The sequence below is a fragment of the Nelusetta ayraudi genome, unplaced genomic scaffold, assembly GCF_046127955.1.
Source record: "Nelusetta ayraudi isolate G7.1 ecotype Tasmania unplaced genomic scaffold, CSIRO-AGI_Nayr_v1 ptg000136l, whole genome shotgun sequence".
Taxonomy (NCBI): domain Eukaryota; kingdom Metazoa; phylum Chordata; class Actinopteri; order Tetraodontiformes; family Monacanthidae; genus Nelusetta; species Nelusetta ayraudi.
In genome coordinates, this window is record NW_027466186.1 from 2,923,861 (window position 1) to 2,992,769 (window position 68,909).

General features: G+C 40.8%; 7 protein-coding genes and 1 long non-coding RNA gene across 9 annotated transcripts in view; 7 read left to right on the forward strand and 1 right to left on the reverse strand.

Annotated features, from left to right (window-relative positions):
• Positions 1-546: 546 nt before the first annotated feature.
• On the reverse strand, positions 547-5,015 carry LOC142879527 (uncharacterized). Its single transcript, XR_012925315.1, has 3 exons — positions 2,754-5,015; positions 1,603-1,739; positions 547-1,462 (listed from the first exon to the last, which is right to left on the reverse strand). It is a non-coding gene; the product is annotated as an uncharacterized LOC142879527 (long non-coding RNA).
• Positions 5,016-10,314: 5,299 nt separating this feature from the next.
• Positions 10,315-21,063, forward strand: gapdhs (glyceraldehyde-3-phosphate dehydrogenase, spermatogenic). The gene is made up of 11 exons (XM_076012580.1): positions 10,315-10,412; positions 17,463-17,518; positions 17,744-17,840; positions 17,978-18,084; positions 18,287-18,377; positions 18,471-18,589; positions 18,738-18,819; positions 19,128-19,279; positions 19,408-19,570; positions 20,391-20,488; positions 20,591-21,063. Exons 2-11 carry the CDS (start codon positions 17,490-17,492, stop codon positions 20,658-20,660), a joined length of 1,008 nt encoding a protein of 335 aa, XP_075868695.1. The 5' UTR covers positions 10,315-10,412; positions 17,463-17,489; the 3' UTR covers positions 20,661-21,063.
• Positions 21,064-24,599: 3,536 nt separating this feature from the next.
• On the forward strand, positions 24,600-25,825 carry LOC142879490 (macrophage mannose receptor 1-like). Its single transcript, XM_076012830.1, has 2 exons — positions 24,600-25,231; positions 25,590-25,825. The coding sequence occupies exons 1-2, from the start codon at positions 24,674-24,676 to the stop codon at positions 25,779-25,781; spliced, it is 750 nt and encodes a 249-aa protein (XP_075868945.1). The 5' UTR covers positions 24,600-24,673; the 3' UTR covers positions 25,782-25,825.
• A 404-nt stretch (positions 25,826-26,229) lies between these two features.
• On the forward strand, positions 26,230-29,668 carry tmem147 (transmembrane protein 147). The gene is made up of 8 exons (XM_076012774.1): positions 26,230-26,373; positions 26,738-26,840; positions 27,223-27,292; positions 27,380-27,445; positions 27,531-27,667; positions 27,822-27,906; positions 28,088-28,209; positions 28,905-29,668. The coding sequence occupies exons 2-8, from the start codon at positions 26,764-26,766 to the stop codon at positions 29,023-29,025; spliced, it is 678 nt and encodes a 225-aa protein (XP_075868889.1). The 5' UTR covers positions 26,230-26,373; positions 26,738-26,763; the 3' UTR covers positions 29,026-29,668.
• Positions 29,669-31,048: 1,380 nt separating this feature from the next.
• sult2st3 (sulfotransferase family 2, cytosolic sulfotransferase 3) lies at positions 31,049-35,405 on the forward strand. Of its 2 annotated transcripts, none has more exons than XM_076012753.1 (6): positions 31,049-31,340; positions 32,801-33,009; positions 33,243-33,369; positions 33,801-33,895; positions 34,804-34,984; positions 35,137-35,405. In XM_076012753.1, the coding sequence occupies exons 1-6, from the start codon at positions 31,205-31,207 to the stop codon at positions 35,250-35,252; spliced, it is 864 nt and encodes a 287-aa protein (XP_075868868.1). In that variant the 5' UTR covers positions 31,049-31,204; the 3' UTR covers positions 35,253-35,405. The 2 variants fall into 2 exon arrangements, with proteins under 2 accessions (XP_075868868.1, XP_075868867.1); XM_076012752.1 differs by lacking the exon at positions 31,049-31,340 and adding an exon at positions 32,313-32,582.
• Positions 35,406-46,934: 11,529 nt separating this feature from the next.
• On the forward strand, positions 46,935-53,114 carry LOC142879550 (neural cell adhesion molecule 1-like). The gene is made up of 16 exons (XM_076012910.1): positions 46,935-47,242; positions 47,782-47,850; positions 47,940-48,137; positions 48,231-48,368; positions 48,457-48,597; positions 48,706-48,823; positions 49,189-49,343; positions 49,455-49,588; positions 49,720-49,855; positions 49,967-50,134; positions 50,359-50,478; positions 50,889-51,016; positions 51,099-51,267; positions 51,614-51,806; positions 51,892-52,014; positions 52,186-53,114. Exons 1-16 carry the CDS (start codon positions 47,161-47,163, stop codon positions 52,208-52,210), a joined length of 2,097 nt encoding a protein of 698 aa, XP_075869025.1. The 5' UTR covers positions 46,935-47,160; the 3' UTR covers positions 52,211-53,114.
• Positions 53,115-55,967: 2,853 nt separating this feature from the next.
• Positions 55,968-60,383, forward strand: LOC142879551 (neural cell adhesion molecule 1-like). The gene is made up of 13 exons (XM_076012912.1): positions 55,968-56,105; positions 56,195-56,392; positions 56,486-56,623; positions 56,712-56,852; positions 56,961-57,078; positions 57,444-57,598; positions 57,710-57,858; positions 57,984-58,110; positions 58,222-58,389; positions 58,614-58,733; positions 59,144-59,271; positions 59,354-59,522; positions 60,163-60,383. Exons 1-13 carry the CDS (start codon positions 55,970-55,972, stop codon positions 60,366-60,368), a joined length of 1,953 nt encoding a protein of 650 aa, XP_075869027.1. The 5' UTR covers positions 55,968-55,969; the 3' UTR covers positions 60,369-60,383.
• An 809-nt stretch (positions 60,384-61,192) lies between these two features.
• mroh1 (maestro heat-like repeat family member 1) overlaps positions 61,193-68,909 on the forward strand; it is a 19,679-nt gene continuing 11,962 nt past the window's right edge. Inside the window, exons 1-18 of the mRNA XM_076012909.1 lie at positions 61,193-61,367; positions 62,373-62,458; positions 62,592-62,737; positions 63,189-63,320; positions 63,416-63,578; positions 63,825-63,923; positions 64,126-64,277; positions 64,462-64,602; positions 64,690-64,782; positions 65,803-65,881; positions 66,246-66,359; positions 66,993-67,066; positions 67,164-67,286; positions 67,525-67,632; positions 67,771-67,915; positions 68,378-68,418; positions 68,545-68,686; positions 68,870-68,909. The exon at positions 68,870-68,909 is cut by the window's right edge and continues 13 nt beyond it. Coding sequence (XP_075869024.1) covers positions 62,437-62,458; positions 62,592-62,737; positions 63,189-63,320; positions 63,416-63,578; positions 63,825-63,923; positions 64,126-64,277; positions 64,462-64,602; positions 64,690-64,782; positions 65,803-65,881; positions 66,246-66,359; positions 66,993-67,066; positions 67,164-67,286; positions 67,525-67,632; positions 67,771-67,915; positions 68,378-68,418; positions 68,545-68,686; positions 68,870-68,909 — 1,814 coding nt within the window. The 5' untranslated portion in view covers positions 61,193-61,367; positions 62,373-62,436. The remainder of the gene's footprint in view (positions 61,368-62,372; positions 62,459-62,591; positions 62,738-63,188; positions 63,321-63,415; positions 63,579-63,824; positions 63,924-64,125; positions 64,278-64,461; positions 64,603-64,689; positions 64,783-65,802; positions 65,882-66,245; positions 66,360-66,992; positions 67,067-67,163; positions 67,287-67,524; positions 67,633-67,770; positions 67,916-68,377; positions 68,419-68,544; positions 68,687-68,869) is intronic.

A 68,909-nucleotide genomic window follows, 5' to 3' on the forward strand; every position in this document is an offset into this window, starting at 1 on the left:
CTCCTGAACTTTTAGCGTGCATCGTCTCATTTCTAAATTAAATAGACAATTCGGGCACAAATCAGGGTCCAGTGTAAACACTGTACATCAACCCATGACAAAGAAACCAGTGTTGACAGAAAATTAAAGATGAGCTGTGAGGTAAGTGGGCAGAAAGAGAGATGTGGTAACAATTAAGCGGCTGAATCCAGTAACACAGAGGGGAAAAGCCGGAGGGAAAGTCAAATAATATACAATATAAATAGAATGAAATACAGAGAACGTGTTTCTTGGGTGGCCAGTCACTGCACAATGTGTTTAATGCCGTTCACACTCCCTGATTTACTGAGTGGCAGACGCGGTGGTGACGACAGCGGAGGGTGGAACGGAGAGTAAAGTGAAGGTCACACGCAGCAGAGGAGGAGGAGGCTGTTGATGCAGAGATGCAGAGGTACAAAAAGAGAGGAGGGGAGGACACCAGTGAAGTCGAGGTGTTAACACTTCGGGTGTTACGACTGATCCAAACACTGACAGATGAGAAAATGACAAAAGAGAAGAGGAGAGGTTTAAAAGTGAGAGACAGAGAGAGAGAGAGAGAGAGAGAGAGAGAGAGAGAGAGAGAGAGAGAGAGAGACAAAGAACTGAGCAGAGAAAAATAATTCCAAATTGGATTCTGGAGAAGAACTTATTCTTGCAGCTGTTTAAACATTGCAGTAATTTATTGTCATTACGACTGTGATATAAGTGGCTCTTTGAGGGAAATTTGGAAAAAGAGATTGGAGGATGAAAGGATAAAACTTTAACATTTTAAAAATAATCAGAGGGATATTCAGTTGATTGACAAAGAGCGAGTTAAATGTCTTTATACTTTTCTAACCACATAATCAAAATCAAATTTCGTCTTTCTTACTGTGAAACAGATCTCAAAATGGAAAGAAAAAAAACACAATCCTTCTATTTTTGGAAAATAAAAAAGTGAAAACAGAACAATATTTTGTGAACCTGTCAAACACAGTAAAAGCTTCTTCTTTTTTTTATTGTTTTGCCCTCAGCAAAAACCTGATTGCGTCCAGCAATGTGGTTTTGGTATTTTCTGTCACTTATCATCACGTAACAAACAGTTCCTGTACATATTCCTCTTTGTTATCTGTCATCCTCCATATCTTTCTTAATACATCAGCGTGAAAGGCAGGATGGTCCACTCTGTTCCTGCTGTCTCCTCTCCATGTGGAGGCCTCTCTGTGGAAAATATCCTGGAATTTATTTTTATCCAAACATTTGAGGAAACTCTTTACCCACACAGCTGCTGTTATAATTAACTCTTTCACCACCTTGATGGAGTAATCGATAGATATGATTTATTTTTATATATTTTTTTTTTTTTAGGTTTATAACATAACTGAGATTTTCATGTACTCACTTATTAAAATTGTTTAATGAGTGACATCGGAGTTTTATAGCATAAGTGTCAAAACTAAACTAACTAGAAATGTTATATCTATTGCTTTGAATAAATGTTATAAAACTGAACAAAACTTTGCAAAGTTGGTTCAGTTTTTAGCTGCATTTCTTCCTCGGCAGGAATAAACTGTGAAAACAGAGATGTTAATTAATCTGGCACACATTTACTCATCTCTATTTTTTCCTTCTACTCCTCCTCCTTTTTTCTTCTACTTCTCCTCTTGCCTCTTCTCTTTCTGTTCCTTCAAGGTTCACTCGTCTCTCCGGAGACCCACCTGATGTTTTTGACAGAGGGTGCACTACAGAGAAGAGACACGATGTTCTTTCAATAAAAAAAAAAAAAGGACATTCCACTGACTTGCTTCATTCTTTAAATCTTAACCACAACATGCCTACTGAATATCACTGACTGACTTAAGAAACCCTGCACTTTAAATAAATCCTTGCTGGATGATGAAGGATAATGCACATCCAACATGATATGTATTTCACAGCACACAGGCTCGTACCTGACAAATGAAATGCTTTGACGCTTTGTGAAACCTGTTGAAGTTCAGTCACAAGCAAAAGAAAATATTTACTAAAAGTAAATTTAACTTGATTTAAAATGGAAGAGTTCTATACTGCTCTCATTCTGAGATCTATAATAATTGCTTTGTCCAACTTTGTAGAAAATATAAAGCTACAAATAAAGAATACATTAAGCATTTGACTTTTAGCACTCTTGACTGAAGCTTTACTTCCATTAAAAAGTATAAAGCAAAGATTCTGGCGCCGCAGCAAGCCTGACATAAACAACTTGATGTAGACAAACTTCAGTAGTTCCTGCTAGCTGAAGCTAAACGCCCTCAGCCTCGAGGTCTGGTAAACTCACTTCTCGACTCCGCTTGCAATCTTGAGCGCCAACCAAGTGTGACTTAAGCGACAAGACTTGAGGAAATTTATACTTTTTGACGTTGCTCTCCGGGACCTCAAATCAGGTTTAGAAGTCTAAAACAAAAACGGCTTTGATGTCTGAGAAGTCTGCTTTAAATTTGAGTTGATTCCAGGCCATATTAGAAGAACTGCTGCCCGCCCGCCCCTGTCAAGTAGTTCAATGCCGACAGGCTCCTGCCCACCGTATGCTTGATGAATGACCCGGTCCTGTGTTTTTAAATCAAACTGCCAAATTGTCAAACACATCACTGCAGCAGGTTCAGAATGTAAAAGCGGTTCTTTAACACAATACAATGTTTGCCTCCAGCAAAAAGTAAAAAATAAAAAAATGTAGCCAAAAGTGGGGAGAGGTGGACGACTGGCAGGGCGCCTCTCACCGCTGAGGCGGGTTGTGGAGCTACAGCAGCAACAGCAGCAGCAGCAGCAGGCCGTCTATCTTTCACACAGACAAGAGACCTTGGCGCTCATTGTTTCAGAGCCAGCAGTGTTTGCAGGAAGCTGCCAAGCGCAGGTCGTGGGTTTCGGATCATATTCGCAGACATCCTACGGCGGCCTCCAAGGGAAACAAAGCGTGCGGTGATGAGGTGACACTTCCAGGCCTCCCCCCCCCCCAGCCTGTGCCAGGCCAAAGCAAGCAAGATGGATCGGGAGGAAGGAGAGGGACGACAAAGGGGGAGCAAACCGTCAAGGGATAGGACAGGTAGGATGGAGAAGGTACAGCAGCAACTGACTGAGGTGGGTGGATGGACAGATGCACTGGCCTCCCATATATGGCACGTGAATACAAATAATTGTCGAATTTAGGAATTTCGCTTTTATTTTGCAAAAACCAGTAATGGAAACGCAGCTATTGTTGTAACCATTGAAGCTAAGATTTTGAATCTAATTCTAGATTGGAGCTTTTTACTTTTAGCTCCAATCTAGAATTAGATAACTTTAGAATAGAACCTGTCGACACAAAGATGTCACATTGATGAGAGTTTTACAAATATTCCCATTGTGGGGAAAAAAAAAAATCAAAGGTCCAGGAACACACCTACACAAAACAGAGAATCACTCAATTGTTTTTAACACGGAAACAAAGTGCAGGGGATCCACTCTGCCCCGTCTTTCCGTGTCATTTCACACTAAAAGGCCACATTCAATTAACTTTTCCCAGCTCATTAAGAACATTTGGTCCAGTTAAAGTAACAATGAAGTACCCTGACCTGTGACGTCATAATACCACTCTAATTTTATCAAAGTCAACAGGACATTCATATTTTTTGATCCTACAATCAACTTTTCACGTGTTTCACTCCCCCAATTCTTTGCAGCCTGGGCCCTGGAAAGTGTTAAAAAGTGAGAACTGAGCAGCCTGTAAAAAGGGAGCTTTTGTTGTCTGTGTTATGATTGGGTTTTAACGGGGCATGGAAAATCCATGTCATAATTAAAAACAATTCCCTCAGCTACTGAAGACAACTGTCACACAAAGTTAATCTACTGTGGCAAGTTAAATGCAACCCGGCTCTCCGGGTTGTATTTCATTTCATTTGCTTTTATTCTGGTATATGCGGATAAGGTATGCAGGTTTGGAGGCGGATTAATTTTACTCTGAAGGCAAATTTCAGTTCCCAGTACTCTATATAATAAGTGATGTCAAAGCCTTAAATCTGACTGAGGATGCTTTTGCAGCATTGCATCGCCTCTCTTCTTCTATTTTCCATTATGCATTTCATAAGAGGGACGTATGCCATAAAAAATAATTGTTATAATGAATGTTTTAACTTTGGCTAAAAGCTGCACCCTGCAGGCTCTCCATCCAGACTTTGTGGTTTACTGATGCAAAGCAGCTCTTGGCAAGGGTCTAACTCTGCGATTAGTGCCCCTTTAAACACTTATAATTCACAGCCTATGAAAATATTATCAGTGAGGGCCAACTCTCTGCCTGAGGGGGTCAGCAGGGTTTTTTTTTTCATGGTACCACTGGCTCAGAGTGTTGAATTGTTCAGACTCGCAGCATTAAGGTTGCGTTAAATCACTTTCAGGGAGACAGGAATGTCAAGAAAAAAAGAATCTATAGGAGATACAGCATGATCATGAGCGTATGCAGTAATGTAAACATGAAAATTAGGCATAATACAGCAGGTTATTAGGATCTTCACATGGTGGTGGACATATGGAAATTATTTAAAACGTTTGGGTTATAATGACAAATGGTTTGTTTTTCCAAAGTTGTGTATGAGGCGCAGTCTGAATTCATACATGTGCACATTTTCACACACCTCTGCTCAGACCTAAATTTCCTGTTAAGTAGTGGTAGGAGGTGTATATGAAAGATTTGTCATTTGGCTGGTGGCTCGTTTCAGCTGACAGTTTATGTAAGGAAGTCTCAATATCAATAAATACTTTGTCCCGCTCTGCAGGTGCTTTCCGTTTTGAGATGTAATCGATGGTGTGGGGAAGAGAGGAATGATTTGAAAAAATAACCAGGAGACGTTGGTCTCGTGAATTCTAAACAAAGTTAACACATAAACTATGAGGTGAGTGTTTCACGAAGAAAAAATATAACATAAAAAAAATTCCCTTCTATTTAAATGATTTTTATGTCATTACCAGATGATTGTTTAACAGATTTTCTCATTTTCTATGTATGTTTTGTATTTTCTATGTATGTTTTGTTTCTTTATATCATTGAATGGAGTCAGACATTGTCTCTTTTATAAGGATGTATGAATCGTTGAAATAGATATGAGGGGCACTGCTTTCAGATGTGAAGAACCCCAGACAGAGGCAGCAGAGAAAGATCTGTTTTTTACATTTCAGATTCTGTTTTTGACATCTAAAATAAATTGTGCTGTTACGGGTTCAGACAGCCTTTGAAAAAAAAAAAAAGCAATATTATTATTGATTTATAGATGTTTTCAACACTCTAGATACTACAAATAAAAGACTTGTAATGGACTGCACTATTATAGCACCTTCACAGTAGCCCAAAGCGCTTTACACGGGCCTCTCATTCACCCGCACACATTCATACACCAATGGGTGGCTGCTGCCATGCAAGGCGCTGCCTAGTCCCATTGGGAGCAATTTAGGGCACAATAACGGACTAGGATGGAGCAGGATTTGAACCACCAACCAATGACCATTGGACAACCCGCTCTACCTCCTGAGCCACAGTCGCCCCGTATATCATTGTATATCGTGAGTTGGAAAAGAGGAGGGACTTTGTTATGAATTCTCACTGCCACAGTTAAGATTTACAAGAGGACAAATACTGACAAACAATCCAACATAAATCATACAGAGATAATTATGTAAGAGGTTAGTTGTAAAAGGTCACTGCTGTGTGATGCTCTGCCACAAGATGGAACCAACACTCTACAACAACCCACACTGGGTTAATATCTTCTTTCAGGGTCCAGTTGAAAGACAACAGCTCAGCCTGCATAAAGCTGTAGAATTATAAACAAGTGTTTTTGCTCCATTGTTTATCTTACCCTGTAAATGTATAAATGGTAACTTGTGACCTTTTGTGAATTAACATCCACTAAAAAAAACCCTGCGTTATAGAAAACAAAGATAAAAATAACTGAAAAGACCATATCACACACTGAATAAATATAACCAAACACTGCAGTGACCCGCCTTGCTTTTAATTACGTCAAAATAGCCAAAGCTGACATTAAAGCAAATATTCATTTCTTTAAAGAGTTCAATCCATTTGAAACTTAGTTAAAATGTGGTTCTTGGTACTTACATTTTAATTTGAGGATCATAAATGTTTAAAAGAAAAGCTTTGACACCAATTTCTGCACTTCATTACCTTTTAACTACTAGAACCCCCCAGGGCAGATCGAGAGTCACAGGTGAAATCAGAGAGGCAGAGTCCTCATGGTATTTGCTGCACACATGGGAAGAGAGTTGTGTTGTTGTTGATGCTGTTGTTGTTGTTTGGAGGTAGTTTTTTTTTTAAAGATACATTAGAAAGACATATTAAGTCCTGCTTGTATAACTTAACTGGCTTAACGCTTCGTTCCATTTTTTTTTTTTTTACTAGAGTGTAATTTATTTTTCTGAATGTTTGAACTTTTTTTCTGGGTAATTCATACCACTTTCCCTCATTTCCCTCAAGTCTGGAACAGGATTGTGCTCATGCAAGGGACAAGGACTCCCTCTGTTGTACAAAAGACTAATTACACATACCTGATGTTTTTGGTTTTGGTTTTGTTTTTGTTTTGTAATTAAGACAAAATACACTTGAAACCTAGAAAATAAAAATATGCAGAATATACTGTTTAAAGTGTTTTGAATAAATGTTTTTATTTTTTATTTTTGTTTTTAACTTTACTACATTTGTCCATGGTTTGCAGTGGTGTTCCTTCCTAAAAAATGCTTCTTCACTTTAGTTGAGTGGAAAAATGTCCAGCTTCGTTTGATGGAGGCTAGGCACACACTAAGCCTGTTGTAACTTTATAGCACTCTGTGCAACCATGGGACGTATCAGTACCAACACCAAAATGACATCCAATCCAACATTCAGCCCCCCCAGAGCAGCATCGCCACTGGGCCTCACCAAAGTGCAGAGACCTGTCCAAGGTCAAAGCCAGACGTAATGATAGGTTTACAATTCACAGCTCAAAATGGTTTCGCAACAACTCAGCACTTTTGCCAATTCAAACAATTTCCCCATCTTTCCTCACGTGTGGAATAAAGTGTTTCCACAGAAGTAAGTGCCACAAACACGAGAAACCCACAGTGAAAATAAACAGTTTTTTTTTTCATTTATTTATTTATTTATTAATTCAATGGACCCCAGCTAAAACCTTCTGGAAGCTGTGCGTGTAATTTACAGTGCGAAGTATGTTGACACTCAGCAGCATTGGTGGCATCAATTAAAGGACAGGGAAGCTGGAACTCAATTTAAAGGGAGCGCAACATCTCGGCAATGATTTATCTTGCAAATTGATTGCTTTTATTTTGACACCAGGATGACGATGTCCGCTATTTGGAAGCAGTGTAGAGCACCAAACACTTAAATAGAGTAAAGAAGAGGCTGCGCGGGGGGAAGAGAGAGGCTGTGGCTGTGTCTCAATTCAGGGTCTGCATCCTTCGAAGCATGCATTTGAAAAGAAGTTGCGTCATAGCACTGCGCAAAGGGAGGACGCTCCAAATGCGCCCTCGAAAAATGCGGCCTACTTTTAGCCGCATTACTTTTGGTTAGGTTGATGCTATAAAAACGTCACTGACGGGATTGGCCAGCAGGAGGGAACGGCGGTGACAGAACCAGGAAATACGCCGAAGGCTAGACCATCCCGTGTGGTTACCTGGGAGGCGGGTTTTGGTTTGTCCTTCTCGGCCGGGTCCTTCGGAGAACGCTTCCTTCAGAGGGAGGACGCTTCGTTCGAAGGATGCGGACCCTGAATTGAGACACAGCACCAGGCTGTCTCAATTCAGTGTCTCAATGCCACTAATTTCAGCTGACTTCCTAGGATCCCATGATGCTTTGCAGCAGCACGCAAAGCATCCTGGGATTACAGAAGGACGCGAAGGATAGGAGCGGTGTATCCTTGGAATCGGCTAAAAGTAGGCCGCATTTTCAAGGGCGCATTTGGAGCGTCCTTTGGACTTTTGGGAATTGGAACAAGCTTTCGCGCAGTGCTATGACGCAACTTCCTTCCAAATGCATGCTTCGAAGGATGCAGACCCTGAATTGAGACACAGCCATAGCCAGAAGACAGACAAGCAATTTAAAGACTCTACTGGTCAAGGGCTTTCCTTTGTGCCATAGTAACTTTTCTTTGATGTTGTCAACAATAGCGAGTGGATTTTAGCATTCTTTTGTATGACGAAGTGCACTCGCGTTTGTTATTGTGTTTGTAGCGTTATCCTACTGTAGCCTATTGTCACCTGCACACCTGAGTTACGTGAATGTTGATTTGCGTTGCTGGGGAAGCTTCTGTTTTGTTATTTTAAAAGCTGTGATCAATTATAACCAAATTTTGTAAATTAAATGGCGATATGAATTTTAATAATTATATTTATTGATGAATTTTATATGAACTTTAACAGTAGCTAATTATCATTATTAATTAGTATTAATTATTGTTGTTCGTAAGAAGTACTCATTGAAATATTTATTTTGTATTCTAGTTTTCACAGTGTTCAATGGTGCTCCATTGCGCTGTTTAATAAAGTCACCTTTTGACCTCAGTACGGAGCGTGGACCTACTGATTGGCCAGCGGTAGTTACACCCGGTAAAACGAGGCGGTTACCCTCTATGTCCAGTAGATGGTGCCATGACTTAACATCTATAAACGTGTGGACGTTTGGAACGAAATCACCAATAACGCTAAAACATAAATTTACTTTATTGGTTGGTTTAACTTTGCCGGAAATTGTTTAAAAACCAAACGTTTATCATTTTTTTCACACGCACACCACTTTTCAAATTGTAAAGCAAATGCCAAGAAAAAAAAACGATCTATGTGTGCAGTGAGGAAATGGCGCTGATATTCAACACATTCGGCGCATGTGAGACAAAATGCATCGTGGAGTTTCTAGAGGGTTGGTAATCTGTAAGATCGGGTCTGTGAAACGTCTGTTTGCCGAGCACAGCGGAAATACCAGCGAAGACACCAGCGATGACGACGAAATGTGGGGTGTCATGCGCGGTGAGTACAAGTCAACAGGCGTGGTCTCCATTGCAGGGATTTCCCTCGCAGTGCTACGCATCAACCCTCACGTAGCCCGATTCCCAGACCGACACATGCGCTGAAGAGAGGACGAGAGAGCAAAAAAGAAAATATGTGTGTGTGTGTGTGTGTGTGTGTTTTAATATATATATTAATATATACATACATACATACATACATACATACATATATATTTGAAAGACTGCTAGACTAGCCTTTCAAATTGAACTCTATTGTTGCATTTTTTTCATTGTATGAAAAAAAAAACAAGCATCTATTCTAGCTGAAAAATAATTGTCTTGCATTTTGTACGTATCTTTTAATCCTAAACACACACATTCGTATATGTGTGTGTATTCAGATCTTCAGCCTGAACAGATAATTTTTTTCATATCCCTGTATATACACACACATGCATGTATACATATATATGTATATATATATATGTGTGTATATATATATATATATATATATATATATATATATATATATATATATATATATATATATATATATATATATATATATATATATATATATATATACGTATATACGTACGTATGTATACAAATATCTGTAAATATGAAAAAATGTACAGTTAACCCTGAAAATCTGAATACACACACGCATGATGCAAGACAATTTTCGGACAAAACCAATGCCTTTTTTTTTTTTCTCCATACAATGGAATATGCAACAATAGAGTTCCACAAGGCTGGTTTAGCATCAGAAAGGGTCCCCCTGAAATGTTGTCGTGACATGTGAGTTTCATGACTTCTTACATAACATTGCAGCATCCATCCATACGTCACACACCATGAATCCATGGGCCATGTTGTCCTTTACGTTCCAGTGCACATGGGGAGGCCGCAAAGGCACGGGGAGTGATCAGCCTAACAATTAGGCCAACTTCAGACCTGACAGTGTGCTCGATTGGAATCCACGTGGTTTCAGCAATGCAATGTTTGTCACAAATTAAAGTCATGTGTACTGTATAGTACTTGTATTACTGCATTGCATTTTATACACGTGACCAGTGATGGGGGTGAAAAATGCTTCATCACTCCTCACCACTCTAGTCTTTTTGGAATACACACACACACACACACACACACACACACACACACACACACACACACACACACACACACACACACCATTTCATCCTTTCAGCGAATAGCTTCGGCAGTCTTTGGGAGACCGTGACCAGTCCCCCGTCCAGAATGGATCCCAGCATCAGCTGATGACGTCACCTCGTCGCCAGGACAACGCACTGCCCCTTCAGCATGTGCCCCATATAAAGGCGGTAGGCGGCAGGGCGGGTTGCGCACACAGACCGAAGCAGCATCTGCCGTGAGGTAAGCCCCCACTAAAGACGCACCTTGAAACGAGCACAAGTCCTTCAAACGGCTACAAAAGAGGGAACGCGTGGACATCGAATTAGAAGATGCGAAACACGCGGGTGTTGGGCCTACAATATTTAGCACATCTCGTATTCGCGTATCAATCCGCGACAAGTCGCTTCGTTTGGGGTTGAAACTGTCACGTTGAGGTGCCTAAATCCGGGATTAAAACACAAATTATCTGTTTGGTGGAAGAACTCGTCACGTTAGAACACTGGCTATATGAAAAGAGTACGACGCCCGGCATGCGGAAGTTCCTGCCTGATGTGTAAAATAAAAAAAGAAAAAATAAAAGTACATTTTGAAATCGGACTCGTTAAATTTGAACAGGCCGGCTGGGCATGTATCAAACGTGTTGTTAAAAGTGCCTTGGACCGACGGCTAGAAGGAAGGGAGGTACGAGACGAAAGCTTCGTGTGCTCCTGCGCGTCCTAAGCACACATTTTGGCTGGATGAACGTTGCAACGACACAGGAAGAGACCATGGAAGTGGATGCGGCCACGGCCCTGCATTCTGGGGGAAGCCTGTCTGCTTCGTTGTGTAATGTCCTTTTGCCTGAGTCGTTTATTGCATCACTCTTCTAAGACCTAAATCCAATTAAGATGGAAAATACGCGGTTGGATAAACGATTAACGCGAAGGCGCACGATAAACAAAAACACCGTAAACGCGTCGCAATCAAGGCTCGATTCATTCACTCATTCATTTCCAGGCTGGCTTCTTCTTCTTCTTTTTTTTTTTTTTTTTTTTTTTACTGACGCAGTGGGTAACGTGACATTGGCGGATCCCGTTGCTGCATCTTTGCGGAAGTGGATCAGCCTCCATGTTACGTAACGGCGTTTCTTAAGCGTGAATTGCAGCGTTTTTACGACAATATCGTTAAAAACCGAAATCTTTCCCAATCGATGCGCGTTGCTGCAAAACTTGAACGCCAAGGACCGTTGATACTGAGCTACGTCACCGCAGTGAAGCTGGTAGCTCGGGCGATTGTAGTGTATGTGTTAGTACGCATGCGGAAGAGCATCTACGTGCCTCCCGTGTTCCTCACCATGAAGCCCGTCGCTGTTGCGTAATGACATGTCGCGGATGAAGTGTACTGTCGACATGGTACGAAGTGGGAATTGGCGATGCGGGAACGACATAAAAGGAGGGCCGCGGTTCGCGTTCGATGCAGTGCTTTTGAAGGACGCAGGGTCTGAGTCGTGTTGCATAATTTTGCCGCATTTGACTCCAGAGCCGACAGACCTGTTGGTGCAGATTGGATTGAAGGGGGGGAGACGTTTAAACACGTATCCACTTTACAGTGACGACTGCTCTAAGTACAGTCCAAAACGTATCTGTATACATCAAAGTAGGGGGTGATCAAAAAAAAGTGTTTTTTTCCCCCTCGCCATAGACACCTCGCACCTGCTTTTATTTTTTACAAAAATTAAAACGGAGCAGTCTTATAAGTGTGTTCTGATGAATACAGCAACTGAATTATATTGTGTTATCGACTGTGGTTGTGACCGTTCCCCTTGTACTGTAAGTACTTGCGGGCGTGTCAGATGTAGCCATTAGGGCCTTGTCTATCACTTCAAGGTCACACTGCAGCTGATGAAGGCCTGGCGTCTCTGTAGTGATGCTGCGCTGCTGGTGATCTAAATTTACAGCGGCTATATTTGGCCGCAGATGCAGTAGGCCACACTCACACAGACAGCTCACAGAAAGAATCTTAATTGAAAGATGCAGCAATGGCATGAAAGTATCCTGCTGCACCTGTTGCAGTCCGTGTCCCCAGTTTCCTCATTATAATCCTGTACCATATTTTGTTTTATAAAGTGTTAATAGCTTAACGTACAGTCTCCATTGGTTGCTCTCTGCACCTTTATTATAAAGCGGCCATCTTGCCTTGGAGGTCTGCATGAGAGGAGTCTGGTGACTCAGCACGTTTTGCCAAGTCATTATCGTGTTTGACATACAGGTCTCCGCTTGCAGAAAGAGTGTTTTACATAGAGGTGGGACATTAACTGAAATAAAACTGCAGACTGGGAGATGGCGATCGCCTGTCTGGCGTATTAAAGAAAGTAGGAACATCTGCCATGCAACTGCTGAATAATTCATGGCAGCCAGTTTAAATGTGTGATCATGTGTGTCGGCTTGCAGTTTGGTCCCGTGCCTAAATTGCAGTCTTTATACACAACTAAATATCAGAACATACACCTTTTTGCAGTATTCAAATTAAAGAATGTGTAATAAAAATCATTATGAGCACAGTGGACCTGACAGTAAGAGGTCATGCCCGCTGTGCAGGACACAGTCTCTGCCATCGTGTGGCATGTGTGGTACAGTTGATGTGATGGTGTTTGACATTTTAGTGGCAACTTGACAACCTCGAAGTGCCCCAAGCCGTAAACATAATAGGGGAAATGTTTTGGAAAACGTAAAAGAAAGGAACTTGCAAAGAAATACTGACTCCTCTTTAGTATTTTGTGGCCTATACTTTCCTATTAATCAGTCCCTAATTCATTTGATATGTATACCAGCAGAAAATATTTCCTTTTTGCATAGCCCTTCTGGCCTCAGGCCAATCAGCATACTGTGGTGGAAAAATACAGGGGAGACAGAGGGTTGGGCATTGGAGAAGGGCCTTAAATAAGCAGGATAGAAGGTTGGCAGAGGATAATTTTTGTGTGTGCAAGTAAGGCAGTAATGGCACCATGGATAAATGAATGTGTTCTCTCTGTTGCAAAAGAAAATTTCCACCTTGCATTGAGAAATGTACAAAATATAGTTTAAAACATGTACCAGCAGTTTGCAGCATATACCAAAAACATATGTGTGCTGTTCCCAGGTTGTGCTTTTATTGTCACATTTTGTGTATGATTAGTAATACGGCTTCTCAGTTTTTCAGGCTGTGCCAAGTATGGGTTAGCCAGAGTCCACTTGGAGTGATGTCTGTGTTTGTCCGGTGAAGTTCTGGATCAACATCGGAGGAGACAATGGCAGCAGTGAAACGCTGTGTCACGTCCCGTCTGTCGCCTCTCTGTTTATCCAGGCGGCCTGTTGTCTTTGGGGCTTTTCTAGTGGGACGCTTATGAATCATCCCTCCCCGCTTGGTGCACGCTAGTACCCATAAGCATGGTGACCCTGTTAGCGGACTCCAGTAAATTTTGAAAATGGGTCGCTGCTCAGGGGGAGGGCAGGGTTATGCTAAACGAGGGGGACTGCACAGACAAAGGACAGCCAGGGACAGAAGCGTGGGGAGAACGAGTGAGCTGGGGGCTGAATTCAAAACGTTTGTCTGGGTTGAGGTAGGAGGAGGGGGGGGCCTACAAAGCTACACACTCTAATCATGAGCAGGTGGATGAAAAATAATTCACCACGCTGAGGGATGTTGAGAATAAGTTGTCTTGTGTGTGGAGTGTCTTGAGTTGGAGGCCTAAAGAAGGAAGGAAGAAGAAGGAATGAAACGCATGAGAGCTGCTCCACTTGTCTGCCTGAGACGTATTATGAGATGGTTGCATCTTGGCTACAAAGTAGGGATGCAAATTATTATCGATTAATTCATTAATCGGTAGTTGACTGACCTTATCGATTCAGTTCATTGACAAGCGGCGGTTTTTCCTGAGAACCCAAATTTCACAATGAAAAATGTGCAAGGAACATATTATTCAATCCTTAAATAATGTTTAGGGTCCAATGTGACCCATTTCTACATTAAAGAACAGTAAAAACACCCTAAACATTTATCCTCTGACTTTAAGTTGACTTCTAATGGGTCACATTTGAACTTTAAAGAAAAAAACCTGTGTACCCGTGCAAAAAATGTTCAATTAATTGTGACTAATTTAATTTAATCAATGAAATTCTTAATTGACAATTAATCAATTAATTGTTAACATCCCTACTACAAAGGGTTGAGTAAATGGTTCAACGTACTCACACGGTGCTGCTGATAAACATGATTCAACACTTATGAGACGGGGAGGGAAAAAAAAGAAAACATGTCAATATCTGCCTACCCACACTTTTTTTCTCCCCTAGAACACAAGACCAATAATTCAATCGTTAAACTAGACCAGAAAACCTTTCCACAGTTCGCGTCCCGGGAGGCGGCTTTGCCTCCTACAATTTGATTAGTGCAAAGAGATTGGAAGCTGCTTGCCAACAGCGTGTAAACTCTCTGCCCTGCACAATGCCGCCTCTGTTTGCCCGAGTGTGGCTGCGATCGCTTGTAGCCACATCAGAGCTGATTAATCTGTCATAATAAGAGTGAAGGTGAAGTACAAATATGAGGAGGTCGGCTGGTTGTAGATTGAGATGAGTCAGTTAGTTTCCCCCTCTGAATTGTGTCCATTGGGTGGCTCACACTTAAAGCAGTAGTTTAACTCGTGTTGGGGGTTTTCAAGGAGGAAGGAAATTTGCATTTGAGAACAAAGTTTAAAGAAGTACGAGTGATTACAACAAATTCACATTGTTGCTCTCCGTCCCTACCCTCCCTCTGTCTTTCCTTCTTCCCCTCCTCTCCTTTGGTGACCTTGTATTGAACACGAGCAAAATGACTCAAAATGGCTGCCCGGCTCGACTCACACGAAGTACAGACAAATAGGACAAAGCTTAAGTGGGACAAAAACCTGTGTGCCTCCATCCATCCATTGCATTATTCTTGGGAAATGTGGTTTTGGAAACTTAACAAAAAAAAGATCAATACGAAATAACAGAACAGCAACAAGTGAATAAATCTGGGCCATTAAGATCCATGTTTATTAGTAAAGTCTGCAGAAATTATTTCCCTAATCTTAACACAACCTTGGTCTATTTAAAGTGCACTCGCAATGCATTTCACCAGATCAACTGTTTGCCTTAATGCTGACACAAACCTGTTTGCAAATAGACACATACACGCAGGTGCATACACGCAGGCGCATACACACAGGCGCATACACGCAGGCGCATACACGCAGGCGCATACATACAGGCGCATACACGCAGGCACATACACACAGGCGCATACACACCAAACAGATTAGCAGATTACAGTCGTCTAAAACGACAACCAACCAGTCTCAAGGACAATGCCTCCCTTCCTCTTCCTATACTCGCCACACACAACTACACATAGTAGCGGTGTTGTAATTACTAGAGAGTGGTGTTGTATTTGCTAATTCTACTTCATGTTATCATCAATGTGCTGGGTGTTCTTAGTCCCATGTTACACCCACACTTGGTAGAACAGAGCAGCCGTGCCTCATTTATTATCCAGCAAACTCTTTAGATCTTCATTTTTAGCCCTTTGTTTACAACTTGATGCTAGAACTGAGGCTTTGTTGTCCCCTTCACATGTTGCAATGCCCCAAATATGGGAGAGTATTTGAGGTATTTGTTTCCTTTTATGACATCACAATGGGTTGGCAGTACGTTAGAAGGCATTTTCAAAACCATCTGTCCAGATTCTAATGAGTACACATTTTTCTATGGATTGTTCAAAGACCAAACTGCTGTTCAAAGCAAAGTTAATTCATTGAGAATTAAGGCGGAATGATTTCTCTGTATATCCACACTTTTTCAACATCGACAAAAGATGTTCACACACCAGTGACTGTTCCAATTCACACTGACTGATTAATATTTGTAAGAATCGGGGGGTTAATAATTAATCGATTAGCGATTAAATTAGTCACAATTAATTGAAAATTGGTCACATTCGACCCTCAACATTATTTAAAGGTTAAATAATGTTAATAATGTGCGCTTTTTTCATTGTGACATTTAGGTTCTCAAGAAAAATTGTTAATCAATAAGGTCAATCAACTAATGATTAATGAATTAATCGATAATTTGCATCCCTAATAAGAATGTTGTTCTTAATCACTGCTTTACTCATTGATTTAGTTTAATATGAATTTCGTACCAGAATAGGTCAAAACTTGAGCTCTGGAAATGGCGCGCAGATGGGAGGTTGCATAGTTGAGTAAAAGCCAAGTTTCCTTGGCAGACAAGTCTCTGCTGTGCATGTCTTTCTCACCGCCCTCTCGATCCCATTGTTTTCTAAACACGTCTCGCCACGACAACCGGATCCTGGTCCGGCCCCACAATTGCTTAAAAGTCGCCTGACAGCCCATATTTATTCCCCCTGCACCTGACAACAAACACAATTGTACCCTTTTTTTAAGGTCCCTACGCTACACAAAAACACTGCACCCTCGTAGTGCTTTTCACCCTCCAGTGTCAGCAAACAGCAGCACCTTTTTATTGTGCTGGACGGCTTCTGCTGCTGGGTTTTTTTCCGTGTTCAATGAGCAGAGTTACAAAAAATACATTACGGAACAGATACAAAAAAAACAAATCAATATATTTTATGGGGAGATATCTTAACACAGGAGCTTTCCTGATGCCATCAACGTGTGCATTCCTCTGTGAGCACAAACACAAACTTTGGGCTTGTAGGAAAGCAGGTATGGGGCATGAATGAAAGGGTGTTACCTAGCCAACCATCAAGACATGCATGTACTTGTTTCTTTTATTTGCTCTGAGAGTGTTCTGGTCCTTGTACAGGCTTTAAAAAAAAAAAATCCTGATGCATTTTCCCCCCAAACCAAAAAATGAGGGCAGTTAACAACCCACATGGAAAAAGCAGGTGGCATTTAAACAAGAGACCATAACAATCTTACCAATTAACATTCTGATTTTCACAATTGCAAAGAATTAATTTAAACATTGTGCATTTAAAAAGCACTTGATTATTGCAGGTATTCAAAGCACTGGATTTAACTGCTGTTACACTGAATTCTTGGTCTTCTGCAAAGTTGCCACCTCGTATAGTTACCTAGAATTGCCACTAGATGTCAGCAGAGATTCAAATATGCAGTTTTAGAACCTTTCACATGCAATGAAGCAACATATTGCAACTGATTTTAATGCTATATTGATTGTATGTTATTTAACAATGTCCAAAAAATAAATGTCTGTGACTGTTGGAGATATACACAGCATCTAAAAAAAGCTTTCTTTTCTTGGCAATCAGGTAACTACCCCCCAAGCAACAGAAACCATGTCAGATCTCAGTGTTGGAATTAACGGGTGAGTTATTGACCTTTTATTAATTTGTTATGCCTAATGTCAGTGGACCAAGAGAAGGCCGAGAGACGACACCAAAGAAGTGTTGGTCAGGAACTGTGTGCGTTGATGAGTTGTCTGGTTTACTGATAGATCTGTAGGAAGTCTCAATAGTGGTGCCTTCTCAAAGAGGTTTTCCACTTTTCCCAGTGCAACCTTTATTCATCTCTCTCTCTCTTCCTCCCACAGCTTCGGTCGTATTGGCCGTCTGGTCCTGAGGGCTTGCCTTGAGAAAGGCATCAAGGTGGTCGCCATCAATGACCCCTTCATTGAGCTTTCGTACATGGTGAGAAAACGGATTGAGATTATTTCAGATTTGTTTTTAATCCTGGATTGTTTGGTGCGTTGTTTTTGTTTTGTTTTGTTTTTTCTTAATGAAATAAACTTTGGCTATCTTTTTAATACTGCTGTATTGCTTTCCAGGTCTACATGTTCAAATATGATTCCACCCACGGCCGTTACAAAGGTGACGTCTCCATGAAGGATGACAAACTCATCGTCGACGGCAATGCCATCAACGTCTACCAGTGGTGAGTGACGATGCCTCCTGCCTCAATACTGCATATTGCTCATCCATTTAGCGCTTCGCCTCAGAGAGCAAGAGTTCAAAATTGTTGCGCCAACATTTGTCCATTTTTGAATCTACCTCTAGAACTGCCACATAGACACCCTAAGTGGATACCGTAGGATGTTTTTTATTTAATTATTCTCCTGCTGTGTCTTTCCCACTAGCATGAAGCCAGCAGAAATCCCCTGGGGCAGTGCTGGAGCCAAGTATGTTGTGGAGTCCACTGGAGTTTTCCTCAGTTTGGAGAAAGCCAATGTAAGTATCCCTCCACAAGCAGTGACTAGCAATGGGCTGTTTTCTTTTTCTCACATGAACTTTTATTTCTCTCTGCCTCTTGTCAAATCACAGTTGCACCTGCAGGGCGGCGCTCAGCGCGTCGTTGTGTCCGCTCCTTCACCCGATGCCCCAATGTTTGTCATGGGAGTCAACGAGGACAAATACGACCCCTCCTCCATGACCATCGTCAGGTAACATGAAATCGCCTTCATACATTCACACTGAATTTATTTTTGTTTTTTGTTGTTGTTTTTTGTCCCTCAATTGCAAGGAAAATTTTCAAATAAGATGAAGAGAGCTGTGGATGCTGACTAATTTTCTCTGTCTTTGTGCTGTCAGCAATGCCTCCTGCACCACCAACTGCCTGGCTCCTCTGGCCAAAGTCATCCACGACAACTTCGGCATTGAGGAGGCTCTTATGGTGAGTCACAGTAACTCTGAACGCACGCATCCAGTAACATCCCAAATGCAGCACCCTTTGAAATGACTTGGCTGCTGTGGATGTTCAGTGTGATGGATAGATACTTTATTTATCCCAAAGGAAATTCAGTTCTCAGCTGCACAGTCAGTCATCAGCAATCAGTTCATAAAAAGTGCATAAAGAGTCAAATAATAATTAAAATGAAGAAGTAAAATAATGGTGAAGATTTGAGGAAAAGTGCAAAGTGCATGAATGCGCATACACGTGTGGGACATCACTCACATGCGGTGTGACGGCCTCTTCCGCAGACTACAGTCCACGCGTACACGGCCACCCAGAAGACAGTGGACGGCCCCAGTGCCAAGGCCTGGCGCGACGGCCGCTGTGCCCACCAGAACATCATCCCCGCCTCCACAGGTGCTGCCAAGGCTGTGGGCAAAGTCATCCCCGAGCTCAACGGGTAAGGACGAACTCACAGATGATGAGCGGAATCTTCACGCAGGTTGCGGTTAAGAGGTTGAGATGAAACACTGAAGAAAACAAGATGACGTTGAAACATCGCTCTGTCCCTCTCTTTGATTTGTGCAGTAAGCTGACCGGCATGGCGTTCAGGGTGCCAGTCGCTGACGTGTCAGTGGTCGACCTGACGTGCCGTCTGTCCAAGCCTGCGTCTTACGCTGAAATCAAGAAGGCCGTCAAGAAGGCCGCGGAAGGACCAATGAAGGGATTCCTGGGATACACCGAGGATCAGGTAACGTCAGCACTCGTTTTGTATACATGGTCATGTAAAATGTTAAAAGCTATTACAAATAGCTGAATGAAAATTGTACCTTATGTTGGGTCTACGCTGATGTCAAAAAGCATTTGAAGGGATTTTTGGGGTTTTTTTCCCCCTCTTTTTATTCGGTCATAATTGTATGCATACACATACAAATAAATAGATGACAAAGGACATAGCGACAACAAAATTATATTGACTGAAAAGGTGTAAGCTGAAGCTTATGTTACCTACCCTTTTAACATAACATGTAAGCAGCTCATTTTTAATAGTCCATACATGAACTATTATCTCATTTAACCGAGTACATTAAATTAGTCACAATTAATTGAACATTTTTCACATGGGTAATTAATATCATTATAACAGTGTAGTGGCAGGAAAGAGCAATTCACCTGTAGATACTGTGGTGGTCATAATATACCTAGAACAAGTTGAAATGTGACCCATTAGAAGTCAACTTAAAGTCAGAGGATAAATGTTGAGGGTGTTTTTACTGTTCTCTAATGTAAAAATAGGTCACATTGGACCCTCAACATTATTTAAGGGTTAAATAATGTGTTGGCCTCATTTTTGATTAAATACAAGTGCTACACTTACACATTTTTCATTGTGAAATTTTGGTTCTCAGGAAAAATCCCTGCTAATAAATTAATCGATCGATCGGTCATCGGTCAATCAACTAACAATTAATGAAAGAATCGATAATTTGCATCCCTACTGTGAGGGGATTTTTTTGTTTTGTTTTGTTTTGACTAAAAGTCATGTGTTAAACCTGACTTGTGTCCTACAGGTGGTGTCCTCTGACTTCATCGGTGACACCCACTCCTCCATTTTCGATGCGGGCGCCGGCATCTCCCTCAATGACAACTTTGTCAAGCTGATTTCTTGGTTGGTTTTCAGTCCCTTTTTTTTTTTTACCAGTGCAGTGCCCTCAACAGAGCCCTCAATTTGACACTCATTCACTTTCTGCTTCCCTTTCTCTCTCTCTAGGTATGACAATGAGTATGGCTACAGCCACCGCGTTGCCGACCTGCTGAACTACATGCACTCCAAGGAGTAGACACTTCCTGTCCAACAAGGAAGTCAGGAATGGGACCAGCCCAATCACCCCTCCCTCTTCCTTCTCTTTTACACACATTCCCAACTCATAGCCCTGTCATAGCATCACAGCCCTTAACCTAGCTCTACTACAGTATATGTAGGCAGCGGCAACAGTGTGTTCGAGTGTTCTCAGTTTATCTGTTTTTCTTTAACTACAAGAAGATCGGTTGGTGACAGTATTTGTGTCTGTGTGCCCCCTCTCCAACTCCCACTGTCACTATAGATGTGTCATTATGGCTCAGTACTATGGTAACTGCTGTATCCATCTCCCTGTTGGTGTGTTCTCAAGGCTTAATAGCAGTGGAAGTAAGAAACCGAGAGGCAGGACTACTAAAGAGAAAATAAAGGTTCAAAAAAATTAAGTCTGTCTGATGTGGTGTTTCATGTTTACAGGCCTTGCAAGGGAATTGTCTCCCTGTGGTTAAGAGTTACAAGACTTTAGTAGCCTATAGTCAAAGATCTATAACATCATTTATTAGCTCACTTTTGTGAGCAGTATTGAATGTGGTGCCAACGTATCTGTTGTATCTGTATGATTTTTAGACACAATGTGTTATTTAGGACAGAATGTTTGAGTTGTTCATGACAGATTTTTGGAATTGGAGCATTTATTTAGAGCATTTATTTATGCAGCTTGTATGGCCTTAAAACAAATGTCGGTAAATGAAATTCCAAGCCAAATGTATGCATTGTGTGACGCCATGTGTAGGGCCTGAGCAGAAACATGTCATGGAGAGAAGCCTCTACTCCCAAGAAGACAACTGACCTAACAAATATTTTACAACTACAATTAACAGAAAAAAAGGAAAGAAAAAAAGTGATAAACTAAATGTGCCATTCAGACTGATGTAAGAAGCAAGAGATTAACTGAGAATTTCTCTTGGAGGTGAGTAAAGTGTCTACCAATCTAGCACTGTGAACCCTGCACTTAGGATTCATTGAGGTGCACACAGGGCAAATCACCGTTCACCACAGGGCTACCAGATAAATATGCCTCTAGCTTCCACCTGTCTGAGGCGGCCTGCTACCCGCTGGAGCTCCAAACCACATCCACCAATCACAGCTGAGCTTGAAAGTCATGCCACCAATGGAACACGAGCCTTGGCACAGACCTATTTGCATTGGGACGATGGAAAACAACGGTCAAAAAGACAACGGAACAAAAGAAACCGCTGCTACGGATGTGAAACCGTTGAAGAGAACGACATCAGACAAATAATTTTACTTTGTCAGTCATGCATAATTTAAGTATCATATGTAACTTTTATGATAGCATGATGCGGAAGCTAGTTTATGAAACAACCTTTGCCTTACTATACTTATTCGCAAAAGGTGACGAGTGAAGAGGAGATGAAAAAAAACAGCATTTTTTTTTTTTAGGGAAAATTACAAAACCTCATTTGATTTCCGTCAGTGGTCTAGATAGGGTTGCCAACCCTCCCGTAAAATACGCGATTGTATATTTGGCAACTAAAAGACCTGTCCCGAAATGAACTGATACGGGACGCACTTCACTTTGTCCCGTATATTTCACCGCCCCCGCCGTCGACAGATTTAAGAGATCTCCAACCCACGAGATGTCCCAGATTTGAAACTCTAGGAGGTGGCAACCCTAGGCGCGTTAGAGCCACCAGGTGCCCATTTGCAGTACTACAAGAAGACTCGAACCGCAAACTGCTTCCTAATATAGAATATTTTTTTTTACTGCCTTTTCCTTCCTCGGCCAAGCGCCTGCCTCCGTGAAGAACGCCGAGGCAAGAAGTGCCACCTGCTGTTCTGCTGAGTGTATTGCAGTAGGTTAAACAGAGTTCAGTCAAACTAGACGTTAACTTAAATAAAAAAAAATAAAAATAAAAATAGGGATTATAGTTTTCATATTTTCATTCATTTCAATAGATTTTCAGGCCACCTTCTCCACAACACAAGTCTTTTTACTTTCAGGTTCTACCTTTCAGTTTTCCATCCCAATTTCACCCCTATTTTCTGAAGGCCTGAGGCTGTCTGTGATACGTAGTGGAAAACATCTCATACGACACTTCCATTTGAGAAATGATTACTGTCTTTCAATTGATTCAACCGTTGTTGCTCTTTTTCTCCAGCGTCATGGGTCAGTGTCTTGTTTCTTTTCTTGCCAATCAGGTAACTTCCCCCCTTAGCAACAGAAACCATGTCAGATCTATGTGTTGGAATGAGTGGGTGGGTTATTGAAATTTTTTTGGTTATTGCATAAGAATACTCTCCCCAAAATAAAGATATGGGAAAACAGAAAACCATCTGAATTTCCTCTCTGAGCATCTGCTATGCCTCTTCCATTATTAATTAATCTAAATTCACAAACTCAAAGCCAGCATCAACCGGTCGCAAAGCAAAGGTGCTTTGAATGCTCCGAATGACCACTCCAAGCCAATCAAAGCTGTGGTAACTGTTCCGACTTTTTCTCCTTAAAACCCCAAAAGTCTGAGCAACCTTGATACTGAAGTTCTGGATCCAACCTCTAACACAGACAGCAGAGGAGCAACCGAGACCCAAGATCTCCAACAACTGGCACCTGCACCCGATTTGCAGGATGTCAACTCAATTAAGTCTCCTAACTAAAATTGAATGGGATCAAATGGGACTATTTGCCTACAACCTGATTTGCCCATTCAAGCATGGAAACTGGACAGTTTTGAATACACAAAATTTGAATTTAGCCCTTGGATGCAGAAGAACAGGTGGACTGCATTTGGGTCCACTTTTGTATATGTATATCTTTCATTGCTTTGACCTTGTCGTGTGTAAAAAGTCATCCCTGTGCAACTCAAAATGTCACTTCTTAGCTTGCAATTCAAACAAAAAGAAAAGAAAAGAAACATGATGAAAAAAAACACTGCAGATGAAAATGAATTTAAAATGACACTCAGATACAGTACTGTGAGGCCGTGGCTAGTACTGTCGCTTCACATAAAGAAAGTCCATTCCTTTTTGAAGCTTTATGCGTGTCATTTACATGCACACGTCAAAACTCAACCAGGAGTCCAGGTTAAACAAAAATAGGTGGATTGCAATCTGAAGCAGCAGATGATTTATTTGTGGCAGAACACAACACACACACACACACACACACACACACACACACACACACACACACACACACACACACACACACACACACACACACACACACACAAAGGAAGAAGGGCTGACAAAGACAAGACAAGAACTGGCAAATTAAGACCTTAAAAAAAACCTTAGATATTACAAAGAGAGCTCACAAAAGGGCATTGTCAATAAAGTTTTTAAACAAATAAACTTGGACTGAAATAAACTAATTTCAATAGTAAAACTACGTTCCTTATCAACTGGATTGGGCAGGACATGTGCATGTGGGAGTGGCCAGGAATATATAAGAACAAATGGGGGGCTTGGTAACACAATGTGACCTGACTTAGAGCAGAGACTGTTCTATCTCCAGGTAGCTGCAGAAAGAGTCATGGAGAAGAAGAGCGACTCTTTCCTTTTCTTCTCTTCTCTATTGCTGACTGGTCTTTGCATTGATGCAGCGATCATTACACAGATTATTTCCTATCCATCTGTGTCGCTGAACTGGACCGAGGCCAGACACCACTGCAGGAGTAAACATGTTGACTTGATCACTTTACGGTCAAAGAATCATGTCAAGGTGCTTCAGGAATTGGTGAAAGATGAGGGACGATATTTTTGGATCGGTCTTTTCAGAGATCTAAAAAATGACAGAAGCTGGACTTGGATAAATGTGTGAGTAACGTGATAGGAAATTGTCATGTTGATATCAAGATATTACAATTTAATTGTTGATTAAAAAAAAAAAAAAAAAAACTGAGCAAAGGTATACAACACCAGATGTCACCAGTTTTTGTTTTTGTTTTTTACAGAAGCAGAGAGGACAGCGCAGGAATCAGACTCTCAAAAAATAACAAATGGATTGTTGTCTACTCAGCCCATCACTGTACAATGTTGCATGATGATCGAATGTGGCACATTGATGGTTGTTATAAAAATCATCCTTTTTACTGCTCTTCAGGGAATATAATTCAGTACAGTGAAAAACACCTCAGTTGGGACAATGCCTCCGATTACTGTCAGAGTAACAATATGAACCTGATCACTGTCTCAGAAAACAACACAAGTAGCATCAAAAGCAGTGGCTGGATTGGACTGAAACTAATATTGGGTAAGGGGTGGAGCTGGAGTGGAGGCATGAAGTCAGATTACAGAAACTGGGCTGACAAAGAGCCGGCCCTCAACAACTGCGTCTTATATAAAGAAGTCAGTCAGCTCTTTCATGCCAAAGACTGTGCCAGGAAGTATGCTGCTGTTTGCCAGGACGACAACCTGGTGATAGTTAAAGAGAAAAAGACATGGGAGGACGCTCTCAATCACTGCAGGAAAATAGACAGCTCATGTGAGGGGTCCCCAAAGGCCTGCACTTACAAATACAATCTCCTAAGCCTGCAGGACAGTGACTACCAATATGTCAGAGACAGAATCTACAGCGCTACGACAGATGAGGTGAGGAATATTTAGAGCGATGGGAATTCATTTTGATACGTGTGACCAGAGCCACGTCTTAATGTCTTTAAATTTGCTATACTTAGTTGTCATTTATAATGATGCTTATATTTATGTATTCTGTATTTTATACATGTACTTATGTGGTAAGATTTTTTTTTTAAGTAATATGCAATAATATGCCTGCAATTTTATTTTTTCTGTCATTACATTATATACTGAATTCCTGAGTAGATGGCATGCTGTTATAATAAAATTTCATATTTTAATTTTTCAAACTATAATTGTGAACTAACTTTGTAAACGTGTCAATTTTAAATGACTGAATGGTCATGAAAGCCTATGTGGTGTCTCTCAGGTGTGGACAGGCCTACGTTTCCTGGCAGGATCGTGGTGGTGGATGGATGGGCGAAAAGTGACCAACAATGGGCAACTACCCAGCTGTCCGTCCCAGCAGAGGCACTGTGGAACTCTGTCCAAATACGACACAAACAACTGGATCATCCGAGACTGTGCAGAGAAAAGAAACTTTGTCTGCTATGCATTGTAAAGATCAACATTTGTTGAAAATGTTTCGCCTCATTTGAATTTTTGATATTACCATTGGTTGTTTTACGATGTGGTGGGAATGGTGACAAAATACAAAATCACTAAATCTTGTTTCGTGTTATTTATTTATTTTATTTTATTTTCCAACTGCTTCTCCTCCATCCAGGGACGAGATAGGGGGCTGCTGGAGGCTTTCCAGCAGTCATTGAGCAAACGTGGTGTACACTCTGGAATAGTTGCCAGTTTATTCAAGGGTCACATAGAAAGACCAACAGGTCTCTGTTTTGAATAGAATTACAGTTATTATTCTATGGTTTCTACCCTGTATCAAATAACTGGTCACAGTGTCCACTTTTTTCTTTTTCTTTTTTAATAAATAGTTTTCAACATAGATGTCCCATGTCATGCTATACGATGTACATGGTTTTCGTGACGTCCAAGTCGTTTACCTTCCTGCGGAACCAATCTTTTAGTTCCGAGTGAGTTTGTCGGAAGCATTAGGAAGTCGACCCTAGTGCACTTCCTTTTGTCATTCAACGAGAGGCACAGCACGACGTTCTGCCTGTTTATTACAAAACACAAAAAATAAAACAGTAAGTAACGATCATGTACATCTCACTTACAGTTTCTGAAATACGGTTTGAATGATTTTGTGTCGGTTGACAGATGTCGGGTTTTGAATAAGAGGTTAGAATAATCGTCTTGTCTTGCTAGCCAGATGCTAAAGTCTATGTCAACCAGTGGCAAGCTAATTGGCGTGGATATAAACGAAAGACACCTAGTTATACTTTACATGAGACGTACAGTGTCTGATTATTAACAATATTAAGTGTTTAAATTCTAGTTATTTGCATAGGGCTCGAGCATTGTTTAGTTTTATCTCGATGTCTAATTAATTTGCGTTTTCTGTGCGTTAAGTCACTGCGTATCTTATTTTTTGCCTCTTGTTTTCTCCAGGGAGCTGAGTTGTGTGTGCAGCCATCATGACGTTGTTTCATTTCGGAAACTGCTTTGCCCTGGCATACTTCCCATATTTCATAACATACAAGTGCAGCGGGCTGTAAGTTCCTCTTTAAAGTATGCTTCTGTAACATTGGTGATGCATGTCTACACAAACGGTTTGAATTCGGCCTATTTACTACAGCCTGATTGGGTTATAACGTGCAGGGATGTTACTTGGATTGTGCCCCTTTTTTTTTTTTAATCCTGTCTGCCCTGAAAGAACATATGCTCAAATGCTGAGGCCACTGTTAAATAATCTTCTTACCAAGTCTCTGCTTTGTGAGGGGGTCCACATAATCTCCCCAGCACAAACCAGAATGCTGTTGAGTTTGTCGGCACTGCCGCGTTTCCTCAACGACGACTTTGGTGTCAGACAAACCTAACTTTACATTTTAGCAGTTTTACGATTTAACTTTAATTATTTTGTGTTTGATCTACAGTTCAGAATACAATGCATTCTGGAGATGTGTCCAAGCTGGAGCCACCTATCTGTTTGTTCAGCTATGTAAAGTGAGTGCACTTTAAGTCCATGCTTCCATTTGAACGTAGCAGAATGGAGTCTGCAAGCAAGGTTTTCTCACTATTTGTTTCTTTCAGATGCTGTTTCTTGCCACGTTTTTCCCAACATGGGAAGGAGGAGCTGGAGTTTATGACTTTGTGGGGGTAAGGGTCAAATCTTTGCTCGAGCGACGCAGAATTCAAACTTTGAAAACCACGTTGAGGCTGTAGCAAGTTGTTTTTTTTCTAGGAATTCATGAAGGCAACAGTGGACCTGGCTGACCTGTTGGGCCTCCACCTTGTCATGTCTCGCAATGCTGGTAAAGGAGAGTACAAGATCATGGTGGCTGCCATGGGCTGGGCGACGGCAGAGCTTGTGATGTCAAGGTGAAAATAACATTGAGCACTTTTGCATGCACAGCAGTGTTCTGGCATTACCCTGGCTGATGGTGATGTAGCCTGAGTTCTTGCTGAGGGATCCATTTTTGTACATTTATAACACAGATCCTGCCTGTTTGTGCCTTGTCACATGGCTTTTTAGGTGTCTCCCACTGTGGGTAGGGGCCAGAGGAATTGAGTTTGATTGGAAATACATCCAGATGAGCTTTGACTCCAATATTAGTTTGGTAAGTAGCCTTGTTTTTGTTTTGTTTTAATTTAGAATTTAAGAAGATGGATGAAGATGGTTTTTGAAACTTTGGGTTATAAGAACATTCTCCCCGTGTCACTGTGTAGACATGTTTTAACTCTTACATTTGTAGACATGTGGTGTCTCTCTTTTACAAACTATGTTGTGTATCTTTACAGGTCCATTATATTGCAATGGCAGCAGTGGTGTGGATGTTCACGCGGTATGACCTTCCGAAGAGCTTCCGGCTTCCCGTCACTGTGCTGCTGGCTCTCTGTGTCTACAAGGCATTTCTAATGGAGTGAGTCTGACTCTCTAAATGCTATTTTGTCTCCTCAAGTGTCTGGACACCTTGTAGAAATGTTTAAGAGTTGTCTGAAGAAACACGTATCTTTGTTTTCAAAAGCAAATAAGTGACCTCTATTGTTGACCTGAGACTACTCAGGATTTATGTTCTCATGTGGAGTCAAGTCGCATTCATGATTTATTTCATAATCCAGCTTTTGCAACCAGGGATGCAGCTCACAATTTTGGGCCTTATAACAAAAAAAAAAAAAAATATATATATATATCATTTTGTGCTTCCCTTCATAACTTGACTGCCCCCCAATAAATATTCCACCTGAACCCACTGAATAATAGCTTAAGTAAAGCTTTATATCCTCATTGGGAGAAGATGAGGCCACGCTGTACAACATACTACCGAAATACCGAATACCAAAATGTACCAAACAAAGTTTGTTATATCCTAGTGCAGTCACTGTTGCCTCACATGGCTGTGTGCCAAGTTATGCAGGTCGATGCTGTATTGTCAGAGAAAAAAATTGTTCCGCATGAAGGAGACGAGGCGTTGTTCTGACTGACTGGTTCTTTTTTCTGTGTCGTTAGATTAATTCGGCATTCCCAGCTTGAGGTTTCCTGTTTCATGATATTCAGGATTACCAATTATCGCGCTATTATTATTTTAATTCTTGTTTCTCTCTGTTGTGTGTTCAGGTTGTTTGTCCACGTCTTCCTGCTGGGCAGTTGGACAGTGCTGCTGGTGAAAGCTGTTCTGACGGGGGCCATCTCACTCTGCTCGCTGTTTCTCTTCGTCACCCTTGTCCACAGTAACTAGAAAGTCCAACCCCCGGGATCAGCCCTCAAACAGCGCCTTGCTCCTGATCAGGTCGAGGTTATCATAAACCAGAAGACGACTCCTGGCACCATCTGGGTTTCACTAAAGACGGCTGCAAGTTTTGCTTGTCGGACTGGTGTGGAGTAGAAAACTCGCTACGAGCTTACCAGTCCTTCCAGTTAAGTGTCAGTGGCCTGTGGTGAGCTTGAACGAACTCATCTCATTTTTCATCTCAAGAAAAATGTGATATCAGGAGACTTCTGCCTATGGTTGGCTCATGGAAGCTGTTTCGTGGAATTTATGTCCAAACAATCACATTTGATACATTTTTGTCACTGTGAAAAATATTACCTACGTAGTGATTATTATCAATATGTTTGTATTAAAGCAGTAATAGTTCTTTAATGTCTTATTGATTTGCCCCCCCCCCATCCATCAATTTATTTATACACAATTAATATATCAAGTAGTTTGAACCAAACTCTAATATGATTTTCTGGTTTTGTTTTTCTATTACTTTATTTTCATCATTATTATTATTAAGTCTGTTTAGCTTTGCCATCATCCTGTACTGAGGTCCACTCAGCGTCTTAAATCTTAAAGTGTTTTTTTTGGCAATAAAGTTTTTTTTTTTTTTTTTTTGGCTTACTTGGGGTTACTCTGACATTTTATTCATTCATTTATTTATTTAAATAAACACCCATGTTTAAGCGATATAAAGATTATAAAGGAATAGTGTCTACCTGGAAATTTCTACAACAACGTACATCAACAAGGATTTTTGGTTGATTTTTATACTGAAAAAAATAATTCAAGGACTCGCGCTGAAACAGCCTCAGTGTTTGTCTTTATTGTTCTCTCCGATCTCACAGTACTAGCATTACACTTGACAAAGAAACTATCAAAGTGGGCAGGTCCACTGAGAATGCAAGGAATAGTCAAATGGGAGGGGAGTGCAGACAGGTGCAAGGACTACAAATAATGGTCAAGGTAATCTCTGGAGATGCTCCTCACACTGACAAAGAAAGAAGGAGAAACAGATGCCACAGTGAAAAGTAAATGGATTGTTTCCTATCTATCTAGCCAAAACCAAAGAAATTAGTCCAAAGAAAGCAGTATTAAAGTTCTTAATACCAGAAGTGACTAGATTTTATAATTGAAAATCACTTCATGTCAAGAAAAGCTTTCAAAACCCTACATAGCCCTGCAGGAGTGGACTATCCTCCCTCATCTCTGTGGCATTCCTCCAGCGATATCTGTGCCATCTTCTGGGGCCTTTAAGGACAGTTCCATCACGGCTAGAGAGAGACTGCTCGTGGTAGCAGTTTGGCGTGCAAGATGGATGTGCGAGATTTCAGAATGAATCAACAATAAATTGTGCGATGGAATCACTGCAGAACAAGATTAGACAGGATATAGGAGGATTATAGGAGGTTGGGGCTTTTTCAGAAAAGGGAAACCAACCACTGAAAGCACAACATCAGTTTTTCCTAACTTTCCAAAAAAAAAAAAAAAAGTCTAATTCATCATATTTGAGTCATGTGAGGGAAATTTAAATAAAAATGCATTCCAGACAAAATGCACCAGACACAAGGGCTCCTTAATGAATGTCATCACGTCAGCGGTTTCTTACACAAGTGTCTGCTGTCAGGTCTGAGAGCGATCTTTTCCAAATGGAGGCAACAAAGATAATTTAAAAAATCACAAATTTCAACATATCATGCCTTTGCTATTACAGAATCCCACCAAGCCCCCCCTTCCCCATGTCTGCTTCTTCGCTGCTCCCCTCTCTCAGCTGAGGCCTCTGGAATTTGACAAAGCCCTCCATTATTGAGGGCACACAATGGGCTTGTCTGGTACCTAATACATGCACACACCGCTTTCTGTATGTGCACCGTGGCCGCTGAAAGGAATAACTTGTCTCGACAGAGGGGAAGGTTGCAGCGACATTAACTTGGTCATGTGACTGCCCAGGAGAATAAGAGGGGTGTGACGGTGAGCACAGCTGAGATGCGCGCAAACAGCCCCACTTTAGACAGCGGCTCATATTTCCTCGCATTTGACGGCCAGGAGGGGAAGGCAGGGCAGTGAGTGAAGGAGTGAAGGAACAGCAAAGCAAGCGTTAAATATAAAATCCCCCCCAAAAAAACTCCCCAGGAAGCACCTGAAGCCAGCCGCCATGTGCTCCTGTGAGTACATTCACTACCGAGGTATTTTTCTGCCCCCTGAGGCGCACAGCATTGAGAGCCTGGAATTCGCGCAGAACTTCTCCGTGAAGGACTCCGATGTGTTTGCTGTCACTTACCCCAAGTCAGGTAGACTGTCACTCTTCTCTTCTCTTCTCTTCTCTTCTCTTCTCTTCTCTTCTCTTCTCTTCTCTTCTCTTCTCTTCTCTCAGCTGTCTCACTTCTGCTCAGTTCTGCTACTGGGTCAAGGTTTGTTCCAAAAATGAAAAATCTTTTTACATTTTCCACCATGCATTGTTCAAATTTACTAGGGTCTATTCAGAGCACCACTTTGACTTATCTACCTGTAATGATACACACGTTAATGATACACCAGCGTGCAGCATGTTTGGCAGAGTTGCCATGCAGTAAAATAATAAGAAATTGAAATTAACTTGAATGAACAGACATTTTATATATGTATTTTTGTATTTGCATGTGAGTCAGTTATGCCTACAGTGTATGCATGTGTTTTAGAAAAGCTGATCAGATGCTGATCAAATAGTGATGCATTTAATAATTTATCTAAACACAAAACTGCATTTACTTTTTATTTTATGTTCATATTTTTAAGTAACGGTGAAGGGAAAAACTAATTTTAAAACGGGGGTGAGGGTAGGAGGGATGAAAAGCGTGTGTCGTTTTTTTCAACTCCAAAGTGACAAAACATGACCTTTTGATAATTACACTCACCGCGGGACACACCCTTTGTTGCTGTTTTTGTTCTTTCAACAAGAAATGACAAAAATGCTTCAAAGCTGTGTTTGTGGCATGAATACCAAATTTACCATGGAATTATACTCAATCAAAACAATAGATTATGTTTACGTCTTTTGAAAAGGGATGACGATAGAACTAAGGATGTAAAAAAAAAAAAAAAAAAAAAAAAAGAAATAAATAAATAAACATGACGAAGCATGATAGGAATCATAACGTTTTAAAGATGTTTTGAATGAAGCAAACTGTTGCCGAGAGGCAACGAGCAGCGGTGCCTCCACCCACCGTAGACGACGTGACCCAACAGGTTCCCCTAGATCAGTGCAGATAATGGAGGTGGCGTCCGTCACTTCCGGGACCTGCGCTTGCTTGCGAAAATCACAGTGTGACTTTTCGGGTCCTAAGGTTAATTACGTCTCCATCTTTTCGCGAAGACACTGGTGGAATTACACATGGCTTCGTTGGTTTCTCTCACTGAGTGTCCCGGCGATCTGTCTCTGCTGTATCACGGACTCCTGTTGCCCAAAGAAACTCACTCTGCCGAGAGCCTCAAGTTTGCGCAGGAATTTCGTTTAAAAGACAGCGATGTTGTGGTTGTCACGTACCCGAAGTCAGGTCGGTGTTTCTGAAGACTGTTTTTTTTTTTTTTTTTTTTAGTAAGTTCGTTTCATTCATTATCTTTACTTGCAACTCTTGTGGTTTGGACTGTTGATTCCGATCGCATTGCGTCAGTTCAGCAAAGTTGACAACCTCACTGAGGGGATTTATTATTATTATCTTTTCCCCCTTAAAACTATATTAGCCTTTTAACTTGCCATTTTTCCTTTCTGCAGGTACAATCTGGATGCAGGAGATCCTCCCTCTGGTGCTGAATGGCGGGGACCTGACACCGCTCCACACCATTCCCAACTGGGACAGGGTCCCCTGGTTGGAGGAGAAAAGATTAGCGCTGGTTGTGGATCAGCTGCCCAATCCGCGTGCAATGGTCACACACTTTCCTTACCAACTCATGCCTCCCTCCTTCCTAGCCTCCAAAGCCAAGGTAAATGTTTAAGCAATTTCTGAGAAATGCAAGTTTACAGCAGTTCTCACATTCCAACGGACAGCATGTTTTGTTTTGTTTTCTCACTTGGATGACAGCAGATACAACCCTGAATCATTTTCTGCTTCTTTTCTATTCTCATTTGGAATGATCTAGGGTTGATGCACCTTTTGCTTTGTTCTCTTTGTAAGGCAATCAGACAAGATGTTGCATGTCCTTTATTTATGCCACAGGTGATCTATGTCATGAGGAACCCCAAGGATGTCATTGTGTCTTCATACTACTTCCACCAAATGGCTCGATTCCTTGACGATCCAGGGACATTTGATGAGTTTGTGGACAAATTCTTGGAGGGGAAAGGTAAAAGGCAAAAGGCAAAAGCCAACTTTCAATTAATTTAACTGATTCTAAATGTCAGTAGTGCTTGGGTGGGTGACCGTACACCCTCCATTTCCGAGATATGTTGTCCTTTTGGGTCTTAAAATTATGTTTGGGGGGAATTTTATAAAATTCCTTGCAATGTCTGGGTTTTGCTCAGCTTGTGCTACATACAATGTCATTAACTAATATTATTATTTTTGGAACTTATTCCATTTTCATTATACATTTTTGCCCTTATGCAATAATCAATTCCATTTATCAATTAAGTCTAATAATTAATACTATTTATCAAATTATGCTGCTTTATTTTAAAACTGTGTCCCAAACGTATATGTATTTTCATTTTGTTCATCATCTTAAAATAGGGTTTAAAAGGTGATGGTCTTTACTTTAATCTTTATTGTCTGCAGTGCTGTTTGGAAAATGGACAGATCATGTGAAGAGCTGGAAGCACAGTGAGCTGGGAGACAGAATTATGTACATCACATATGAAGAGATGGTTCAGGTAGTAAAACAAGACTTCATTTTGCCCATTCATAATGTGATGGTGTCATGAAAAAGGTTAACAACAGTCTCTGAAAGAGCTTCTTAACCACAATTAGTTTGTAGTGGATGATGTTCCTTCTGTTTGCACAACTGAAGAATCGGTATTATTGGGTTAGAAAATGTTTTTAGGGGCTTTTCCCCCCAGTGGCCACTCATAGTACTGCAGCCAAAACCCCACACGGCCCAAAAAGCATTTTCCCCATAGACCGCTATATAAAAAGAACATGTACAAAGTACAATTGCCAATTGCAGGTGCTTCCATTGACTGGTGTGAAGCACACAAGCCGTAATTTTTGTAAAATCTCGTCCCGTGCGCGACTCCACTTTGAGGAGGATGGCGTGTACGTCACATCCGGTGATATGTAAATGCAAAAAAAGTGTTTCCATGACATTTTTGCGATATACCTCTCTATCGATATGTCTGAAAAGCCACCTCATGAGACCATAAAAAACTTTTTGTGATATTTGAGAGGTTTTTCCAAGTTTAGATGTTCCAATTACCAGCTTTTTATTGTGATATTTAGGTTTTGCGCAATTCTAGGGATAATGGAAACGCAGCTGGTGTGTCTCGCCTCTTTCTGATTGGCTGATGCGTCTTGATGTTCGTTTGCCTAGGCAGCAAAGCTTTAGGACATTGTCATGCAAGGCAGCCGGAATTATAATGCCTTTTTGTTTTTTGTTTTTCAAATATTTTACACACTGAACTTTCACTTTTTGGTAGAATTATCACTTTTATCGAGACCATTGACTTGAAGAAACATCTCCTTGCAAAGTCAAATAAGAACATCCATCGTAAAGACAGAGTTTTTATACAATTATCTGTTTCCCATAAACTGAGGGACCCGTGTGCATCATCCCTTCTTTCAGGACCTCCCTGCAACTCTGAGGCGCATGTCAGATTTTCTCGAGCGTGATCTCAGTGAAGACGTCATCCAAAAGATAGCACAGCATTGCTCCTTCAAGGCCATGAAAGACAACCAAATGTCCAACTTCAAACTGGTCCCTCGGGAACTGATGGACAGTGAGATATCTCCATTCCTCAGGAAAGGTGAGCTGTTTGCTTTCAGTTACTCTGATGAATCCTGTTGATGCTGGTATTTCATTAAATCCGGCATGTGAGCTTTGGAGTTTGGTTCTATTTTTTGGAGTATTTTTTATTAATTTTAAATAAGAGTTGCTGTGTTCCTGTTCTCGTCCCAGGTGTTGTTGGAGACTGGAAAAACCATTTCACTCCGGAACAACTACAGAGATTCAAATCAGTCCTTCAGAAAGAGCTGCAGAATGAGAGCTTCACTCTGCCTTGGAGTTTGGAATGAGTAATATTTACCCAAAGCAGCTAAATGACAGTTTATGCAATTGTTTGCAGAAACATTCCATGTTTCCGTGTTTACACCACAGTGAGTGCAGATGACTGTGATGTCATTCCTGTAGTAGCTCCCCCACTGAATATTTACTTTAATGGCTGAGAACAGTGCACAAAAGACAGCTGGCAAAAACAAAAGCAAGTACAAATGCAAAGAAATGCCTTACTTTTACATCATATATAAAAATGAAATGAAATATTTCAATCTTATAATTTTAGAAGTTTCATTATCGACTGAGTAAAATGATACACTGATATTATAGTCTCACTGATATGTTGGTATGTAAAAGTACCGGTACACACTTTTTTGTAAACCTGACACTTCTAAGTAAAAAAAAACAACAAAAAACATAATAAACTATACCTATACTTAAACTGAAATGTTACTGAAAGCAATCTAAGCATAAAAACAAGCATGTGACTTATAAACAAATAAAACAAATAAAACAACAACGATCCTTGTATCTAATATCCTGTATCCTTGTACCTTATCTAATATAAACAAAATAACCAACTCCATGACTTCAACTGCCTTCAGTCTGCTTTCAAGTATATTCATTTGAAACATAGTGGCGCGTAAGTGAATTACACCGTAGGCCCATGACAGTCGTTGACAGAAGTTGTAGTAGGTTGGTTTGCTTGCTTTAACGTTGCGTTCTTTTTTTGAACTTCTCGGTAGCTTGTTGTTGTCATGTGCAGGCAAAGAAGCAAGTTAGATACCAAACTTCTTGCCTTATATCAAGCAAGGATCCATGACTTGGTGTCATGAAGTAGGAATGTTTTCTGGGTATGCTTAGAGTTTTTCTCCCACCTACATGCTCCGTATCTTGCAGACATCATGTCCGCTACTTTAATGTAATTTCAAAATGTTTTTTTTTTTTAACCTCACGGTGAGTTCACCGTCCTTCACTGAACTCGCCAGTCACCAGATCTCAATCAGACAGACCTATGGGAAAAAAAGATCATGCACCACGGGAGTGGCACTGACAGATCTGATGCTATCATGATGCTAAGTGTGATGCTATCAAACATGCATAGGAATGAACTGAGCAAAGAAAATTAATCAAGTGCTTTATTGAAATTTATGGCTTAAAAATCTTAAAAAAAAAAGAAAGAAAGAAAGAGAAAAAAATAGGTTTACTGAAATATCCCAATCAAAATGTTTGGTGGGAGATTTAAGGGCTGTTTGCCCATTATTATTATTATCCCATTATAATTAGTTTATTTCTGAATTAACAAATTATTGAATTAAATTGAATTAACTACTATTTTATCAATTTGCTATTTCTTTTTTCTTTTTATGTCCAAGAAGAAATCACTCTAATAGTCAACAAATTTGTAAAAATGTGTAAATCTAATTATTATTTTTTGTTTCCACTTTGAATCTAAACGTGTGTTTTTACAATATGCTTCAAATTATTAATATCAGCATTAGATACTTACTATTTCACAGAGCATACTTTATTTGCATGGCTATTGTTGAAGTAGAATTCAACAAAATACATAAAACACTGTCATTTTAAAATATGCATCAAATCTGATCTGCTTTGGACAGTTTGATATTTTTATGTAACTGTTTTCATAAAATATTGAATTAAAGGCAACGTTTTATTCTTTGTAATGTGTTACCTCTGACATTCCAATTTGCCCACAGAAACAAAAAAAGAAAACTTGCCAATACCAATTTGCTGAAGTTGTGTTTGGTATACGGTGCATTCATGGAGCCGCATAACCTCACCACTCCAACATGACTAATATTTTCTGGCATCTCTGAGAATTGACATGCACTATCTTCAGCCAGTAGATGGCAGCCAAACAGCATGGTTGCAGTTTCGACATTCATCCCTTAACCCTTAACGGAGACTATAAAATAAAAATGTGACGCAATAAGTTTTCATCTATAGAGGCTGTGCATGCTCTATGTTGCGTTGCTGCTCTTTTGAATATAATTCCTGAAACACGATTTTTATGTTTGGATCTATTTCATGATTTTTTCTTCTTCTTTTTTTTTTTTTTTTAATGAACCTAAGATGTTTACTTTACATTAAGATGTTAGATATCTAATGTTTCACACATTTTTGTTGGGTATTCTAATTTAATTCACTATCACCATACGACTATGACTAAATCTGAAACTTTTCAACTCACTTTACAATCTGGATTCAATTCTGTGCTCTATAATTAACCTGCCGTAATGTATGAAGCAGAGTTCTTGACCACCTCTATCATAGTTCACATGCCATGTGAACTATGTGTGTGTGCATTCAGTGTTCAAATGCAGTTTGAGCATATTAAATAAGGACAGAAAGCCTCCCTTGTCACAGCACCGCATTTTGTATCTGCTGCGTGAGCTAATATTGTGGCATAGGATGCGTGTGCTTGTGTTTGTACCTCCCATCTGTCCATCCCCAGAGTTCTGACACCACGTCAATTAGATGGTGGCCTTTTGAGCCTGTAGAGGATTGTCTGTGTCTGTGTGTGTATGTGCGTGTGCGTATGTGGATGCAGACGGTGTGGTGCCTGCCCCAGGACACCCACCTCGCTGCCGCCATGTGCCCAGTGGTCCTGCCCTGGGCTGCCCACAGGATGCCGGCCAGCTTTGATGCCCTTGTCTCATCAACACAGACGTATGCTCTCATGCAAGATAACCAGCAGTAACTCTGTAATCTTTTAAAGTCAGTTGGCCAGTCAGTTGTAAAGTCTGTTGATATTATTGCCCCCCAGCAATTCCCACCCTTATCCGATAAGTTCCCCAGAAGGACAGACACAAAGACTTTTTGATGAGTAAAACTTTTTGAAATGAAGCACTGAAAGATTTGAGGTTTTTAAAATGGTCAGTCAACAATATCAGGACCGTTCAATATATACATGTATATATATACATACATATATGTGATTGAGTGATCGAATCTCTGCTGTAACCGCAGTTCTGTCTTAAATCTGGCACTATTAACTACTAAAGATTTTTACTCTTTCTTTCTTTCTTTCTTTCTTTCTTTCTTTCTTTCTCGAAAGAGGTTTTTTTTATTATATATGTGTGCATTTGTACATAAATAATTATAAATGTGTATACAAACAAATATAGGTATGTGTGTGGGGGGAGTCGCCGCAGACCTGTGGCTGAAGGCATACTGAAGAAGCTTACTGATTGAATTTCTAAATGGTTGGTAACTGAATGCTCTGGTCCATCGAACACCTTACTGTCATGGGGAATAATTGTTCACACACACAGGAACTGTATGAAATTGACAAAGGAACCAAATTGGAACTCCTTAAGTATAATAAGCGCGTCTAGATGCACTGTTGTGAAAGAAATAATAATACAAAAGACCAAAAAGGAAATTCTTTCTTTGTTCCCAAACAAGACACTCTGGTAAGAATTGCTTCACATATGGACATAAAAACGGTCTTGAAAAGCATAATAAAAGAATTAATAGGAAAACATGCAAATTAAAATGTGATTAATCCCAGTTAATTTATGGACAGTCAGAGATTAATCTTGATGAAAATAATGGATTGTTTGACAGTGCTTTTTACTTTCCAGTTTACACCCAAAATTGAATGAAATTGAGTTAGACTTAGACTGGAAATTCTGCGTGTAAGGCAAACAATTTGCAGGCAGCATCTGCTTTTCTCATGTTTTAGAACTTTCAAAATCACTGATTAGGAATTTAGAACTTGTGTTCAATGTGTTCTTAAAAACTCACTGAAAGGCAGGCCAACTGGCTTCTGCCGCTGGCTACAGTGCTGCAACCACTGGGACGTATTTGCAGAAAATGTGATATGAATCTTATTATGCACACAGGAGTAAATACTGGGGGGGCTTTGTCTGCACTTGTTAGATCTATAGAGTTCATTGTCAACCTCCCCTGGGCTGTGTAGCTGAGTCGAACATGTGCAGAGAGACCAGAGATAACATACAGTGCAACATCTAAACATCCCTTTTTGTAAGACACTGGCAAGTCACCAGGGCTGCTGATGCATTGTCAATCCCGTGGGCCAACTTGTATACAGCGGGCCTTCATGACGTTATGATGCAAAACAATGGGTTTGTAATTCTGATTAGAGAGTCATTCCGAGTCATTATTTCAACCCCCACTTGGTTGAATTTATTATTATTTTCCTTAAAGTTTACATCTGTGTGGTATCCAAACGTCTTGACTATTTGTACTTCTGTTTATATAGTGGATGCTTAAGTCATTTAATTAATCAAAAAGCTGCTAAAAGTTGTGAAGATGGTTTTCTGACTTTGTGACAGTTTTAGACAAAATACCAAAACTGTTCCACACCACATCTTCTGCTCTATTTTCAATCCATCCACTTATGTAACCAATTGAAAAAAAAAAAATTCTCACAAGGTCAGTGTAATACAAAACTTTAACTTGGCCTGCACACACGCAGAAGAAACACACACGCTCCTCAGACACGCCCCACCCAGGGTGTCTGCTCAGTTCGGGGCTGTGGGGCAATTAGTGGTAATAACAGGATGCCAGTTAGCGTTATCTGCTGCCATGGCGGCCTCCAATGGCACTGACTGACCCTGGGCCAGTCACGTAGGGCCACAGACATGTAGTCAGACAGAGCCTGGGGGAACAGGAGGTACAGACTGGGGGAAAGCCCTCGAGGCAAATGGCTCGTGAGGACAAACGCTGTCCGCTCGCTTGTATGTTCTTCCTATCGGTGATGATGCCTCAATGTTACATTGAATTTTCTTGTTGGCTTTGTCACTTTGCACTTCACACTTCTGGTGCTGTGAGCTTGCCACTTCATGGCGTCATCAGCGTGGCTGCATTCCTGTATGCATGGTAGAACATACGCCGGGGAGAGGGTGTGTAGGTTGGAGATAGGTTGGGGCAATGACGCTATAAGTGGCAACGTAGAACGCAATAGGATGTAGTCAGACTCAAAAAAAAGGCTTAACTAAATAAACAGCCAAACTCTCTTAATGACTTAAAAGTCACGTAGGTCTGACCACTTCTATATCTCATTGCCAGAGCAGTGATAGATAGAACATGCACATTTGAATAACCTGCATAACCCATTAAAGTTAGCGTTGACACAAAAAGTGATCTTCATCCCATTTCAAAGTTAAAAACAATGCAAAAAAAGCTGTTAACAAAGATATATGTATTCATGAATAAAGGAAAATACTGGACTACTCAAGCTTCTTCATTTTATTGAACTGATGCACCGCTTCTCAAACAACTTATTAGCTCGTGCCACTCACAAGGTTTAAAACCTTATTGCTTTTATCTCTCTTACAGCCAGGGCCTTGTTTCCGAAACTCAGCTGTATCAGAAACACGGCACTGATACTCGGTGGCCAAGATCAACACAGATATACTCTCACAATGTTTTCATGGGGGGCCTGATTTGGCCCTTGTGCTGTGATTTTCTTATTTGGGAGAGTGATAACAAGGAAGAAGGTTTACTGTGTATGTGTTTATGAAGCCTTCCCTTTTCCTATCGTCAACTCCCAAGGCGACGGCTAAACATAAGAAAAGTTCCAGGTCAACACTTGGGGCTATTCGATAAGGCCGACTGTAATAACTTAAAGTAATGTGGTGTGGCGAGCTTACGTGCCAGTTTGCCCAACGACATCATCAACACTGTCCATCAGAGTTTCTGACCCACTTCTGGAATCCTCACTAGATCAACGTTCATTCATAAAATAAATTAAAAAAAACATTGCCTTACATTTATTTAAAGTGCAGAATCTCAGTCAGTTTTAATGTCTTTTAAATGAGATTCTTTTTGTATTTGGAAGAAAACATCCTTTGCGGAAGTTCTAGTAAAGTGCTGGCTGTTGGCAGTGTTTGGGCCTGAATCCATTCACTCGTGATGGCATGCAAAATAAAGCAAAAGTCAAATAAACATGGGTTCATTCTGCGAAAATATTGTTTGTTTTGCCTAGCTGTGACAAAGTCAACAGCTTCCCGTTTCTGTCGACTGAGGTATTCTGCTCTTAGAGGATTTTATTATGGCACCATTCATATTTGTAGTAAATAATAATAAACATTAAATGTTGCCTAAACAGTTCCAAGACACGTTTGAACGAGTGCTAGCTTTTCACCAACACTTCAGGGTGAACTAAAGGGTCTATAAAGCAGTATTTTTGGCACAGGTTTGCTACGAGCGCCACTGCTTTGATGCTTTGTGTACAAAAGACAGTTGATTAGCCAAACCGCACACTTTAAAAATGTGCACTGGTTTCGGGAAGAGTCGACCGCGTAGCAGTTTGCCATCTGTCTTCCTACTATTGTTGTTGCTAATTGTATTTTAAATTTCAGTGACGTAACACCAACAGACGCCCACCTTAGACTCAGCTGAATCAAGCAGAGTGGCTTCAGATGACAGACTGATGATCAACCTGACTGAGTGACACATTTCCAATTTTAGTGCCTCTCTTCAGACAAAACTAAAAGCTGCTGTGCATTTTCATTCATCAAGTTAACAAAACATAAACAAATTAAATAAGCATTGACTGAAATTTGGTCAAGAAACACATTTCTAATTGACTCACTAATTCAAATTTAGAAGCTTTGCCTTAACGTGTCACACGTCCTCCTTGTTTCACTTTAATAAAACACTGAAGGTCCAGAATTATTCGGCAAATTATTCAATGTGTTGGCCGTTTCAATTCCCAGGGTCTAAAGTTACTGAAGCAGAGTTTTAAATCAGATCAGCTAGAGGTGAAAAAAAGGAAAACGTTGGCACATCCGCTGGCTGAATCTGCCTCCGTGTGTTTTAATGTGCTCAACGCTCGGATGAAAGATCTGATGAGACTTAATGGCGACTTTCGGGAATGTTTAGACTGCCATCACCATTTGATGACAGACAAGACCGGTACCAAACTCCTCCGCTCGCCCAGTCACCGTCAGTCAGTCAAAAAGATCAGTGTCATGCACACAGACACAGTATGGAGACAAGTAGACAGACTATTGTGTGGACAGCGTCGTCTGTCTCTGTCCTCTAATCAGCTGCGAGCTTCCTGGATGTCAGAAGAGGTCACAGGGAGAGGAGCGCAACACCAGGAAACGGTCACTCCCATTATCAGCTGCAGAAATGTGTGGGTGCCGGGATCTGGCTAAACACTCGACCGGACTGAAATAGACACAGATGCATGTTTGTTTATTGGTTGTTTATGTGACAACAATAGGCTGGCCTGTGCACAGGTTCGATGACCTCGAGTCATCTCCTTCACCATCATGGTGTGTCTAAACACATGGCGGATAAAATTAGTCAGTCGAAGTAACTGTCACCCCGACAACAATAGGATGGCGGTGGAGAGCGGAAGGGTTCTTTTATTTTGTATACAGGTCAGCTGCTATTCTAGTCATAGTGACGATGTTGCAAACTGCACGAGCCAGGGTTACACCGTATTTGGATTACTGTAATTGTGGTAATTGCAATTGTTGCAGCATTGTATATGAAATGCCACAATGACATAAATATTTTACCCTGTTCAAAATGCATCTGGTCTATATGAATTGTCTGACTATATATAGTCAAGTCACACATCAGTCAACATATCCTATTTTCCGATTTATTGTTGTGAAAAATGTTTTATTTTTTACAACAGACTAAACTAAATAAAAGAGTTTCACGTGACAGTGTTGTTGTCGCTTCTGTCTAACTTTGCATTGACAATGTCCTTTTTTTTTCAAATATTATCAAGTCACATGAAAATCTTATCCAAAATCATCTTATCTTGTTTTTTGAAGCCATCTAGTTAAAACAAACAAACAAAACAAATAACACTTGGAAAGTCATTGAGAAAACATATTTAAGGAAATAAGTTGAAGAAACAGCTCAATTAATCATAGTGTTTTCTGGAGAAATGTTTTCAGGGCCATACTGCGTTCAGCTAACATCAAAAACGGTGCTACGCCACAATCCTCGCCCACCAGCAGCAGGGAGGCTTCTGCATTTTGTCTTTGTAATATTCTGGTTTTGATGGTAGCTTGCAGCAGTGGCATTCTGTTTTCACTAGCCTGTCTCCATTACCCCTAGAATTGCACAAAACCTAAATATCACAATAAAAAACTGGTAATGGAAACACTTGAACTTCGAAAAAAATAAAAATCCTCAAATGTTCCTCAAAAGTTTACACGCTCTCATGAGGTGGTTTTTCCAGACGTATCGACATAGAGGTATATCGCAAAAGTCTCATGACAACCCTTTACACGGTCACGTGACCAGTTCACTTCAAGTGAATATGGTGTGTTGTGTTATTTTTTTTTTTACAAGTAATTAAAGAGAAAAATATAACAACCATTCTGGACAGCAAACAAACGTAAACTAACAAAAGCAAAGTTAACTCTCGTAAAATCTCGTCCTTACGGCTTACGCTATTTACATCATTCAATGGAAACACATGCAAATTGCATCTGCATGCAACTGCAAATCGAAATTTTAGAAATATCGCTTTTGTGAAAAACTGCAAATGGAAATGCAGCTTTAGAAGCAAAGTGGTTGATGTGGCGAACAATTGAAAATGCTTTCAGCTAGAGCTTCTCACGAACTGTGAAACTTCACATCTGAAATCTTAGTGATCTAGGTGCATTGTAAGGTGAGGATTACTCGTAAATTTCAAATTTTAGAATTGAGATTTAAAGGAAAGTTGATGTGAATCACCAGTTTTCTTTTTAGCAGAGTGAATATTGCAAATTAGGTTGCAAAGGAAAAGACTTCAAATTAGATATTTAATTTCAAAGTTTTGAAATTTTGAAATGTCTGGAGAGGAAAGAGAATATATGAAAAGCATTCACCAAAATGTGTAAAATATGCCAACACTGCGCACATACCATGTCAAGCGGGTGGCTGACGTCATCACGCTGAATGGCCAACATGCATACAGTTCATTCATCTGCAGCCTAATCACTGATGGTTATCTGTGCATGTAACCATTAAATACTTCCTGCCTCTTTATGTTGCAGCATAGGCTGACATCATGCAAGCGTGCAGGGGCGGGCGCCCGTCCTCTCTCACTGGTTTGTGAGTGTCTAAAGCAGTGATCTCAAAAGCACATCTCTAAAAATGTTTTACTCACACCAAAAAAAGTTTGGGATTTCACTGTTTTCTACACCACTCCTTGTACGCCAAAGACCCTGGAGGACAATCAGGACGCTCACAGGTCTCTCCTGTGTCCTCACATGACTGAATGAGGGTGTGTTTTCTGCTGTCACGAGAGTCGGCTTCCATCTGTCTCCCTCTCCTTCCTGTCTGTCTCGTCTTTGTGTCTTCAGCTGTCAAATCGTTGTGTCTCCCACTAAGTGCATTCCATGTGGCAGCGCTAGTCTTAGCCCAAGTAGTTGTTACACAACCTAAATTTAGTATAACCGTGAGACAAATGTTTGATCTCCCTCTTTTTCAATGTTATACCGTACACGTATGTATAAATGTATAAATCACAGACCTGGACCTTTAAGTTATTAAGTTTTTGTCTTGAAGAATTACAATTTCAACAAAGCACAAACTGTTTCATTTAATATTTGGATTTGAATTTCAATTTCACTATATTGAGTCACGTCAGAATTGGAATAAATGATAAGACATTGCCGTTTGTCCTTTCCGGGCTTTGATAGCAACATACGGTCACAAGGAAATAGACCCAATGCCAAATATAATAACATGGATTTTGTGAACTGGTTATTTTAAGTACACCGACCCTTAATGCAGCAAAAAGCAGGTATAGAAGATGGATGAATGAATGGTTATTTTAAGGTAATGCATACGCTTCAATGACAATGTTATTGTGATTATACACAGTCATAAACACATTTACATATGTTAGAAGTTGTGTATATTTTTAATTCCATATATTATGAAAACATATGCTTAATTCTGTTTGTTACTGCGCTGTGCATTATCACAAATGCAACACAATGGCCCTTTAAAGGGGGTGTCTGTGGCCAAATCATGTTTAACAGATTGACACCGTGGCTCTATTGTGTGCAGCTACTGACTCTGGATCCAAAACATGTTAAAAACAGAAGAAAAAAAAAACATTTGTAAATCCCACATTATATTTTCATGTTATATCATTACTTCAGAGTATTTATATTTGCATTTATTTTTTTGATTTTAGAAAGCAAATCCTGTGGAGGAGCATTGTCACACCCAACTCAAAATTTTGAATTTTATCTGTTCGATAAATAACATGACTAAACTAGATTTAAAAATGTGATGTAGAGCTCTCTGCCACTGTGTGCCCACCCATGTTAATGGTCCTTGTTAGCAGCAATGATTATGAGCACACTCCGTTGTAATGAGCCATAATAGCACCTCTTGATAATCAACCTGATAGGTAGCCCCCTAGGAACCTTTACCCTTTGATTGGCTCACAGGACGGTGGTTGGGAAACACTGATAGGTTATCAAGGGGTAGATGGGAGGGGGAGGCTGGCTGTTGGCCAACAGAAGTTACAGGACCCACAGGAACAAAAGCTGACCAGCAGCTGGCGGTAATACGGCTCAGATCAAGGTTGTGCCAATGTCACAGCATACGCATGGTGGTTCCACAAAAATAGGAAAAGGAAGAAAAACTGCAAGTCTTCGGCTAAAAGTTGACACTGTTTGACAATTTTACCTTGAATGCGACAAAATGTATTTCCTTTTGAAACAGGCACATTTCCCGTCGTAGACCCCTGTGACTAACGCCCACAGGTTTCATTCATTTAATTCAACAGAAGACTTAGCTGGCTTTATTTTAACCATTTTGAAACCCATTGCTGTTTGTTCAAGTCAGATTCTTCTCATTTGTTCTTCTTCTGACTTTGATTCTTCCACTCTGTACATTACAGTGACATCACTGATCTTTCATTGAATCATTAAGATGATTTTGCTTCATAATCAAAGCCTTCCACCTTTCTGATTCAGGGATGTAATTGTCTGCCACATCAGTTTTGCCCCGCCCACAAAACATTTCTCCACAAATCTTTCCGCAAATTACAGAACCATGCATGAAGAGAGCAGAAAGCACACAGTCACTATCACTTCCACAATAGTTTATGCTCCCTAAGAATTAATATAATGTGTTTCTTTTGTACTTAAAAAAAACAAACTCTTTTCCTTGTTGTTCAGACCTATGGCAGCATTTTTTCTTTATTTGTCTGAAAATACTTGAATTAAAATGACTTAGACCTTTCTTTAATCAGTGTGGTGCTATTTCCCAACAGTCTAATATCAATTCATTTATCATTCTTTGAGGCCAACTGTGAAACCATGTGTTCAGGAAAGACTTCATCCTCTTTAAACGCGACAGAAAAAGATTATCAGATTGACTGATACAAATATCTTTCCTTCCAATCCCTGGGGCCGCTGCCTGCCCCGCTGTCATCCGGTCGAACAGAAGGAGAGATAGAGGAGAAATAAAGAGGGGAAGAGAAGAAGAGGGAAAGAAATAGAGGAAATGTATCAAACAAGTTTTTTTTTTTTACCAAAAAAATGTGAAAGGAATTGAAATAAGACCAAAGAGGGAGACAGGGATTTCATCACTTCCTTGTTGTGAATGACCGACTGTGACTCTGTTTAGGAGGGATGAGAGACAAACGCCTTCTTTCCCTCCCTCTACTTCCCTCCCCCACCACTCTCCTCCTCTCATCCCTGTTCTGTCGCTATATAACTCCTCACACAGACCCTCAACCTATTTCACTTCTTTGGGATGATATGGAACAACAGGTGTCTGCTTGTTAGAGTGAAATTTGGTGTCTGCAGGTGGATTTTTACTCATTCTGGTGGCTGTTTTTCACCCCCCCCCAACAAACATCAATCATTCTGCACTGTTGCACCCTTGTTCTGTCAGAATCTGGAGACAAAAAAACCCAAACCAAAACAGTAAGCTGTGCTGGAGCCATACAGGATGAGCTGCAAACAGGTGAACATGAAGCCACCCACTCTCATTATGAGAGCCATGCTGCTGCTGCTGCTGCTGTATAAAATAGGTAAGATGGACTGTAGTCTAATCTCATCAGAAAGGGATGTGATGTTTTATACACTGCCTGGTTGGTTTATTTCAGAAAGATACAAAGCTTGCATTCTAATGATTTTATTGACATTTTGGTGTAAATGTGTAAGGTGGTGGGCTTTTGCTTTATTTAGTGCTTCTGATGCTTTTTTTCCCTTTTCATTCACTTTAAGTGATACAAAGCTCTTTTTCTGTGAAAGTATTAATGTAGTAATGTAGTTGTAGTTGTTGTGGTTGTTGTTGTGACTGTTCTTCAGTCACTGAAGAATCAAAGGGAAAACACCAGTTTTATGATCTTTTTCAGGCTCAGCAGATTTTGAATCCATCCTAAATTACAAGAACTAGAAAATAAGACATATTGTTCAGTGAGTGATTGGTGATTCAATTGGGTTCTTGCAATAAAATGATTAGTATTAATTGCAACGATGACAGTGTGGCTGGCAGAATACATGGGTGCGGTTGCTTTTTAAGAAAAAGAAAAGGGCCAAGGACAAACCCTCTCTTCTCTCTCCCCAGATGCAAAATTGAAGATAGTTGGCAATCCAAATGTTCCGGTGGGAGCCGAGGTCATACTGCTGTGCAAAGGTGAGTTGATTTGATTACTCTTCAAGAAGGAAAGAAAGAAAAAAGCTGAAACTGGTCACCCACACTTTTCTTCACCTCTTGTGTTCAAGATGGGGGTGATGGAGATATAACATGGTTCAAGGATGGCAAGGAAATTGTGGATGAGGAAAAGGTGGTAAAAATAGACGAGGGATCCTCATCACTGAAAATCACAAGTGCCAGCATGCAGGATGCGGGCAAATACACTTGTCACTGTGAGTTTGATAGTGGAAACGATGACGAAATCACCACTGAGCTGTTCATCTATGGTATGCAAATGACATCATTATTGTTTTGTTTTTATATTTTGTTGGCTCTTTTGCACGCAGAATACTCACCTTTAACTTCCATTTCTTTGTAAGAGGGTCCATCATTTGGAAACACCGTCACCTACCATGAGTTTCTAGAGGGCACAGTTGGCATTGTGCCTTGTCTGGTGACTGGTGCACCAGCAGTGGATGCAATCTGGTTCAGGGACAAGCAAGAAATCACAACTGCTGGTAGGAGAAATACTGTACAGTTATTTTTTCAGACCCAGCACTGTAAAATGTCGTGCTCACTCTGTCTCTGCATCCTCTCTCACTCTAGAGGGAAGACGTGTACGTCAGCAGGACAACACGCTTCGCTTTGAAATGGTGACAAGAAACGATGCTGGAACGTACGTTTGCAAAGCTAAGATCAGAGGAAGGCCTATCAATAAAGAACTTGCAGTCTCGGTTGTTGTCAATGGTCAGTTTTGCTTCAAATGTTGAAATTTTCCCAGGGTGTTGAAACTGAAATATGAAAATGTATCGAGTTTCCTTTCAAGTCATAGTAACACATGATAAAATCACTCAGTTCCTCCAACTGTGCATCTGAGAGAAAAGGAGAAGAAGGTTTTGGCTGGTCCATACACCAATGTGTCCATAGAGGGCTTTGTGGAAGGTCACCCTACACCCAACATCACGTGGACCACGTAAGTTCGGACTTATTAAAACTCACTCATGTCTTTTAAAAGTCCCATTACTGCGCCTGTGTCTTCACAAGCTCCATATGGAGAACAAGTGCAACTTTCCTATTTCAGTCTGATGATTTACAGTTTAGCATGTCAGCCTGTATAGTTAGTAGATTTTCAGGCTTGCTAATTTACAGTGAAATCTTGTCAGTGTGCCAGCAGCCGTAGGGGGATACATTTCCTCATCAGCGTTGTTAATGTGATGTGGCATCGCTTCCCTTCTTGTCTTATCTGCAATTCAATTGTGTGTGCAAAGAATGAAGAGAGAGACGATGTGGTCTGGAAACGTAACTTTGAAACAGTGCATCTGTGTCTCCTTCACCCAGGCCCACCTCGTCTGACCCTTCTCGTCATCATTTTAACTCAGACCGGAGCCAGCTGTTGATATCGTCTGTTGGCAGGGCAGATTATGGAGAATATGTCTGCACGGTCACCAACAAGATAGGAAAGAGCAACGCCACCATTATGCTTCACGTCTTTGGTCCGTTCAGTTCCTGAATTGTTGCTCTGATTCGATTCTTGGATATGATCTGCTTGGTGAGATTCCAGTGAGGTTGTGCTAATGGAGGCCTTTTCATTTCCCTACTTCCAGAGGCCCCGGAGGTGTTTGTGTCGCATGAGCAGCTGAGCGTATCACTGGGCAAGCGTGTGTCCGTGTTCTGCAACGTCTCAGGGCACCCTCAGCCTGAGCTGCACTGGCTCAACAAGCACAATGGGCGTACACTGGTTAGAGACAGACACATGTGTCTAGTCCATAACAAGCACATAACAAGCTGAACACAGCAGCGTCTTGGTAAATTAGTAAAAGACAAAGAATATGAGTATTTACAGTTTCTATTGTTTCCGTTGTGTCTCAGGCCACAGACTCTGGTCACATCCATGTGGCTGGGGGTGAGATGGTGATTGAGGAAGTGATGCCCTCTGATGGAGGATTGTATTCCTGCATGGCTGTCAGCGTCTCTGGCAATGCATCCAGGGATGTTGCCATACACAGTAAGAGTCCTTGTTTTAAGTCAGTATAATTATGTGCAGATGTACTTAAATCCCAGGTTCAAAAACCGCTGAATTGTGTTTGACACTAGTTTGTTTTTTCTTTGCTCGCAGCACACGCAGACATGCCTCGCTACGTAAAGATCTACCCTGGCCCAGCCTCAGCCCTCCTTTCACTCAAAACCCTGCCAATTAATGGAGGAACAGAGATCACAAACTTTGTTTTGCAGTGGAGGGAAAATACAGCGGAAGAATGGCAAGAGACCACCGTTCCTGTTGCAGGTACAGCATTGATTTTTCAACAAGTGACTGAGTTAGATTGCTGTACTCCGGAACTGGGCAACGACATTTCGCTGTGAAATGAATCACTGCTGTGTTTCTTTTTCTCAATGACAATAAAGAAAGTCTAAGTCTAAGTCTAAGTTTCACATATGTGTAAAGACTTAACAAATGATAGATATCTGGAGTTTGCTGTTGATTTGTGTGGGTTTGTGTTTTCTTTCCAGGTCCTTTAGTAATCTCCCCCCTGAGGCAGTACACATCATATGCAGTGCGTTTGGCTGGCTTGAACAGAGTGGGAGTGGGACTGTTCTCTGACACATTGTCTGTCCGCACACTCGGAATGCGTAAGTACATGTGCCTGAATCATTTCTTTGTTGTTTCCTCAGTACTCAGTGAATGAATTCCACTGTACAAGTATGTGATGGATTGCTTACTGTTGTTCAGCAACTGCTAACTTGCACTTTTTGTCTCATTTCTCTCACAAAAATCACTCACTTCACCATCATCCGAACTGGCATTGATCACTGCTGCTGCTGATACCATCGAAACCTTTGGCATCCATCCTTAGACGGTAAAGTACACACTGATGTGGAGGATTCTAAAACCACAGGCGGACACAATAAGTTATTCTGCACTGTAGCCTCTTCAATAAATATGCTGTAGATAAATGACAGGCTGAAACTGCTAATTGTAACTCGTTTTGCCTCTACACATCAGAAGGCAAAGTGATTTGACGATCACTTCCTATTTGCAGGTGAACCAGATATTCCAAATTTGTCTCTAAAACAACTAGAGTTGGACAAAAACACCATCTCTGTCCCTCTTCAACAAAGTGATGATGGTGGTATGCCCATTCAGCATTTCAACATACGATTTCAAAAGGTAACAGCGGCTCTGCCAATTGCCTCTTTCAAACTTTGTCTCTTTGTCTGCGCTAACGCTCTATCAATTGATGCTCTGTCAGGACAAAGATGGAGCTGAGTGGAAAGAGATGCAGCTGTCGCCCGATTCTGATTCCATCTCCCTTCAGGACCTGTCTTTTGGATCAGATTATCAAATAGAGGTCACTGCCGTCAATGCTAATGGTTCTTCTCTCCCCTCCCGATTTAACTTCACCATTGGAGAACAGCCTGGTATGTGAGCCTATCAACCAGACTCTGTGACTCTCTCACTTTCTTTAGAAGATAGCACTAGTTGGTAGCTGCAAGTTAAAATTTACCTAGTGTCCTGCTGAGGATTGGATGACGTTTTCCCACCCACGTAACCGTCTGGGAGTTTCACCCTGGAAATGAATTCCACCAAAAAACATCCCACTTAATGTTGTTTGAAAAAGAGAAGCAAAGCAAAGAAGGAAATTTGTGATATTTTGAATTTGGGGCAAACTATTCATTTGACCATGCAGTGTCACTTGTGACAGTTCACATATTTGTCTTTGAATTAAATTATCTTGACTCTTATCTCTGCCACCTCTCATTAAAGTGAGCAGCAGCATGACCAAAGGCGGCGTTGTCGCCATCGTCATAGTCCTCTTCCTGCTGGTATTCCTGGCCGTAGATGCCACCTGCTGCTACAGAAACCACTGTGGCCTGCTCATGTCCATCGCCGTAAAACTCTTTGGCCAGAAAGTTCCTGGCCTCAAAATGCTTGGAAGCGCAGACGGAAGCACAAATGGGTAAGTTCTTCCGACGTCACATAAGATCGTCAATAAGAAACGGTGCTTGGGAGTTTATCACATTTTTGTCCCCTTGTGTGTGCAGAGAATTGAAGCTGAAGGGTTTGTCCACCCCAAGGGGCAGTATGCAGATGGGAGGGGTTCAAACTAAAGACAGCGTGCAGCTCACAGAGGTCACCTGCGATAAGGCCTCCCTCACAAAGCATGAGTGGGTAGCATATGCTTATATTCCTCAACCTCATAAGTCAATAAGAAAACCTTAAAAACAAAAAAATATTCAGAAATAACATTGATTCTTTAGAATGTTTTTGTGAAGACGTGTGACTATGTCCAATTTAATACCAATGTCATAATGATTTTTTTTTTGTTGCTCCCACAGGAAAACACAGCCAATCACTGCTTGAGGTATAAAAGAAGAAGATGTGAAATTGAAAACTAAAGGTGTGAGCAGATACGTAAATGTCAATTGGACAGAGCAGAAAACCAACACATTGTCTTTTATCTGTTGCATAAAGCTAGAAATCTCTACAAAGGACATTACCATGACTGGGACACCACCACCCATCTATTCATGATGACCATTTTTGTAGCTCGAGTTTGTTCGTCTTTGGCCGTTGTCGCTTTTTCCGAGAAGGGTCAGCCTGAATGCAAATTCTTAACGTATTTTATTCCAAGCTATGTGTGATCTTGATGTCTGTGTTTTACAGGGTAAAATTATTGTTGTGGCATTTAATCTCCAAAATGTCTTATGTTCACAACAAGCGTTTACTTTATTGTGCATGTTGTACACAGACAGGTGCATAGATGATTCCCCCCCCCCAACTCTGAATGGATACAACCTTTTAAAATTTGTCTTTATTGCGTTTTTTCTGGAATTTCTCATCATCAACTGCTTATGACTAATGTATTTTGACTGTTGTCATAACTGTTGTTGTAGCATGATACTAACAACTATTGTAATCAGTGTAAACACTTTGTCTGTACTGACAGGCTTACAGATGGAAACTGTATTTGAGCTTTTCAGCTTTAGTTCAAAGCATTTGTTGTGAAGGAAGTCTTATGTTATTGCTCAGCAGCATGGGAACCTGATGAATCAGGCAGTTTTTTTTTTTTTTTTTTTTTTTTACCTAAAATTTTAACATAAAGATATGACACATTTAATAAAATTGACTGATTATAATTTTTTAATGTTTCTATTTTATTTATAGTCATTTTTTTCTTTGCATTTTTAAAATATTCTATGAAGTCATACATTCTGGCACACCTGCAACTGTTGTGAACAAAATACAAGTGTGTTTTAAAACATGACCCAGTTAGTTTATCGCCTTATTATTTATCTATGTGACGTCAAAGGTATGATAAGCCCTTTAAGGGGGGCTCAAGCATCCCTACATTTTGTCTGAGCACCCATTAAAATATGATTAAAAATGAAAACATGTTTTCAGGGATTTCTCTCATTAAAAAAAATGGCCATAAAATAATAACATTATCCAGTACGGAATTTACTCAGAATAATTATCTAGAAATGCAGCACTCTCTTCCTGCGCATTGAAACAATACGCTCCAACTTGCTCGTCCACCTCTTCCTTCCTCTTGAGGAAGATGCGATTCTGGAGTCCAGAAGCGGACGCACTTGGCTCACCCGGATTGTGGCTGTAAGTTACGCAAACAAAAATACATATTTTTTTACAACAGTACTAACCACTCACTTTGTTATTGTTAAGTAGAAGTTTGTTTGCTGGTGTAAGTCTCTCTCTCTCTCTCTCTCTCTCTTTCTCTCTCTCTCTCTCTCTCTCTCTCTCTCTCTCTCCCTCTCTCTCTCCCTCTCTCTCTCTCTGTCAAGTTAAAAGTGCAGGTTGTCAGTTAATCCCAGTCCTCACTTTTCTGTCAGTATTACAGTTTCTTCGAAAGTAGATTGAACCACATGAAGGAGACAGGCTGTAGCTGCCTGCAGAGGAAAATTGTCTACTCCTGGTTTATGACTACGGTTTGTCTAAAGTCACCCTCATTGTGAGAATTGATTGGATTTTACTGATGCAGATTTGTTTCACATCTGTTAAAATGTAGTATTCAAAAAAGCAAAATACACTAATTTGGAATGGAAGATAAAATGAAGAATCAAATTACGGAACCATGCATGAAGACAGCAGCATGCATTCAAAGCAGTAACCACTCCCACAATAGGGTATACGCGACGTTAACACAACTTTTTGAATGTGTCTTTTTGATACTTTTCTTAATTCTTTTCTTGTGAGTGTTCCAATCTATGGCAGCTCTTTTTTTGCTTTAATTCTAAAATGTATTTGTCTAGAAATGCTTGCATAATTTTCTTTTTTGAGCAGGGCATTTATATGAATTATCTTTTTTCAAGTTTGTAATATTTCTCTTCAATACAAAGATATGGAAGACTTCATTGAGCGCTGACTTTGACATACAATGGATCGACGTGTTCAGGAAAGACTACACACCTTTTAAACAATTCAGAAAACGCATTGTTCTCCATCCCCGGGGAGGTCTTGTAACTGCCATCCTATAACTTGGAGGGAGAGACGGGAGATAGAAAGAGGGCAAAGAGAAGAACAGGTACAAGTGTAGAGGACAAGTTTAAAACAATTTACTATGCACTTCCACTCGTGTCACTGGTCCGGCTGCTGGGTCATCAGCGGTGCAGCTTTTAGGCTGAGGGTTGAGGGAAGATACATATTATGGCTCTAGTCAGGAAGCCTTGCTTTGCTTGTAGGAATTTCTACAGGTCAGGTAATGGACCTATGAATAACAACACAAAATCGCACAACACCGTGGTGTTTCAGATGGGTTAAGGCCCAGTGTGCTGGCCCTGATGCGTCCTATTTTCTCGAGGCACTGCAGCCCTTGTATGGCTCAGTTTCCATCCAAACCCTTGTTGGCGGTTCCTGAAATTTCTTCAAGAGCCTTTCTGTGCATGAAGCAGTGTGTGTGGAGTCGTCATCCATGTAGCTTAGAATAGCTGTGCATTGCTGGCCTGATGCCTCTCTTACTCGTCTATACCACACATACCACACAGATGTGACCGTTGGGGTTGACTGGCAGACTTGGGGAGATCTAGCCAAACTACATGCTGTTTTTATTTGATGTGCTTGCCTGGCTGAATCTGTTCCCAGATCATCATGGAGCATTGTGATGTACTTGTACTTGCATGTATCTTGGACTTAAGCTAAGAGAGAGAAAGAAGGAGGGAGACATAGATCTCATCACTTTTTCTTTGTCTTTGTAAAATACTTTTGCTCCCTCTCCTACCTCCCTTTACTACTCCCCTCTTCTCATGCCTGTTATGCCCATAACCTGACAAGACCCTCAGTCTATTTCACTGATTTTGGATTAACAGAAACAACATTTGTGCATGTTAGAGTGAAAGAGATGCCTGCATGCTGATTTTACCCATTTTGTTGCAATTTTCTCCAACAAAATTTAAGCATTCTGACCTGCCACGTGCTTGTTCTGTCAGAATCTGGAGACAAAAAAAAAACAGTGTGCTGGAGCCATACAGGTTAAGCTGCAAACAGGTGAACATGAAGCCACCGACTCTCATTCTCAGAGCCATGCTGCCGCTGTTGCTGCTATACAAAATAGGTAAGATGGACTGTGGTGTGATCTCAGCAACAAGGGATGAGATGTTGTTTTATACAGTGCCTGGCTGGTCTACTCCAGAAACCTACAAAGCTCACATCCTAATGCTTTTATTTGAGTAACTTTGTTGTGTAAAAGCGTTATATGGTTGCCACTTAAAATTACTCCGTTGAGGTGACACAAAGCTCTTGTTTTGTTTAAGTATTCAAGTATGGTATATTATTGGTATATTATTTTTAAGCTAATATCCTTCTAGTGAATGGTAATAATTCCCATTACTGTTGAAGGAATCTTGAAGTTTTTCTACATAAGGATTGTGCTTCTATATCCTTGCAGAGAATCAAAGGGAAACAACAGTTCAATTACTATTTGATTGGGTTGATTCATCAAAATGATTAGAAATAATAGGTGGGTTTCAGTCACATGCTTATGGTGAGCCCGAAAGTTGCGCAAATTCAGATGGCTTTGGCATTTTTTTAAAGGACAGGTCCTACTCTAACCTTCTTTTCACTTCCAGCTATGTGACATCAACAATGGCCGCTTGTCTTGCAGAATACATGGGTGCGGTTGCTTTTTTAAAAAAAGAAAAGGGCCAAGGACAAACCCTCTCTTCTCTCTCCCCAGATGCAAAATTGAAGATAGTTGGCAATCCAAATATTCCGGTGGGAGCCGAGGTCATACTGCTGTGCAAAGGTGAGTTGATTTGATTACTCTTCAAGAAGGAAAGAAAGAAAAAAGCTGAAACTGGTCACCCACACTTTTCTTCACCTCTTGTGTTCAAGCTGGGGGTGATGGAGATATAAGATGGTTCAAGGATGGCAAGGAAATTGTGGATGAGGAAAAGGTGGTACAAATAGACGAGGGATCCTCATCACTGAAAATCACAAGTGCCAGCATGCAGGATGCGGGCAACTACACTTGTCACTGTGAGTTTGACAGTGGAAACGATGACGAAATCACCACTGAGCTGTTCATCTATGGTATGCAAATGACATCATTATTGTTTTGTTTTTATATTTTGTTGGCTCTTTTGCACGCAGAATACTCACCTTTAACTTCCATTTCTTTGTAAGAGGGTCCATCATTTGGAAACACCGCCACCTACCATGAGTTTCTAGAGGGCACAGTTGGCATTGTGCCTTGTCTGGTGACTGGTGCACCAGCAGTGGATGCAATCTGGTTCAGGGACAAGCAAGAAATCACAACTGCTGGTAGGAGAAATACTGTACAGTTATTTTTTCAGACCCAGCACTGTAAAATGTCGTGCTCACTCTGTCTCTGCATCCTCTCTCACTCTAGAGGGAAGACGTGTACGTCAGCAGGACAACACGCTTCGCTTTGAAATGGTGACAAGAAACGATGCTGGAACGTACGTTTGCAAAGCTAAGATCAGAGGAAGGCCTATCAATAAAGAACTTGCAGTCTCGGTTGTTGTCAATGGTCAGTTTTGCTTCAAATGTTGAAATTTTCCCAGGGTGTTGAAACTGAAATATGAAAATGTATCGAGTTTCCTTTCAAGTCATAGTAACACATGATAAAATCACTCAGTTCCTCCAACTGTGCATCTGAGAGAAAAGGAGAAGAAGGTTTTGGCTGGTCCATACACCAATGTGTCCATAGAGGGCTTTGTGGAAGGTCACCCTACACCCAACATCACGTGGACCACGTAAGTTCGGACTTATTAAAACTCACTCATGTCTTTTAAAAGTCCCATTACTGCGCCTGTGTCTTCACAAGCTCCATATGGAGAACAAGTGCAACTTTCCTATTTCAGTCTGATGATTTACAGTTTAGCATGTCAGCCTGTATAGTTAGTAGATTTTCAGGCTTGCTAATTTACAGTGAAATCTTGTCAGTGTGCCAGCAGCCGTAGGGGGATACATTTCCTCATCAGCGTTGTTAATGTGATGTGGCATCGCTTCCCTTCTTGTCTTATCTGCAATTCAATTGTGTGTGCAAAGAATGAAGAGAGAGACGATGTGGTCTGGAAACGTAACTTTGAAACAGTGCATCTGTGTCTCCTTCACCCAGGCCCACCTCGTCTGACCCTTCTCGTCATCATTTTAACTCAGACCGGAGCCAGCTGTTGATATCGTCTGTTGGCAGGGCAGATTATGGAGAATATGTCTGCACGGTCACCAACAAGATAGGAAAGAGCAACGCCACCATTATGCTTCACGTCTTTGGTCCGTTCAGTTCCTGAATTGTTGCTCTGATTCGATTCTTGGATATGATCTGCTTGGTGAGATTCCAGTGAGGTTGTGCTAATGGAGGCCTTTTCATTTCCCTACTTCCAGAGGCCCCGGAGGTGTTTGTGTCGCATGAGCAGCTGAGCGTATCACTGGGCAAGCGTGTGTCCGTGTTCTGCAACGTCTCAGGGCACCCTCAGCCTGAGCTGCACTGGCTCAACAAGCACAATGGGCGTACACTGGTTAGAGACAGACACATGTGTCTAGTCCATAACAAGCACATAACAAGCTGAACACAGCAGCGTCTTGGTAAATTAGTAAAAGACAAAGAATATGAGTATTTACAGTTTCTATTGTTTCCGTTGTGTCTCAGGCCACAGACTCTGGTCACATCCATGTGGCTGGGGGTGAGATGGTGATTGAGGAAGTGATGCCCTCTGATGGAGGATTGTATTCCTGCATGGCTGTCAGCGTCTCTGGCAATGCATCCAGGGATGTTGCCATACACAGTAAGAGTCCTTGTTTTAAGTCAGTATAATTATGTGCAGATGTACTTAAATCCCAGGTTCAAAAACCGCTGAATTGTGTTTGACACTAGTTTGTTTTTTCTTTGCTCGCAGCACACGCAGACATGCCTCGCTACGTAAAGATCTACCCTGGCCCAGCCTCAGCCCTCCTTTCACTCAAAACCCTGCCAATTAATGGAGGAACAGAGATCACAAACTTTGTTTTGCAGTGGAGGGAAAATACAGCGGAAGAATGGCAAGAGACCACCGTTCCTGTTGCAGGTACAGCATTGATTTTTCAACAAGTGACTGAGTTAGATTGCTGTACTCCGGAACTGGGCAACGACATTTCGCTGTGAAATGAATCACTGCTGTGTTTCTTTTTCTCAATGACAATAAAGAAAGTCTAAGTCTAAGTCTAAGTTTCACATATGTGTAAAGACTTAACAAATGATAGATATCTGGAGTTTGCTGTTGATTTGTGTGGGTTTGTGTTTTCTTTCCAGGTCCTTTAGTAATCTCCCCCCTGAGGCAGTACACATCATATGCAGTGCGTTTGGCTGGCTTGAACAGAGTGGGAGTGGGACTGTTCTCTGACACATTGTCTGTCCGCACACTCGGAATGCGTAAGTACATGTGCCTGAATCATTTCTTTGTTGTTTCCTCAGTACTCAGTGAATGAATTCCACTGTACAAGTATGTGATGGATTGCTTACTGTTGTTCAGCAACTGCTAACTTGCACTTTTTGTCTCATTTCTCTCACAAAAATCACTCACTTCACCATCATCCGAACTGGCATTGATCACTGCTGCTGCTGATACCATCGAAACCTTTGGCATCCATCCTTAGACGGTAAAGTACACACTGATGTGGAGGATTCTAAAACCACAGGCGGACACAATAAGTTATTCTGCACTGTAGCCTCTTCAATAAATATGCTGTAGATAAATGACAGGCTGAAACTGCTAATTGTAACTCGTTTTGCCTCTACACATCAGAAGGCAAAGTGATTTGACGATCACTTCCTATTTGCAGGTGAACCAGATATTCCAAATTTGTCTCTAAAACAACTAGAGTTGGACAAAAACACCATCTCTGTCCCTCTTCAACAAAGTGATGATGGTGGTATGCCCATTCAGCATTTCAACATACGATTTCAAAAGGTAACAGCGGCTCTGCCAATTGCCTCTTTCAAACTTTGTCTCTTTGTCTGCGCTAACGCTCTATCAATTGATGCTCTGTCAGGACAAAGATGGAGCTGAGTGGAAAGAGATGCAGCTGTCGCCCGATTCTGATTCCATCTCCCTTCAGGACCTGTCTTTTGGATCAGATTATCAAGTCGAGGTCACGGCCGTCAATGCTAATGGTTCTTCTCTCCCCTCCCGATTTAACTTCACCATTGGAGAACAGCCTGGTATGTGAGCCTACCACGCAGACTCTCACACTCTCTCACTCTCTTTAGTGGTAGCTCTAGTTGGTAGCTGCAAGTTAAAATTTCCCTAAAGTACTGGGTCAGGATTTGGTGACGTTTTCCCATCTACATAACTGTTTCAAACTAGGAATGAATTCCACCAATAGCATCACAATTAATGGTGTTGGGGAAAAAAAGAGTGAACAGCAAAAAGAAAACACGTTTCAACACTGTTCTTAAGATGTCAGCTATTTGTCTAGATGATTTGCGGCCAAATGTATTTCCATATAATTTTCTTCAAAAAATCTTTTTCCAATAAAAACACCTTCTGTATACTCAGCAAGAGCTATCATAATGCACTCCTGTCTATGTGGTTTTGACTGAGAAGATGTGATCGATATTACTAAATTTAGCTAAATGGACCACCAAGTCTTTTTTGAATGACATCACGAGTGGTACTGAGATCTCTACCTTTTATTTTCTTTTACATAAGAATCGCAAATGGCTACAATAAGCTTAAATTGTATTGACACCGTAAATATTTTCATGAAATAATTGGCCAAACTACTCCCTTAATCATACAGTGTCATTTTTGATGCTTTATATATTTTTCTTTCGTATATCTGCCTATTTTCCTTTCAAGTGAGCAGCGGCATGACCAACGGTGGCGTTGTCGCCATCGTCACAGTCCTCTTCCTGCTGGTACTCCTGGCCGTGGATGCCAGCTGCTGCTACAGAAACCAGCGTGGCCTGCTCATGTACATCGCTGTGAAACTCTTTGGCCAAAGAGTCCCTGAACAATTAATGCTCAGAAGTGTGGAGACACACACCAGTGGTTGCACAACGTAAATGTCAGACAAAATTGTCACCATTTAGAAGCAGTGATTGGAGTTTGTCAAATTTTTAGCTTCGGGCGTGTGCTGTTATTATCTGCTTCTTACAAATATGTTATGACTGTTCTTCTGATGGTCTTGTGATATTTTTTTGCTTTTTATTTACTCACAAACAGCTTAGCAGGACGCTAACAAATATTCTAAAAGCTTTACCTGTGTTGACAGGATTACGAAAACTACTGCAGAGCACTTTCTTTAAAGGAATTCTTATATTATTGGTTAATGTGTGTGTGTGTGTGTGTGTGTGTGTGTGTGTGTGTGTGTGTGCGTGCGTGCGTGCGTGTGTGTGTGTGTGCGTGTGTGTGTGTGTGTGTATGTATATACATATACAGAATATGTGTACACTTTTAATACATTGTTGAACTTCAATAAATGAAAATTTCAAACCTGACCTAGTTCACAATTATAAAATGAAGTTTGAACTCCTTTTTTGTTTCTAATGTTTTGTTTTCACCAAATCCTTTTTCGTTTGTAATGAACCTTTTTCACTCCCAACTTGGACATAAAGTTTTGAAATATATGTTTGAAAATTGAAATACCAGTATATCTTTCCTAGTGGGGGCGGGGATCCTATTGCTTACACGTTAACACGTTAGTGGCATCCAACTCTCAGACCTGAAGAAACGTCTTTGAGTCTCCAAAAACCAGTCCAGTTACCGTAACTTAACTTTCAAAACTACGGTGGATATGTAAACCACCTTTCATGAAATGAATCTCTGCGGGCGTCACCGGTTGACATGCAGCCGTGCCCGCGTCGCTCCACCGTGATGATTGTGACGTTTCAGTGTAACGCCCCCTTTCTTGATACGTTCCTGCTGACCACAAGCACATGACCGCGGTATGTTTACACCTGCGCTGACCACAAACGCTGACCGTTTCCACGGACAGTGAGCCCCTTCGGTTTAGACCAGACGGGTGGAAAAGTTGCTGTTTTGGTGACCCTCGCTGGGACTTGGTGAGTATGTTTTGTTGAACGTTTGTCAGGTGATACGAGGACGGCTCTTCCTTAGCCGCAGCTGCTAGTTTAGCCTGCTAGCACGTCGGCTTAGTGATCGCTCGCCGCAGCAGCATCACTGCAGGAACACCGTCAAAGGTAGATACTGAATTGTAACACGGAGTTTGTCGACAGTGAGGAAAATGTCCTTCGGTAGTAAGGCAAGTGCAGTTTATTCAAAATGCCACCTTTGTTCAAGTGTGTCAGGCTGCCTCCCAGTTAGCCAGAGGTGCTCGTGTTAGGTGTCAAATTAAACCGTATCTCGGAAGGCTAAACCGACCACAGACAGCCAATGTAGTTGCGATGACTTAAAATACTTTTCATTTTCATAATTGTTACGATGTACACTACCAGTCATTTGGACATGCCGTATGAATTTAATGACATTTCTTTCATTGTCCTGACCATTGACATTGCAGTTTCTCACTGAAGGCATTAAAACTACGTATGGACACACATGGAATTATGTAGGAAACAATAGAAGTGTAAAATAACTCAAACACGTGTCATATTTAAATTCTTCAAAATAGCCACCTTTCATAAAAAAAAAAACATATTTAGAGTTATTTAACGTTTTTTTCTTTGCTGCATAATTACATATATCTTGCTCATATTTTTGATGTCTTCAGTATGTATCGACAATGTAGAAGGTTGTAAAGATAACAAAAAAACCATTGCATTAGATAGCGTGTTTTAACTGGTAGTGTAGTTGGGGTAAAAAAAATAAATACATTTTGTCTGTTGTTGTCAGTAAAGGTTTTGTCGTTTGTCATTCATTTCAAAGAGGTCAGTCACTTTAAATGCATCTCATTATCCAGTTTCAGACGTTCTGAAGGGAGATACAAAACTTCACAGAAAACTTTACGTTTTTCTGTTTAGCAAAAAGAAAACATTTGTTGCTGAAATAAGGATGTGTGGTTATTCAATTTTCACTGTGCATGCATGGAACACCCTGCCTATCCACAGTCCAGGAGAGAAGATACAATCCTCAGCCACAGGATTCAGGAGGCAGGCTCTCTTGTGGTCCACCATGGACGAAACGGATGTGGAACGTGAGCATGTTTAGTTATATTCATCTGATTACCCACTGTTGCAATGATGAGGTCCAGTCATCTGTGTTTTCAGCATTTCATGCCCACATTTCGCACCCACTTATTTTCTGTTCTTCTTGTGTTTGCCCTGCAGAGGTGACCCTGGCGCTCCTTGATGCGGCCACTGATAAAGACTCAAAAGTCCAGGAGCAGGTCAGAAAGTCGATACTGACGCTGGGGAAACAGCAGCCAGACAGAGTGTTAGCCATGTGCCAGGACTACCTCCTGAAGCATCCAAAGGTAAAGAGAACACCTGTATCTCATCAGTATGAGGGCAACCCATTGTACTGGTTGTGATGGCCTTTTTCCCACTGACAACACATCCGGTAACTTTAAATGCAATTGTCAAACTCTGAGTTCGATTTTGACAAGCCGTTGCTTGTGAGAAAAAAAATGCTCAATTTCTTGTTTGCAACTAGTAACACTATTCTTCTCGGTCACCATCAAGCTGCAAATCAGTGCATGTGTGTATATTGCAATGTCAAATGTGATTATCAGGTGTTCATGGCAGGAAAGAATTGCTTCATCCAACACATGACATAGTACAAAGGGAAGCCTTTGTACACACTGTATGACATTTTACTTTTTTGTGGTGTTTTACTTGTATTTCTGCTGTTTATTTATTTGTATTTGTATGTATTTGTTCACTTTTCATACCTTCATTGGCTGTTCCTATTTTCTGTTCCTGTAGTTGCTGGTGACACACAGAGTTGTGATTCTGCAAACTATCGAGCTAGTTGTGGGCAGCAGGATAGAGAACATCAGTTATCCCAGGATTAAGAGTATCATCACCTTGGCCTCCGATGAGATGACGCGATCGAAGGTTCACTGAAATGTTAACTAGTTGATCTTTTAATGCAATGATCAAATAATCCATAATTCCTCAACAACTGCTCCTTGTTACGGCAATACTTTCAGGAGGTCATTCCTGATTGGCAGCAGGCAGCAAGTAACATCCTGGTCGCTGTGGGTAACAAACACATCAACGACATCATGGAGGAGATTCTTAGCAAGTTTCAGCCAGGGTTGCTTCCTCACTTTTTTGTCGTCCAGACACTCGCCAATCTCTCTGACTCTAATGGTAAGAAAATATTTAAAGCACTCACAAAATGTTGTTTCATTCACGTCTGAAACATTGTTGATTTGATTTGAACAAACTTTGACTTTAAATAAATATGTACATATATTTTAAAAATAAGGTAGATTGGATGAATGGTTATGGAACAAGAAACAAGAAGTTACATTGTTTTATCTCTTCGTGATTTACAAATAGACTTGTAAATCATAGTTTGCTACAGATGCTCTACTCTTCTCTTTTGTTGTCCAGTTTATGGAATGGTACCATTCCTGAATGCCATTCTTGGCACAATGTTGCCCATGTTGAACATGGCCAAACAGGATAACATGAAGTGGGTCTTCTCTTCTGGTAAGAACCTGTTACCAAGTTTTCAACTGCAATACTGTCTTAGCTGCATTACATCTACTGTAGCTGGCAACCCCTAGATGCATTAATTATCAAAATAAGAGAAGCAGGGACTCTATTCTACTCTTTGTTCAACATAAAACAAAAATTCTCTTTTTAGTTTATAATTTGCACTTCTCCAATTCCCCTCCTCCTCTCCCCTTAGCATTGTGTCATTTCAGCGAAAGTATCTTGGAGTACCTGGCCAACTTAGACAAGGCTCCAGATCCAACAGTGAGAAAGGACACATTTGCCAGTGAAATATATTCTGCTTTTGACATCCTTTTCAACAACTGGTTACAAAGCCGGGAGTCCAAGGTGAGGTCACAGATCATACATTCAGTCTGGTATGGGTTAGACAAAGGTTTACGGCACAAAAATAAGATTTTTTGGCATTTAGTCTAAATTTAAAGTGACCGAAACAGCATTTTCTTCTTTAGAATGGTTTCTAAAGTGGTTGTAACTCGTACGAACAAGATAAAATGACATTGTATTCTTCCAGTTGAGGCTGACTGTGGCTGAGGCCGTGGGCTCCATGTGCCACCTGATGGCCAGCGAAAAACTGGAGGAGCAAATTCCCAAACTTATACCAGCCATCTTGTCCCTTTACAAGAAAAACAACGAGCATTACATCATAAGCAAGGTGAGTTAGAGATGGGTGTATTAGGGGATCCATCCTGTCTCTTCTTGTCTCTGTCGACTGAATGAGATGATTTTCTTTTCCCCTCAGAGTCTCTGCCAAGTGATTGATGCATCTGTCAACATGGGCAGCAGAGTGCTGGAGACGCAACTGGACAGTCTGCTTGTTGCACTGCATCAGCAGGTACACATGAGTGTCACACCAACATCAATGCTGCAGCTTAGAACTTAAGGGAATCTGCTGATGAATGTGTCCCAACAATACCTTGTTCGCAGAGAATTTGAATTTGGTGGCAATTTATGAGCAAGAATTTTCTTTGAAAAGTTTGAAATAAAAAAAATAAATTAAATTAAATTAAAACACAGCAGTGGGAAGTTTCTGGCATCGATCATTACTTCTGGTGCAGGGTTCATTTTTGGAGGCAATAGTGTCCAATATTTCTATGATGCCATTTTATTACTTTTCATGGTAACCAAAAAAAAGCCCTGCTGGTATCATCTAAACTGTACTGCAGCCCTGTTTTGAAATAGTCGAGGTTGGACTCTATAAATTAGAGCAGGTTTGAATCAACACAAGCATTGTGCTGCTTCAGGCACAACTTGATTGAATCAAAGATGTTGAACTAAGACTGACTTTTTAAAGTCTGTTGATTAAATAAAAAAACAGATGACATTTTGCATACCAGTCGAAATTATGCAGGAATATAAGAGAAAAAAAAAAACGCAGCTAAACTGAAAACTGTGCCACTCGGTTTGCGGTGCGTTGTGTGCGACGTGTCGAAGGATCGTTAGAGTCATTGTAGTCACATGTTTGTTTATAACCTTGTGACTCAGTTGAGTTTTGGCCCCGTGCCTCAGCCATTGCACCACTTCACCACAACCTCCCTGATTTGTGATACATACTGTAGATGTGCGAGAAGTGTTTCACCTCAATATGAGAACTGCAGTAGTGCATAAAAGAGCACCTGGCGTGGCAGATTTTCACTTCCTCTTCACGAACCGCTCAACCGTGATCTTGTGCTATTAACGGCACTTTGTAAAAGTTCCTGCAAAGAGCCAGCATCATTCACACTGGCATGTAATTGTTTTCAGTTTAAATTGTGTGCACGGTGAATACGTGGATTTCAAGACTGATCCCCAGATCTTACGTCGCTCTACCAATGTGAGATCTCAGTGCAGCGCTTTCTTTGTCTCCTCCCTTCAGGTGTCCATCCCTGTGGATTACAGCAACCCCCCCACTGTCAAAAACCACAACGAGGTCTTGCGCTGCTTCAGCCTACTGGGTATTAAAGCTCTTGTCTGTTTGTTTGTCTTCATGAATTGCATGTGAAATCTCGTTGCAGTTGCCATGGCATTGCCCTTAGAATTAGAGGAAGTTGGTTTGACAAAGTCTGCTCTGGCCAAGTCATTTGGAAGGTCACATCTGAAAGTTGCCTAAGAAAGTCACATTCTTCTCTCGAGTCACAAGAACGATAATGAGTTCATACGTTCGTATGACAGACTCCAAACATAATAATATTAAGTGTGACACTTGACCTACTTCCTCTACTGGTCTTTCCTGTTTATTTCTCTCTGCGATGTCTTGGTGTTTCTCTGTCAGCTGAAGGATTTCTCATTGAACTCCTCTTTACTCTTTCCTCCCTGCAGCGAATTCCTTCCCAGACCGGCTGGTTATGTTTGTGCTGCAGAAGTTGGAGAACAGTAACGAGCGGAGCAGAGTGGGGTCGCTGGCCGTCCTCCGTCACCTCATCAACTCCACCAGTGAGAAAAGAACACACGCCTGATGATCGCTCATTTAACCTCTTGTGATTTTTTGGAGAAAGAATTTGGAAACGGGAGACAGAAGTTAACTCTTAACTTTGAAAGCTTGACTTGACTTGGCCTAAACTTATTTGCTCTTTTGTGCTCATAGGTCATTGATGAACTTCCTTCAATCTAATTTGGTATAGCAACCTTGAGACCTTGTTCTTATTTGTGCAAAGAGCAATAATAGGACTCAACCTTGTGGTCAGTCGCTTTGCACTGCAGTATTTAATGGGACTCTTGCCAAAGACGTGGTTTTTCAGTGTTGTCCACCAAGAAAAGCTTTCAGTGTGGGCTTTCTCCAATATGAAAATGCCTCAAAGTTCTGATAACTGGAACAACCGCAGCCTCCAGACTAATTTAATAACTAACTAATATCTTGAAAAGCAGCTTTTGTTCACACTCATGATGAGACTTTGAGACTGAAAAGATCTCTATTAGAAGATAGCACAATGAATGACTTTGAGTGGTAGAGCTGCGGTGGTTTGGACACTCACTGACTACTTGCACCATTGAGCTTAAATTTTAGACAAGCCCAGACATGTCGACTACCGTATCCTTTATTTGTGCAATCATATGTGTGTTCGGCAGCTTCCACAATGGAAAATAGGAAACTGCTGATTTTGGCCAGCATCAGACAACCAATGGCTGACCACAGCAATAAGGTACAGCATGTAAACACACAGCATATTATGATTGAAACAATACCTTTTGTTTTCATTAGAAAATATTCTTATGTTTGGACTCTGTTTTCTCTCTCAGGTTAAAAAGTGTGTTATTCAGGTGATCAGTGCAATGGCTCATCATGGCTACCTGGAGCTGGAGGGAGGCGAGTTACTGGTTCGATTCATAGTGCAGCACTGTGCCTTACCCGACACATATCAGGTACTGGACATTTTTACTTTTGAGTTACCTTCTCATCAGTGAATCATTGTTTTCTGATATAATTATGGCAGAATGAATTGTAGTTTTATTTGCTTTGGACTAATTATGCATTTAGGAAATGCACAAGGCTCATTCTTAATTTGACTATTTTGAAAAGAAAGTTAAGTAAGTCTCCAGAAAAACATCCATGAGGAATATAAAACATAACCCGCGTTTGATGACGTCTGTGTCTCTCCAGCGAGGACAGAGTCCCACAGAGCCAGAGGAGGTGGCTAATGAGGCTCTGAGGAAGATGTGTGACAACACCCTTCATCTCCTGACCACCACTGTTGGACAATTAGCTGATGTATGATCACCATCTACTACTTTTACCCCAAAAACATGTCACTCTGTGGTGTTTGTTTTTTGGGGGGATGTTATGGTAAATAGACATGTATTCTGTATATTTAAGCAGTCATTTTTCTTATTTTTTTTTCATTTATAGATTCTATGGCCAAAGCTGCTGTACTATCTTACTCCTCCACAGTTCAGTAATGCAACCACTCCACTGTGTAAGAGTCTAATGGTGCTGGGAAACAAGAAGAAAGAAAACCAAGAGCCCAGCTTTAAAATAGACTTTACACAGGAAGGTAGGACACATAGACGTCCCTCACCTCATGTTTCTAGTTGCCAGATGCAGAGCAGCATTCAGTTTCAACGTTCAACAATCTTCAACAGTCTTTTCATGCAATGCTTCTGACCACCTGTGTATCAAACTTGCAGTCTCCGCAAACAATTTAAGCACACCAAAGCGGTCAGCTGACAGTGTGGCAACTTTGGTTGGAAAACTACAAAACTTGCCGATAAGTGTATAGCAGAGCGGTTTCCAGTTTTTATGCATCTTGTCATTTGTTGGTTAAAAACATGTTCCTACAGCCTACAGCCATTGGCCTGCAAAAGCCAATGGCTGTAGGAAATAAAACGTAAGCAAAAAATGTTTGCTGTAAAGTTAAAATGTACTTCTTTTTTAAATAACATAGAATAAAATAGATTTGTGAGAATCTTTGGTAGATCATTAAAAATCACTTTATTTGCTTTTCTCTCTCCGCCAGTCAATATTCCGTCTCCTCAGACACTAATGATCAGGTTGCTGGTAGGAAAATAATTCATCATTTTAAATAATCTTCATTAAATACATACACGCACAGTAGGTTGATGATGCGGTTTGCAATTTCCAAAGTAAAGCGTTTGTGCTGTGGTTTGACTTAATATGTTCTAGGTTAACGCCGCATTTCCATTCAACAACAGAGATCACGGGGCGCCGTCCCTCTCTCTGCTTCAAATCCTCAGCGTCAGCATCCACCCCAAGACGGAATTACTGTGGGACACGGAGATCCCGCCTCTTCTATCTGTTCTACAAGGTATGGAAATATGCAAAATGTTTGAATCCTCCATGTTCCCTAACAAACTGCAGGTTGATATAATTTCTTTGAGAAACACCATATACTTGAATACGTGTCTTCGCATTGTTTTTTGTGGGTTCACCTTTACATTCAAAGTCACTTGGTCTGTGTTTTTTTTTTTTTTTTTTTTTTCTTTTCCAGAATCAACAGCAGAGAGTCTAGATAAGAAGCACTGGAACGA

Bases quoted from the DNA above. Each gene is read 5' to 3' on its own strand.
- LOC142879490 (XM_076012830.1), top strand. From the start codon at position 24,674: ATGTTGCATGATGATCGAATGTGGCACATTGATGGTTGTTATAAAAAT. The intron at 25,232-25,589 runs GTGAGGAATATT...GGTGTCTCTCAG, and splicing joins ACAGCGCTACGACAGATGAG to GTGTGGACAGGCCTACGTTT.
- sult2st3 (XM_076012752.1), top strand. From the start codon at position 32,420: ATGGCTTCGTTGGTTTCTCTCACTGAGTGTCCCGGCGATCTGTCTCTG. The intron at 33,896-34,803 runs GTAGTAAAACAA...CCCTTCTTTCAG, and splicing joins CATATGAAGAGATGGTTCAG to GACCTCCCTGCAACTCTGAG. The intron at 34,985-35,136 runs GTGAGCTGTTTG...TTCTCGTCCCAG, and splicing joins ATCTCCATTCCTCAGGAAAG to GTGTTGTTGGAGACTGGAAA.
- gapdhs (XM_076012580.1), top strand. From the start codon at position 17,490: ATGTCAGATCTCAGTGTTGGAATTAACGG. The intron at 18,590-18,737 runs GTAACATGAAAT...TTGTGCTGTCAG, and splicing joins TCCTCCATGACCATCGTCAG to CAATGCCTCCTGCACCACCA. The intron at 19,280-19,407 runs GTAAGGACGAAC...TGATTTGTGCAG, and splicing joins GTCATCCCCGAGCTCAACGG to TAAGCTGACCGGCATGGCGT.
- LOC142879551 (XM_076012912.1), top strand. From the start codon at position 55,970: ATGGGTGCGGTTGCTTTTTTAAAAAAAGAAAAGGGCCAAGGACAAACC. The intron at 56,853-56,960 runs GTCAGTTTTGCT...AAAATCACTCAG, and splicing joins AGTCTCGGTTGTTGTCAATG to TTCCTCCAACTGTGCATCTG. The intron at 57,859-57,983 runs ATGTGTCTAGTC...CAGGCCACAGAC, and splicing joins CACTGGTTAGAGACAGACAC to TCTGGTCACATCCATGTGGC.
- LOC142879550 (XM_076012910.1), top strand. From the start codon at position 47,161: ATGAGCTGCAAACAGGTGAACATGAAGCCACCCACTCTCATTATGAGA. The intron at 50,135-50,358 runs GTACAGCATTGA...TTTTCTTTCCAG, and splicing joins GACCACCGTTCCTGTTGCAG to GTCCTTTAGTAATCTCCCCC. The intron at 51,268-51,613 runs GTATGTGAGCCT...CTCTCATTAAAG, and splicing joins CACCATTGGAGAACAGCCTG to TGAGCAGCAGCATGACCAAA.
- tmem147 (XM_076012774.1), top strand. From the start codon at position 26,764: ATGACGTTGTTTCATTTCGGAAACTGCTTTGCCCTGGCATACTTCCCA. The intron at 26,841-27,222 runs GTAAGTTCCTCT...TTTGATCTACAG, and splicing joins ACATACAAGTGCAGCGGGCT to TTCAGAATACAATGCATTCT. The intron at 27,293-27,379 runs GTGAGTGCACTT...TGTTTCTTTCAG, and splicing joins TGTTTGTTCAGCTATGTAAA to ATGCTGTTTCTTGCCACGTT.